Below are 70,583 nucleotides of genomic sequence, written 5' to 3' on the forward strand. Positions count from 1 at the left end.
GGCTACGGCTCCCTACAAGAGGCCAAGAGGTGAAAGCAGCAAGAAATCCCCCCGCCACACATTATGCTGTCTACCCAGGACTTTTTCCTAGAGCAATTTATGTGGAAGCTGGGTGTGGGCTGCTGACGGTTCCACAGCCCAATCTTCCACAGGCCACTTGGCTCAATACCACTGAAGAATGTCTACGTGGACAGCCATGTGACCAGGGGCTTGATCACTTTTGGAGAAACTGGCAGCATTTATCACAACCACCACAAAAATCCACAAAATAGCATCAGTGAAAATTAGACTCAGACAATGGCTACATGGAAACCATTTCTGTGGCCAATATCTGCCTCTAATCACCACCTCTTGCTGCCACTGTAGGTTGTGTTTCCTAAAAAAGACACAGCAAGAAATGGCTAGTGGGCTGAAGAAGGCACAGGCCAGGGGCTGGTAGCTGAAGGAGTCTGGGTATTGGCCCCATGCCATCCCTGCCCAGCCACCCTGGGGACAGCAGGGTGCTTACTCTTGGATCTCTGAGATGAGCTAAGCACGGTTTGCACTGATATGGTCTCTACCAAGTTCCAGACACTACAAGGAGGTTTAAGGTCCCCTTCAAACTGCCAGTCACCCCAGTCATAGAAAGGAAAAGTCTCACAGGGGATGCATCCCTGCAAGGCTGGCAACAAGAGCTCTTGACAGGATGATCTCCTACAGGGAGCAGGTCAAGGGGAAGGAAGAAGGGACTCAATGAATGAAACCTGCTTTCATGATTGTCCCCACTGCTCAGTATTAGAACACAGCTTCACCCAGCTGCACCTGCCAGCCTGTGACATACGAGTCCTCTAGAGCTGGCAGAGTCCCTTCACCTTCCCTCCCTGCTCAAAGCCAGTCAGTCACTGTAGCTGATTCCAAAGGGAAATGGAATAAAGTTCCCTAGATCCTCTTTTTCCTGCTCCCCCGAAAAAAGCCTCTGAAGGAAAAAACTGTGCCAACATGTCTGTCTGCCACTGTCCCTGGGTTCTAATTTTAAGGAATGACTGGATTCAGCTTTTCATTAGAGACCAAATATCCTCGCACATTTGGAACATGAAAGATATTTAAAATATTTATATATATATAATATATATATACTTTTATTATTCACCCGTTAACTCCATAATATGCCAATCGCAAGCTAGTTTTCAGCAGTTACATTCCCTTGATCACGGCTGCATGAGGATGTGATCAAGTGGAAAACAGGGAGACCAGAGACACGGCCAGAAGTGACTTCACGCAGCCTACGCCATTGCAATACAATTGTCAAGTTCACTGGCGGTTTGGTAAAGCCGGTTCAGTTCTGTTCCCTTTGCCAGGGATTCTCACGTTTGTGAAAATTAGACCAACAAGTGGTAGGGTTCCATTTCCTGGTTTGAATTCTCAGTGGCTTTATCCAAAATCTCACTGGCAACTGGTTACTGTAACACCAGCCCGACCTAGGAGTCAACAGGGAGAGGCAGAATTGAGTTGACAGTGCCCAGGACTCTCCTGCCTCCCCACTGTCCCGAAGTTCTGGCCCATTGAAGCCCCAGAGCATGGCCTGTGCCATTTGAGTGCTCACACGAAGCCAAGGACTCTCACCCAGCCTCAGCACCAGGCTTCCATTTCTATCAGATCCTTCCAGTGATGTGGTTTCCTGAGGAACACTGGGCCAAAGGCTCCCTCCAGCTCACAGGACAGTGTTTTGTAAATGCTGACCATACCCATGCCCCTGAGCTTCCCAGAGGAACTAGAGGACAAAGGGCTAAGGAGGGGCAAGGTGGCAGCCCAGGACAGGACAGCCGATCAACAGACCCTAATCTCCATGGGAAACTCCACTTTCATGGTTTTCTTGGATGGTGCAGAACACCCTGCCCTGGCCAGCCAGATGGTCCAGCTGGCTGGGAGAGACACCACAGATGACCCTCCTGATCCAATGAGGCTCTAGGGCCTGGCCCCCTGCCATTCTCACCAATCACTGAGAGGGGAACACTGATCTGCTGGTATGGCTATCAGAAGGAACAGATGTTTCAAGGGCCCAAAAACTAGCTGACAAGGACCCTGACCGATGCCACATCTCAGACTTATGGGCCTACTCCTGCTGGACGCACTAGCTACCTAATTGGCAGTCCATATGTGGCTACACCACACATACCTTCTCAGCCCCCATGCTGGGGCACTTCCAATTGTAGAGATAATACTGCAGGTTGCCATCCCCTATGCCAAACTTGAGCTTCTCCAGGAACGTTTTATTCTCCATGAGATCCAGTGCATTGAACACGTCGAACCCTTTCTTCAGGGTGACAGGAGAAATGAGAACAGGTGAGGACACAGCAAGGCTGCCTACTTTCCTACCCACTCTGCTGTCACCTCAAAACTGTTCTAGAGGGCTGGGGTTGTGGCTGAGTGGTAGAGCACTTGCCTAGTGTGCATGAGGCACTGGGTTCAACCCCCAGCACCACATTAAAAAACAAAACAAAACAAAACAAAAAAAACCACAACTATATAAACAAAATAAAGGTATTGTATCCATCTACAACTAAAAATATTAAAAAACAAAAACCAAACTGTTCTAGAGCTAGGCGAATTACAGCCTGCCTGTAATGCCAGCCACTCAGGAGGCTGAGGCAGGAGGATCCCAAGTTCAAGGCCGGCCTCAGCAACTTAGTGAGGCCCTGTCTCAAAACAAAAATAAAAAGGGCTGGGGATATGGCTGAGTGGTTTAGCACCCTGGGTTCAACCCCCAGTACCTCCCCACCCCTCACCTCCAAAAAAGTTCTAGAAATAGCCACAGAATAGGATTCTGTCAGAATCTCTGGCTGTTTTTTGGGTTAGATCCAAACTACAGCTAGCGCCTGGCTCTCCAGGTGTGCTTTCCAAGACAGTCTTAATGGCACCCTCAATATGGCCTCTACTCAGTTGTCCCTCTGAGTATTCACAGCATACTCACAGTGTCCAGGCCACTTCTCCTGCTATGCCTCCCCGAAAACACTCCAGTAATTTCCACAGTCCTCTCTGGAAACCAAGCTCAGAGCCCCTTACTCTGGGAAGCTGGCTTCTATCAGCTTCCTTACTCTCTGGCTATCGGACTCTCAGGCTCAGGTACACACAGTGATGGTATGATACCTCAGTGCTCCTTTAAGCTGGTGAGGAATCACTTCCCCAATTTCACTGATTGGAAGCTCTCTTGGTGTAGGGGCTGGGCTCAGTGCAGGAGGGCACTGGTACCACAAGACTGAGAGCCAATGACTACCTATTACCCAAGCTCGCCAATCAGCTGTTCCAATCACCTGCTCAGGAGGAGCCCATTCTGCCCTTCCCACACTGGGAAAGCTGGAAGAATCCCACTATCCCAAAGCAGGCTGGCTATGAGGGTCTTTGTTGGCACCAGTTACAAAAATGAAACTCATAGGAGTTCAGTGCCCCCATTTCAGACACATCTGATTCCCTCCTAATTTTGAATTTTGAGCTTGAAAACTGCTTGTACCCCACTTAAGAGGAAGGTGAAGGGGCTCAAAGCCTCCCAACCCAGATGCAGCAAGCTCCAGGGAGCTATGCTCACCACTGTTTCACTGCCCTCCCCCCAGGATCTCCCAAGACCCTCTGGTCTATTCCTCACCATTTTGGCTAGAACAAGGGCATCACTCATGAGGTCTAGAAGAGGGGTCTGGGTGTGGACGTTGTAGAAGGAATATGCAGCTTTTAGACTCTTGTGGGTTGGATGGTTCATGATGGTGGAGGGAAGCGTATAAAAACTCAGGAAATCTGTTACCTCACCATTTGCATTCTGAAGGGAAGACAATAAAAAAAGGCAGTGTCATACATGCACAGTGACACCGTGGCCCAGAAACAATACATTCTCCATTACACGCACACTACCTTCAGGCAGCCCTGCCCCTCTAGCTGAATGAGTGAAAAATGGAACAGGATATGCACGAGAGGAAGCATTTGGCTGAGGGATCGTGAGGACAGAACCAGGCTGGACTGTGGGCTGAACTACTGGCTCTCCTTGCCTGTTGGGCATCATCAGGGATCTCTTCTTGTGGCCTACATCCCTGAGACTGCACTACTTTAAGCAGGACAAGCAAGGAATCAGAGGCTCTTCTAACTGACCGAGAGGGGCTTGGTGCGCTATTCTGTCATCAGGGTGGATGTGGTTGTAGGCACAACAACCTACAATTCCCTGTATTTCAAGGGAACCAAACATGGAAGGTTCAAGAAGCCTCAGGTGCCAAAACTTGGGCCCTGGGAACCTACCTGGCTGCTTCAAGGGACTGCCTCTCTAGGAACCGCTTCCAACTCACCTCCACCACGAAAGTGTCAATGATATTCTCCTGGGGGTAGAACCAGTGCTCCACCTCCTCCTGACTCATGACTGGCGTGAGGTGAAACTGCTTCAAGTACCTTGTGAGGAGCTGGTGCACTACTGGAATGTCCTTTTTTTCCATTGGTCGCAGCCCAGCTGTCTTGGGAGTCTGGAAGGAAGATGAAGAGATGGTATCAGATGTGTCTGTCTCCCTGACTCTGTCTACCCAGCCCCTCAAAAGAGACTCCTTGGTCATTCTCAGCAACTCCCCTTACACCCTGGGCCTTTCTACTCAGGTCCAAGTCCTGCCCTTTTAGGATCTTCTGGCCCTTTCCCATCTTATCCTGGCTGCCATCCAGGCTGAGGCTGTTGCATCAGTATGTCATCCACATGGCCCCAGGCTGTCCTCCTACTATGACAAACTTCCCATAAAGTCTTCCACCTTCCAGGCCAGCTGGCCCCTCTGGCTAGACCTTCCGTCCATCTAGCCCAGCAGTTCTTTTTTTTTTTTTTTTTTTAAATATTTATTTATTTTTTTAGTTCTCGGTGGACACAACATCTTTGTTTGTATGTGGTGTTGAGGATCGAACCCGGGCCGCACGCATGACAGGCGAGCGCGCTACCGCTTGAGCCACATCCCCAGCCCTAGCCCAGCAGTTCTTAAAGCAGGCAATGTTGCCCCCAATATCTGGTGACATTTCTGGTTGTCATGACTGAGATGTTACTGACATCTAGGGGCTAGAAGTCAGAGATGCCATTAAATATCCTACACTGCACAAAGCAATCCTCATGACAAGGAACTACGCAGCCCAAAATGTCCATAATTGACATGATTGAGAGAAACTCTGTTGGCTCCCTGGATGTGCTGGGGGCTGGCTCTTCCATTATCTCCCCTAGAACAAGACAGTACTGCTCCAGGGCCTCGACGAAGCCTTCCTCTGAGCATCCATGCCTCCTCACACTGAACCACAGCTGCCATCTTCCTACTACCCTCACTGTCCCTCTTCTATAGACACAAAGCACATCACCTACAGACCCTAGGGCCCAGCCTGGTCTGGTCACTCAGAGGCCATAGCATCAGCAGTATATAAGCAGGACACTGCTGCAAGATGAACTCAGAAGAAAAAATACCCAACTCCAGGGTTTTCAACTCAAACTATTATTCCACCCTATAGATGCTTTTTCTTTAATTTTTTTTTTTATACTTTAAAAAATTTTTTAAATTTTTTGATACTGGAGATTAAACCCAGAGGTGCTTTACCACTGAGCTACATCCCCAGCCCTTTATATTTTTATTTTTAAAGAGGGTCTCATTAAGTTGTTTAAGGCCTTGCTAAGCTGCTGGCCTCAAACTTGCAATACTCCTGCCTTAGCCTCCTGAGTCACTGGGATTACAGGCGTGTACCACCACACCCAACTGTACAGATGCTTTTTTTTGAAAAATGCTTCAGTGGAAGGAAACCACATGATCCTATGGAGCAAATATTGGTGCTGACAGACCATCCCCAGAGGCTCAATACACAAAGGTGTGGTCTAGCCAAAGTGAAAACTGGTGGAATTATGGTTGATACGCCTATTGCTGTGTGGTACAATTGCTTCCCAGGACAGGAGTTGCTTTTAAAAGTTCAGTTCTGGGCCTCTGCTCTCCAAAACTGCTTGTAGCCCTGATCTCTCTAGGGAACACTTAGCGACCTTATTCTACATGGCAGCTCCCACACTGAGCCGAAATCACAGCCACACTAGGTTCTTGCAATGAAGTGGGGAGATCCAGACATTCTCCTGGCTACTCTCTGCCTGCCAGGAACACGGGGCACACCGGCCATAATGGGGGGAGAAGACACCTACTATGGCCCTCAAATCTGTTTTTGGCAGTGTCTAACTACACCACAGTGGTCTCTCAAGAGGGGACACTAATGACCCCAATCCAGTGGTGGACTAATCCCATGAAAGGATGATCAATACTATTTGGTGGCTGATGAATTCAGGTGGGCAGCACTCTGAGAAACAGGCACTCAATAATTTTTGAAGACTAACAGCAGATTGGAAGCATTCTGAGGAAAGAGAAGGGGTTTCAAGAATTCAGGATCCTGAAGCCAGGCACAACTGGAGGGCAGAAACATTTGTTTCTTTGGGAAACCAGGTCTATTCAGACCCAGGATAGAAAACTCACTTGCAATAGGCTGCCCAGTCCTTCAGTGGCAAATATGGGCGGGGGTGTTGGAATTAAAAATCCTGGGTTTCCCTCAAGCTTAGATCACCCCTCCTTTACTTGATTTGGCAGAGAGAAGGACACTCAAGAGCTGGGATCTGGAATGTGTGCAATGAATATGAAGGATCGGTAAGTAGACTGATCAATTTATGCTTCATTTAGGCTAAAATTATACAGGACAGATGTTCTCTAAGCCTATCAGCACATGGCACAGAAGCCAATCCAGGCACAGACTGAGGAGGACTGAGAAAATCAAACTAAAATAAAACTTTGCTAAGGCTGGGCATAGAGGCACATGCCTGTAAGTCCGGCTACTCAGAAGGGAGAAGCAGGAAAATCACAAGTTCAAGGCCAGCCTGGGCAACTTAGTGGGCCCTAAGCAACTTAGTGAGACCGTATCTCAAAATAAAAAATAAAAAGACCTGTGGATGTGGCTTAGTGGTAAAGCACCCCTGGGTTCAATCCCCAGCAGCAAAAACAAAAACCAAAAAAATAAACCCCAGCAATAATGGAAATCTGAAGACTATAAGCTGGCTCACTTTTATGATAAGAAGAGCCATCCCGCTGCCCCCCAGCTCAGCTCCTTTCCTGCCAAGGCCAGGCTCTCCTGCCCCTGCCCACCCCAGGGTACCACTGGCCTCTGGCAGTCGGTAGAGCTTCATGGTGCGCTGCATGGTCATATTTCTGCTCAGGTGGGAAAACTTCACTTCAATCAGCTTCCGTGGGTTTAGGGACCGATGCCAGTACCTGTGGGGACACAAATGTCCTGTCCTCAGGGGATTCTGGCCAGTGCAATTAGAACTGTAGCAGGGTGACCTCCAGATGGCCAGCAGGTGGCGCGAGAGACAAGTCAGACAGCTAGTGGGCTGGGCTAGCACAGGTTCCAGCCTCTCCAAGAGGATGCAGAATGGCCATAGCTCCTCCTAGCTTTTCTTTCTCCCTATTTTTCTTTCTCAATTTCAAAAGTCATTCCTTTGTAACAGCAGTTGTCTGGGGAGAGCAATCCTCATTCCTGGAATCAAGTCAATGGAAAAGATTCATAGTCATGCCCAGAAAACTGGCACATGCTTGCCTTTTTCCTTTTTCCTCATCTACCTTTATCTGGTATTTTCACTTCTCTAGCTCTTTAGGCAGACATTGTTAACTTCAAAGAAGTTTCTATGGCGGAGTTCTCCTTGGATCGCAAGGTATCAGACAAGCTCTCTTTGGCTAACACAATACTCAAAACAAAACTGAGCCAACTAATAAAGAATTTTTAGGACATTTTCCTTAAAAATCCAGGTTTGGCCACTTCCTTAAAAACAAAAAGAAAGCTGGGCATGGGGGCACACACCTGTAATCCCAGCGACTCAAGAGGCTGAGGCAAAGGGATCACAAGTTCAAAGTTAGCCTCAGAAATTTAGCAAGGCCCTATCTTAAAATAAAGAAAGAAAAAGGGCTGGTGATGTAGCTCAGCGGTTAAGTGTCCCTAGGTTCAACTCTTGGTACAAAACAAAACAAAAACAAAAATATGGCCAGGTATAGGGGGACACACCTATAATTCCAGAGACCTGGAAGGCCGAGGCAGGAAGATTCCAAGCTCAAGGCCAGCCTCAAGAACTTAGCAAGACCTCTCTCAAAATAAAAGGTAAAAAGCGCTGAGGTACATAGCTCAATGGTAGAGCACACCTGGGCTCAATCCTAGTACTGCAAAACAAAAACTCCCAGCAGACTGACTCCCCTCATCTCTAAATGCAGTAACCAGCAGGAGCTGAATAGCTAACTCTTCATTCCAGTCTGCTATCGCTATACCTCCCCTCTCACTCCTCTGTATTCCCCAACCCCCATCACATCAGACACTAGGGCCCTACGACACTCCTGGAACACACAAGGAGCAGAAATGAATCTGACAAAGCTCAACTAGAGCTGGGGCACCCACATTTCTAGGATCTTGCAAGAAGAGAATTTTACCTGCAGGTGCCAACAGGCTTTGGCAACACTACCCCGGCAGTATAAACAGCTTGGAAAATGCCTTCCAGGTGAACCCGCCGGGTTATCTCTCGGATCAGTACTGGAGCCACCCTCTTGGAGCGCAGCTTCTTGTGAACACACAGGAAGTTGATCTCCACCATCTTCTTCTCTCTGAAGGAGGAGGGGAAGTGTAGGTAGCAAAGCTTTTAATGGGGAAAGTCATGGCAACTCTTTCAAGCATGTGGAACCACACCTGAAGGGGGCTTCAGCACAGGTGTGTATTCTGCGGCCTCCCTCACTTGGTTAGTACTGGGGTCCCTCCCGCAACTCCATCAGTTTCTATATAAACTCCACTTCCAAAGGAAAGTGGGAGCCAAGCAAACACCCTATCAGAAGACATCACCAGCATCTCCCTTGGAATCCCCAAAAGCAGCCTGGAAAATTCCACCTGTACCACACAGGTAAGCAGCACAGGGAACCCCTCAGAGAAGTCAAGACTATTCTAGGACCTCAAAGGTTCTGATTCCCACAAGAATCCTCCAAGTCGGTGAGCCAGAAGACTGGTTGTGATAGTGCCAAAAAAAGTAAAGTTGGAAGGCTCCAAAGACCACCTCAATGTGGGTCATGCTGGCTTTGGTTTACTTCTGAAGCAGTTCAGGTAAATCCCCATGTTGACTGCTGGAGTGCAGGAGCAGGTGGGCCCTTTCCAGCCCAAATCATAGATAAGGGAACCAGCCACAACTCAGGGCAAAACACATGGTTCCTATAATGAATTTCCATGCCTGGTATCTAGGTTCTCCCCTTCATGGGAGAACTGTAGCTTTCTCTTCCTCCTACTCAGACCAAGATGGTAGGGGTGGGGTCAGGTAGGGATGGGTTCTGGTGCTTACGTGTCATAGATGTGGATGTTTGCTGGGATGGCGCTAATGAACCCAACCAGTTTCCGACTTGAGACTACTCGAACCCCGCAGTGCCACTGGGGGAGCCAGCCAGGTGGCCGCAGAGCCCTGGAAAAGAGAGAAGAACTAGGGCTGTGGTGCTACCTGTGGCAAGCAGGATAGCTATTTGGACTCCACAGCATGTTTGGTTCTACCCTGGTGCTACTTTCTCCCTAGAGTTGAGTAGCTGAATTCTTTTTAGGGTCAAGCTTTCCAGGACACAAACGGAATCAAGCCATATCTACTTCTCACTCTCAAACCACTTGGCCTTACTCATCCAATCCAAGGCTGTCGTACTGAGGATTTCATGCCTGATTTGTGTTCATTATAACAGCCTGAATCAGAGGACTGGCCTCTTCAGTTTAGAGGGCAGTGAGTGTCATGGTTGGGAGCTGACTGTGGTACCCCTAGAGCTCTCTCTTTCCCTCTGGGCTCTGCTCCTCTTTTGTCTTGTTCATTTTTCCTTTGTCTCCTCTTGTAGGCAATCTCTCTCTAGTTCAGCCTCGTGCATTTATCTTCCTGGATATTGAACATGGTCAGCCAGGTAGACAGCTCAGCCAGGCAAAGCCATTTTTATACAATTGAGCATGCTCAGAAACTGGATAGAAAATGACCATCCTTTAAAAAAAAAAAAAAACCTTAGTAGGTCTCATCCACCCTTCTCTTCTTGCCTAAAGTAATCATTCAGCAGATTATCTTTTATTCTACAAAAATCTACCTCACCCAGTCAATCTTTTTTTTTTTTTTAGTTGTAGATGGACACAATATCTTTATTTTTATTTTTATGTGGTGCTGAGGATTGAACCCAATGCCTCACACCTGTGAGGTAAGCCTTGACCACTGAGCTACAACCCCAGCCTTCAATCTTAAATTAGGTTTCAATTCTAAGCTCCATTGAAAGCAAGTCTCCTTTGAAATCAGGAACTTAAGAAAAACACAGTAATTTGCCACTCAAAAGTTAGTTCTTGGCAGGGTGCACTGTGATTGTTCTGTTCTCTGCTTTGCCTTTGAGAACTGTAAGAGATTCTGGAACAGAGACCAGACCTTCACTAGACACCAAACATGTTGATGCCTTGATCTTGGACTTCTCGGCCTCTAGAGCCACAAGAAATAAATTACTATTGCTTACAAATTAAAAAAGAAAAAAAAATCATAAGAAAGCCCTTACAACTCACCACAAAAGAAACTCTGGGGAATAATCAAATCGGAACATGTTGTCATCATCTTCCACATAGTTCTCATTCAGCAGAGTATATAGTTCTTTCAGCTGTAGAGAAATAAGGAGCTCACTGCAAGGTATGATGCCAGGTGGACAACTCCAATAGTGTGTGGCTCAAAGCTACACAGAAGGATGCATAAAACTACCGGAAACCTCTCATCTCACAAATCCTTTTCACCCCAGGCATGGCAGGGACTCTTTTGGAACAAGTTGTAAGGGGAAACTGAATCACTGAAGTGTGGAGTCATACAGTTAAGTACACAGAGTGGCAGACAAGAATGTTATCTAATCAAATGACTGTTCCATCATTCTGATCTATCAACAATGGGGAGCCATTGGTCTTTACCTTTGTGAAAATGTTATAGAGAGATGATTCTCAGGGTTGGTTAAGGAATTACTCCCAGGAAAGTTACTGCCAATTTTTTTTACCATGTATGGTGCCCAATCAAATACCTCTGACCTTTTTTTTTTTCTGCCTTGAGCAGCTGCTGTCTCTATCTGTTGCCCCAAGTTTGCTATAAAAAAATTCTGTTCATGAATTGGTCACAATGGAGCTGCCTATAGTTCCAGCTGCTTGGGAGGCTAATGCAGGAGGATAGCCTGGGCTCAGGAGCTGGAGGCTATAGTGTGCTATGCTGACTGGGTGTCCACATTAGGTGTCAGCAGTGGGACTATGCCTGCGAATAGCCACTGTACCTTCAGCCTGAGCAATAGAGCAAGACCCTGTCTTTGTTTCTCTCTCTCTTTGTGTGGCACTGAGGATTAAACTTATGGGTGCCCTACCACTGAGTTATATCCCTATCCCTTTTTGAGACAGGGTTTGGTTATGTTGCCCAGGATGACCTTGCACTTGGGATCTTCCTGCCTCAGCCTCCTGAGTTGCTAAGATTATAGGTGTACACCACCACACACAGATAAAAATGTAAGACCCTGTCTTTAAAAAAAAAAAAAAGAAGAAAAATCTGTTTATATATTTTCATCATTCTCTTTACAGAGGAAACAGAATTCCTCATGTCAAAAAAGGAAGAATAAAGAAACTTTGGATTGTGCAGAGGGCAGTGAGGGGTGGGGTGGAGCTGTGGGATGGGAAGGACAGTAAAATGAGACAGACATTATTACCCTATATACATGTATGATTACACTACTGGTGTGACTGCACCATTTTCAGCTAAAGCAATAAGAAGCTATGCTCCATCTGTGTACAATGTGTCAAAATGCATTCTACTGTCACATATAATTAGAACAAATTAAAAAAATAAATAAAGTAAAATAAAGAATATAATCATACACATAATAAAAAGTAAATTAAAAAAAAAAAAAAGAGAGAGAAGCTCTGGTGAAAAGGGAAGGAGAGTTCTTCAGGCAGCAGCCCCAGGTCATCAGTAAAGAGACAGACAAGAATAAGACAATGAAATGAATGAACAAAAAACAAAGAGAGAGAAAGAAAAAGGACATTGGGGAACCATAGAGGGTAACTTTCAACTTGTGAGAAATGCTAAGTGTTATTTATGTGGAGTCTTAGGTAGGCCCTAGGAAACAAGAGATAAGGTTCTATTCAGCCCTCCTTGGCTCAGTTCCCAAGAGTCTCCAGGAAAGCCTGAATAATCACTGTCCTACCCACAGGTCCCGGGTCTACTCACCACACCACGGTCCCCCAGGTCCAAGGCATCCCAGGTGAAGCCCTGGGGCAAGGTATAGGGCTCCTGGCGGATGTTGTCTTTGTCAGGTTCCACAGGACCATGGGTGTTCACCACTTCACCTGGAAGAACAGTCATGAGCCTTGCCCTCTGCTCCTATGGGGGTGGGCTTTAGCGGAAGGTGAGGGAGGGGCTCAGCTCAAAAAGTGACCACAGCAAATTCCTCTTCTCCCTAGGAGCCCTACATCTGAAGAACATTCTGTGCTTGGCAACTGAACACACCCCTCCAGCTACCCTTGGCCTTTAATTGAAGGCCAATGAAGGGCAAAATAATTACTGGGATCTAAGGGGGCTCATTTTTGGAAATCCTTTTAAATCTCCCTTGGGTTCCTGGATGACAAACATTTATCTTTTACTAATCTGGCTTCCTGCCTCCTGGTTGGTGAAAAGAGTACTGAGTTGATTTGTAAGGCGTTGCAACAAGGCTGCCTTTGTGTCAACAGCAAAGGACTGGGCCCGTTCCTAAAGCCAGATGATAGCTTTTAGGCGCCAGGCTCAATTCTGGCCCTGCCACCCATGGCTTGCAGCACTGTGGGCCAGTTATCTGCTGTTGCCAACTCAGGCCCTCGGTGGTCAGATCCTACAAGTGCCTTTGGGCTGAATCACTGAACATGCACAGTGCTGCCAGGAAGTCAGCCTCTGACACATCTCCACCCTGGCCAGTTGTCCCTCCTCTATGGGGAGTTGGGGTGGGGGGCCTGGAGATCAAGGAGAGGGACTAGAATTAGATGAGGCTGGAGAAGAAAGCAGGGCCAGTCATGGAAGACCCATACTCCAGGGGCTGGACTTTATCCTTAGGGCCCTGAGATTTTCTTAATGGGCTTTTAAAGGGGTACCAGAGGAGGGGTGAGGTTAGGGTGACATCTTCAGATCTGCATTTTATAAAGAACACTCATTAAATGCTTGTCAACTGACAATACCAACAAAAACTACACAGTGTTTGAATGGTAAGCCTCCATCTATCTATTGATAAACCAGCTGTGTAAGCTGTGATGTTAGGTTAAGTGTATTCAGTATATTTTTGACTCATGATACCTTTAGCTTATAATAGATTTATTTGGATATAATCCATCGTTAAGTTGAGAAGCACCTGTATGTATGTTCCCTACCTCAGCAGCTGAATCTCCTAGGGTCCAGCCACATTTCTTCCCTCTTAATCTTTGGCTGGCCCTGCTCACCCCCTCTTCAAAGAATGTACTGTCAAGTCTCACAGTGTTTCTGGAGGGCAGTGGTAACATATACAAACTGATGGTCACTTTCATTTAGTGTTAGAATGTGACTTACTTTTTCTTTTTTTTTTTTTATGATACTGGGCATTGAACCCAGGGGTACTCTATCACCAAGCTTTATCCCCAGCCCTTTCAAAAACTTTTTGAGACTGAGTCTTGCTGAGCTGCCCAGGCTGGCCTCAAACTTGTGATCCTCCTGCGTTAGCCTTCCCGAATCACTGGTATGACAGGTATGTGACACTGTGCTTGCCTTCATAACAGCTTTTTAAATGACTGCTGAGGTGCTGATAAAACTTAAATATAGTATTACAGAAGCTAACCCACCACTGCTAAGTAAAATGTCACATTAAGTAAGTGTGCATCAACAAGAAAAAGAGGAGGAGGGGGGAGACTCTCCATTCTGGGACTACACATTTGCCCAGACGAATAAGACAATAGCTCACAAAACTACCCATGGGCAGACATCCCCAACTCATCATGTGCCAATACACTGCTTTTCTTTGTAGATTTATACTGGATGATGATGGACTAAAAGAATTATTATATTTCTCAGCGTGTGCTGCTGTGAAACGATAAGTTCTTTGAACAATAATTTCTATACTCCTTTTAAAAAAATGACTCAAAAAATAACCACCAAGGAATTCCAGGACTATATTGCCCTCCCTCACAAATTCAGCATGGAACACAGCTAGGACACATTCCTCACCCTCACCTTGGAAAGAAAGCACACACATACCTAATTTAGGGACAGGCTGTGTATCCCAAAACTGGTAGCTTCGCTTGCTGGCCTCCTCCATGGTTTTGGCAGGTCCTTGACCCACTGAGAATAGTTCAATGGCCTTCTGTATTTCCTGGATCCTCTCTGCTGGCAAAGAGTTCATCTGGGAAAGACACAGTTTGAGAGAGAAAAGACCTATTGTGTTAATAAGACTTCTGATTTATTATGATTCAAGAGTTAAGTGGTACAACTCAAAGAAAGGGGTGGTTCCTCTGTCCTAAATCCAGAGGTCAAAATATTGTTCAACTGGAGAAAGAGTGGCTGATGATGAACTAAGAGGTGCTGCCTACGGTGTCTCCCCTTCTAAGTCTTGAGTTGTTTGATGGCAAATGTACTACATGTTCAGTGAAAAATTTTAAACAATACAAAGGTGTGTAAGACATATAAAAGGTAAAAATCCAACGATCCCATCCTTCAAATATAATTTTGAACAACAATCATCCTGAGGTAAGAAGATACTAATATAATTCCAGACTTTTTGCATGCAAGTTCCAAACACACACATCCTTTTCAAAAACCAAATTTGAATTATATATTATTCTACAAAATATTCTCTTAAAACTATGTCTTACAGCAGGGTAAAGCTTAATGTTAGGATGTGTGCTTAGCAGGGATAAGACCCTTGATTCAATCTCGAACATCTCTCCCCCAAAAAAGATCTTTAGATGAAGACAATAGATTAACCAAATGTTCATTCTTTCTTTCCCCCTCCTCCGTACTGGGGATTGAACTCTGGGATACTTAACCACTGAGCAACATGCCCAGCCCTTTTTATATTTTATTTAGAGATAAGATCTCACTAAGTTGCTTAGGGCCTTGTTAAATTGCTGAGGCTGGCTTTTGACGCGTGATCCTCCAGCCTCAGCCTCCTGGGTCGCTGGGATTACAGGTGTGTACCACCATGCTTGGCACTTCCATTGGGGATTAAACCCAGGGTCGATCAACTGTACAGCCAACATCCTCAGTCCTTTATATTTTGAGACACTAAATTGCAGAGGCTGGTCCCCAATTTGTGATCCTCCACCTCAGCCTCCTGAGCAGATGGGATTACAGGCATTTAACCACTGGACCCAGCTAGGTGAACTACTTTAATATAGACTTGAACTTAAATATTCATGCAGTCACCCAAATACCCACTCCCAGAGAGATAAACATCCCTAAACTAAAGCATAGGCTTGGACTAGAGAATTCCTGAGTGAAAGACTGGGATGAGTCACTTCTCTCATGTCTGAAATGGGAAGATTCCTACTTCCCTTGTAAGGATGATGAAGGTTTGGGGTTAATTTAAATGAGGTTCATGGCAAAATCCTAGTGAACATGGTGGTCAACAATGATGTCCCGCCCCCCATGGTGGATTTTTTTTTTAATATACTTTTTTTAGTTGTCATGGACTTTAATTTATTTATTTATATGTGATACTGAGAATCAAACCCAGTGCCTCACACATTCTAGGCAAGTGCTCCACCACTAAGCTACAATCCATCCCTCCACAGTGGGTTTGACATTAGAAATAGTCAAAAATTACTAGAAGCCATGTCTTCTTAAGATGAAAGATTCAAGTTGAAGCATAATATTTGAAGCATAAAGCAAAGTACAGATATACTGGAAATGAGACTGGATTTCTTCTGAGCTTGTATACTGTTTCTAAGGCAGTTCTAAAAGGGCACTTGTGGATATTTCTTTCTTTCTTTCTTTTTTTTTAATATTTTTTAGTGTTGAAGGACCTTTATTTTACTCATTTATTTATACGCAGTGCTGAGAACTGAACCCAGTGCTTCACACATGTGAGGCAAGCGCTCTACCACTGAGCTACAACCCCAGCCCATTGTGGATATTTCTTGTTGTCCCCCCAGACCTACTTTTGAAGAATACATTTACCTGAAATAAAAGGGTTTCTTTGTTAATACTGTTTTAATTTAAGAAATAAAACTATCCTTTCCCATCTCTCTGAGTTTCATGCCAGTGTGTCAGTCTTAGGTTTTATACTCTAGGCCACTGTTTTCAACAGTGAAGCTCAGAAAAAACTCTGCAGGACTCCTGGTTTATAAGACAATGACTACCTGTGAGAAGGCTTGCAAATAAATAAAAGTCTGCCTTAAGAAAAGGGCTTTTATTCTTACAGTGGTGGAGACCTAAGACAGAAAGGGCTAAACACCACTGCTCTAGGCAACAGGCCCATCACAGAGTCATTATTCCATAGTACCTGGGTCAGCACACTTGGAGTATGCACCTGTTAAGTTCTGATGGGCACCACATTTAGAAGTCAGTGTCTAACCTGCTCTGTGTTTTAAGAAACTGAGAACCGTTTCATCACCTAGGTGTAGGGCAGCAGAGGACAGCACTGGGATCCAATTCTTGCTTCTTAAAGTAATACAGGTAGAGACTGTCAGTAAGTTGTTCCTCTACATTTACCTCAAAACACTCTCATCTGAAAAATGGCCTGTCACAAGAAAACAGAGTCTCCTTGTTACCTTCACAGGCTGATCCTGGGTTGAATCTGTCTCACTGCCTTTTTCTTTCTTCTTCTTTTGTTTCTTTTTCTTCTTTTTGGCTCCAGTGTCATTGGCTGGACTCAAACCACTACGAGACAAAGTAAACACTGATGCAGGGTTTTAAAAAAAATTATCATCTGTTTTGAGCTACACTGACAAAGGGCTTTCTGTGGAACAGACCTTCCTTAATCAAGCCTGTTGGCTTCAAAAGCAGCCTGGAGAATCCAGCTCCCAGAAGGGGCATTTGGAGGACACTGGCAAGCACAGCTCTCCTTCCCACTCCCAATCCTCAGCCTCCCAGGGAGGAGGCACTGTGTGAGGCATGCCCTATTTGTTTCAAAGGCCATTTTCCATTTTGCTTTTATTTTATGTGTTTACTTTCCTTAGATTGCCAGGCTGATGGTACCAAAGGCAAATAATAATTGTCAATGGAGTATTCACACTACTACAGCTTCCTTGGGGTCCTGAATTTAAAAGGAAGACTGAAAAAAGGCAGTCGAAGTCTTTTTGGAATTCTTTGCTTTTCTTCCCCAAATGCATTAAGCTTCTCCAACTGGACCTAAAGCACAAGGCAGCATGGAAAAGAGAGAAAGGGATGAGGAAAAAAGGCAGTTTAACATTGTAGCAATCTGTGTCCAAAATAGTCAGGAGAAATGCCTAAATCAGGCCTGCAGGCTTGAGGACAGAATCTAATGGCTTACAGAGTGACAACTGACAAACCCTGGCATTAGGAATCTTAAGAAAATTAAGCAATAGCAGCAATACCCAGCTTCTCCTTCCATGGAAAGATCACATCCAACGTGTATGTTTATGAATGTGGTAAAGGGGATGCCCTTATGCTACTTTCCCTCAGCAAGATGCAGCAAGAACATTTTTTAGCCACATTCAAAAGTGAAAATTAGGGCAGGGAATATCTATACATTCATGATAATCAACTGTCAAAGAATTTAAACATTATAAAATACATTTTCCATTAACATTAAGGTAAATACCATTTATAATTCAGGATGACTTCAGAGTCTCAAAAAAATGCCTTAGTGTTATTTGAAAATTAATGTCAACTAATAGTAAGTGCTACTGCATGTGTGTGTGTAAGGATCACGGGCTGCACTCTTGTTCTGTTTTATAGAGAAGGAAATCTGTAACCATGCCCTGCCACTTCCTTTTTGTTTGCTGTGCTGGGGATTGAACCCAGGGCTTGGCACATGAGAGGCAAGGGCTCTACCAGCCCTTGCCATCTGCTTTTGTAGAATGTCTTTAAAATTATCTCTTCCTTTTCTTGGCATATAGAATTTAGAGTGATGAGAAAAGATTGTGAAGTCAGGAACAGTAAGACCGGAGGTTCACTTGGTCCAAGAGTAAGGTCATAAAGTCCAGGCATAAGTGCACCTGATAAGTAGTAAGTGCACCTGATGAGTATTCTATTAATGAGACACAGAAGAAAGACCCAGAACATTCAGAGAAGGAATAAGGTGAATCCTTAAAACCAGATGCTCAGCAAAACCCCTAAGCCCAGGGCAAAGAACGGGAACCATCGTCATTCACAGCCTGAAATTACTTTTTCCTCTTAATTACTCAAATTTTTTTTTTAGTCACACACAGGACCAATTGTGGCCTATCACAACTATGTGGTCTTCTTATACCAGAGATATTCTCACTTCAGTCCCAGGACTAAGTGGACTATATTATATGGTTTAAAAGCCAGTTGATGGCCAGGCATGATGGCTCATACCAATAATCCCCCCGCTACTTGGGAGGATGAGGCAGGAGGTTTACAAGTTTTAGGCCAGCCACAGCATCTTATGGTACACCCTGTCTCAAAAATAAAAAGGGCTAGTGACTGGTATGGTGGCAAAAACCTGTAATTACAGCACTTTGGGAAGCTGGGGCAAAAGGATTGCCAAGTTCAAAGCCAGCCTAGGTTAACTTATGGGGATTGAACCTAGGACCTTGTACCCTTTCCCATAAGACCCTACCCTCACCCCAAATTGCTGGGAATGTAGCTCAGTTGTAGAGTGCCCCTAGGTTCAATCCTTAGTACTTCAAAAAAAAAAAAGTGTGTGGCGGGGGTGTCAGGTAGAAAAGAAAAGAAGGCAGGAATACAGCTCAGTGGCAGACTGCTGGCCTACCATGCACAAAGTCCTACCTTCCATCCAAGAACACACACACATACACACACACACACACCATTGATGTTAGGAGACAGTGAAATATCCCACCACTGTTAGATACAACTTACTAGTCTTTATATCAGTTTATGGAATGAATTATTTGCACATGAATTTGCACATAAATCACCCTAACAACCATTTTTTAAATTCTATGGTAAAGAAGTGCTGCATATTAACCAATCAGATATTTATTAAACAAGATTTTACATGAGGGAAATAGAAGATATGAGTTCTTCCCAATTTCAGAAGTCTTTACAAATGCAGAAAATCACTTTTAAAATCACTTTTTCATGCCTTTGTTCTTGGTTATTCATTGGAGATACTTCTGTGCAGTGGTCATGTCATGGACCTCATTTTTTAAAAAATATTTTTTAGTTGTAGATGGACACAATATCTTTATTTATTTTTATGTGGTGCTGAGGATGCAACCCAGTGTTCACACTTGCGAGGCAAGCACTCTACCACTGAGCTACAGCCCCAACCCCATGGATCCCATCTTTATGCAAGGATCCTGGGGTGCACTTTTGTTTTGTTTCATGCATCACCAGTACTACTGCCTGGCAAACTCTTAAGACCCAAACTAAAACCCAAGCTAATTCCATTTTCCTTGCACTGGCTTAAATGTGCACATACAGTTACTGAGCAACAATCACATTTCAACTTGTTTATTAAGCATGCAGACAGTTCAACAAAGGGAAGTCTGCCTTTTTAAATGAGTCATCTTCATTGAGAGACCAGGTATTGAGCCACAATTATGAGGTCACATAAAAAACTCACCAGTCAAGGTCCCCAACCACTATGGTTAGCTTTCAAATTATAGTCATTTTAATTATTCATAAGAAACCAAGCTCAAAGGCTTTGAAACTAGGACTTTAAGAAGCATACTAAGGCTAGGAGAGGTTGTGCATGCCTGTAATCCCAGTGGATCAGGAGGATGAGGCAGGAGGATTGCAAGTTCAAAGCCAGCCTCAGCAATAGCGAGGCACTAAGCAACTCAGTGAGACGCTCTCTCTAAATAAAATACAAAATAAGGCTGGGGATGTAACTCAGTGGCCAAATGCCCCTGGGCTCAATCCCCAGTACCATAAAAAATTTTAAAAGGAAGCATCTTTTGGAAGCCAAGTTCACAGAAGAATGACCTCAATTTGGATTTGGAGAAATTCAAACCACAGGATCCCAGAGAAGCCAGCTACTCCTTCTCCAAGAATTTGGCTTTTTTTTTTTTTTTTTAACATGGAGTGTCACTACATTGTCCAGGCTGGTCTCCAATTCCTGGGCTCAACTGATCCTCCCACCTCAGCTTCCAAAGTGCTGGAACTACAGGGTCATCAGTGTACCCAGCTTTTCATCATTTTTAAAGGGACTGGAAACCAGGTTCAGTGATACAGCCCAGTAGTCTCAGGAACTCAGGAGAGTAAGACAAGAGGACTGCAGAAAAAAGAAGAGAAATGTCTTTTTTTTTTGGTACCAGGGACACTTGACCACAGAGACACATTCCTGGCCCTATTTTGTATTTTATTTAGAAACAGAGTCTCACTGAATTGCTAAGCGCCTTGCCATTGCTGAGGCTGGCTTTGAATTCACAATCCTCCGGTCTCATCCTCCCAAGCCACTGGGATTATAGGCTTGTGCCACTGCACAGGCAGAAATGTCACCAAGGCCTGAAGTTTTAAGTTTAAGCTTTCTGAGGACATTGCAGTTGTGGGTGGAAGAGAGCTTTGTTCCGCCTCTCCTGCTCCTGACTCATTGCTGTGCTCTCTAGTCTGAGGAACAAGACAGGAAGTCACACCACAGCTGCAGCTTTTATTTTTTAAAAATTTTTAAACTTTTGGTACCTGGGATTGAATTCAGGGGCTCTTAACCACTGAGCCACATCCCAGCCCATTTTATTTTTTATTTCGAGTCTCCCTAAATTGCTTAGGGCCTTACTAAGTTGTTGAGACTGACTTTGAACTTGCAATCCTCCTGCCTCAGTCTCCTGAGCCACTACGCCACCACATACAGCTAGTCACAGCTTTTAAAGGTAACTCAAAAATCTACACTGGTAGATATACCAAAGAGGTGGTGTTTTACCAAATTAGAATTACCCTTACAAGCTGCAAGGTGCAGTCTCTAGAGAAGACCTATCAGAGGTGCAAAAGAAGTCTCAAGGTGAAAAGATCCATGGGCATGTGTACCAAGACTTTTGAGAATCACTAAAAGAGAAACACCTTGTGGTGAAGAGTCTAAGACACAGGATTGATTTCAGATGAGAATTCACTAGTGACTCACTAGCTTGCACAGTCCTTCTTAGATTATTAAATAGATTACAACTATAGGTACTGAGCCAAGCTGAAGTCACCACTGCAGATGCCTAAATCAACTATTTTAATAAACTGATCACCAACTGTTAAAAAAATTAAGTTCAGGGCTGCGGTTGTAGCTCAATGGTAGAGCGTTCACCTAGCATGTGAAAGCAGTAGGTTTGATCCTCAGCACTACATAAAAATAAATAAAAGTATTTTAAAACTTAAGTTCAAACACATAAGAATAAGAAATACTGTGGACACTCTTGTATAAAATCAGGGCTGGAGGAGGAGGTGGAAAATGAACCCCGGTACTTACTTCTAGAAATAGAATAAAGTGCCGGGTGTGTAGGTGGGTGGGAGGGAGGAGCAAGCGGACAGATGAACAGAAGGAGCAGAGAACTTCCAGACAACACCAAGGGTGCATAACATGGGCCTCCTCTCAATCTTAAGAGATGACAAAATCCACTCAAATGTGCATTCCTTGAAAGTGAAAGCTTTTTTCATGGGGACGCGTGAGCTAAGCCTCCAGGGCCCAAAGGAATCTCAGAGCCATTTGATTTAACCTGTTGTTTAAAGACAAGGAAACCAAGGTGAGGTAAACGGGTCATAACTAACCAATCAGTAAGCACCCTAGGATAAGCCATCAATTTCTAAAAGTTTGGAGCCATCACTCTTCAAATGCAAGGGTCTTGTTCACTATAAGGATTTATCCTAGAAGCTACCAAAGACAAAAGAATATTGTTTTATCACTCAAGGCCCTAGAACAAAGCTTTGACATATGAGAGGAGCAGGTATTAGAGGTGACTAGAATAGCAGGACATGTTTTATGCAGAAAGTTGTTTCTCACTCCTCCATTTCTCACTGATTTGTCTATTTTAAAATTATGATATCCTAAATAATTTAATACTTTAATAATCACACAGCTAAGGGTTCAACAATTATATGCCTGATGGATGCTTTCTGGGAATAATATAAAACTCTGGGCTAAAATAAAACTCTGAAAAGCTTTAGTCCAAAAGAGGTCAGCAAAACATCTTTAGTATTGGTTCTATAGGACAGCTGTGTTAACACTGTCAAAAAGCAGTGGAAATGTGTGCTCTTGCGAGCTGCTTGAGATTTTAAATTATCAGATTTCTTAGGATCTTATTCCTACAAAAGAAGCACCACTCTATTTCAAAAGGTGTTGATATCTTACACAGAGATGACACAGGTTTATGAGATCAAAAGAAGTCCAATAAATAAAATTCAGAACTTTTGGTTACTTATATTTTTCTTTTCTTTTTTTGTGCGGTACAGGGGATTGAACCCAGGGGTCCTCTACTGTTGAGTCACATCCCCAGCCTTTTCTATTTTTTAAGACAGGGTCTAGCTAAATTGCCCAGGTGGGCCTTGAACTTTCAATTCTCTTGCCTCAATCTCCAGAATAGCTGGGATTACAGGCATACACCACCATAACCAGATGCTTACTTATTTTCTATCTCTAATGGATACAAGTTAATCAGGCGCCATGATTTGGGAGACTCAGAAAGGGGATTGCAAGTTCAAGGCCAGCTTCAGTAACTTAATGAGACTCTGTCTTAAAAAAAATAAATAAATAAAACAGACTGGGACACTCTATGTGGTACAATACCCCTGGATTTAATCCCTAGCATCAAAATAAATAATTAAATAACATAATTTAAAAGTCTAAATTTCCAGGGCTGAGGCTGTAGCTCAGTGGAAAAGCACTTGCCTCACATGCGTGAGGCACTGAGTTCAATCCTCAGCACCACATAAAAATAAATAAAGATACTGTGTGTTCATCTACAACTAAAAAATATACATAAAAATATTTTTAAAAAGATCTAAATTTCCAGAGAAACTTGCTAAAATAAATTTTAACCTCTACTTCTTTTAGACATCAAAAGATCCAATTGCAAATCAGTATAATATATTAACCAGCAATCCTATTAGTATTCAGAAAACCCAAAGAGAGGCAGATGAAGGGAGGAAACCAAATGGTATGAATCAATATCAGCTGCCTACACTCTATTGCTGTGGCTGCAGGATCACAATGTAATACCCCAAACTCTATACATTACTACCAATTAGTTATTTAGATTTAAAAAAAAAAAAATGCACTTGTTGGGGCTGGGGATGTGGCTCAAGCGGTAGCGTGCTCGCCTGGCATGCGTGCGTCCCGGCTTCGATCCTCAGCACCACATACAAAGATGTTGTGTCCGCCAATAACTAAAAAATAAATATTAAAAAATTCTCTCTCTTTAAAAAAAAATGCACTTCTGAGCCTTAAATTATGGAAAAAATAAACACACTTTAGTATTGCCACAGAGGTACCCTAGACCACCTGTAAACAGCAGCTTATGATCAGGAATTTAAAAAGACTGCTGCCAGGGACGGGGTATAGCTCAGTCAGTAGAGTGCTTGCCTCACATGTACAACCCTGGGTTCAATCCCCAGCACCACCACCCCCCCAAAAAAAAGATTGCTTCCACCCTCTATTATCCCTGAAAGTTCTGAGGGTGAACTAGCCAATTCCCGTCAAGGCAATTTCACATACTAGCATGACCTCTGAAGAACATACTGGTCTATCAAGCAGAATTTAAAAGGGCCAACTATCTCTCTGATCACTTGGCTCCCTAATTTGGAAAAGTCCACAGGCTGCTGAACAGATCCAAAAGTCAACTTAGCAGAGAAAAGGAATCCAGGGAATTTAGAATGGATCCTCTAAGATGTCAGAGGGAGAGATAGACGCCTGAAGGTATAGCTCAGTGGTAGAACCCTTGCCTAGCATATGCAAAGATTCAATCCTCAGTGCCACCAAAAAAAGAAACAAAGAAAAAGAAAGGTGAGATATAAATTCCAAGCCTCACAATAAAAACTAATCATTGATCCATGCATGTAAAAGGCTCAGCAATGTCCAACACAAAGCAGTAATGGCAATAGGTAACATTTAATGGACATTTAACCATAGTGAGCTGGATGCAATGGTGCATACCTATAGTCCAGGGACTCAGAAGCTGAGGCAGGAGGATCAAGTTAGAGGCCAGCCTCAGAAACATGGCAAAACTCTGTCTCAAAGTAAAAAAATAAATAAAAAGGGCTGGGGGTATAGCTCAGTGGTAGAGCATCCCTGGGTTCCATCCCCAGTATCATACACACAAACACCAGCATAGCGAACCCTCAGCTACTCCCAGTCAGCAGCAGCACTAGAGAAATATTTGAAGCAAGTACCGACCTTGTCAAAGAAGTTTAATTTGGTTTTATTTTAGGTTCTCTTAACACAGGATGCCATACTTCGGATGTATTAAATGCAACAATCCCAAGGACACCTTTGAGGAATCAAAAAAAGAGGCTGAAAGAATAGATTTCAGATAAAAATTAAAGAGAAAGAGCTAAAGAAGCATCCTCGTAAAATTACAAAATCTCTGGACTCCATAGGGAAAGAGTTAACTGCCAACTTAGTAAAGCCAGAAAACTTTGGAGTGAGCACATTAGTTAAGCAATGTGAAAAATCAGCAAAACTAGTTTGCCACGAGCAGCAGTCTCCCTAAAATAGGCTCTCATTTACTTTTCATTTCTTCTGCTTTCCAGTCTCTTCTCTTTGAAGCAGTTCTTGATTAGTTTCTTTTTTAATTGCCACTTAATTGGGGAACAAAATTAGAACACTTATTTGATATCAGTGATGAGGTTTCTCTTTTCACTTCTGCTTTGATCTAGTTTTGAAAAAACAAAAGCTGAAGGGAGAAATGAAGAAAAAGGGACTAAAAAGATTTCTTCTTTCCAAGAGCTTGATGCAGTTATTAGTCATCAAGTAAACATGGACAGAACTACTTTTGGAGAATCTGAAGAAAAAAAGAAAAGCAAGTAAACATAGCTTTATAGAATTTATTTTCAAAAGCCCATTCTTTCTTCTTAAGTTTCTTCATGGGCAACAATATCTTATGATAAGGAAATGAAAAAAAAAAAAAACTTATGAGAATCCATGTCACCCTGCCCCAGGGAGAAGAGTAGGATGGAGAAGAGACATCCCTTATCAAAGAGCTCTTGACCCTTTCCTTACCAGCATCTTAATTATTACTGATGATATTATAAAATAAATTCCAAAAGGATTCTAAAAACAAAATAGTCTAATTCTTTCTTGTTCTAAAACTTTATATTTGTTAAAATCCACTGCTCAAGGCGTGCATGGTGGTACAAGGTTGTAATCCCAGTGATTTGGGAGGCTGAGGCAGGGGAATTGCAAGTTCAAGGCCAGCCTCAGCAATTAAGTGAAGTACCCAGCAACTCAAGGAGACCCTGTCTCAAAAAAAGGGCGGGGGGGGGGGGGGGGGGGGGGAGGATGGGCAGGGGCTGGGGAAGTTGCTCAAAGGTTAAGAAAAAAAAAAACAACAAGTGCTGGCGAGGATGTGGGGAAAAGGGTACACTTGTACATTGCTGGTGGGACTGCAGATTGGTGCAGCCAATTTGGAAAGCAGTATGGAGATTTCTTGGAAAGCTGGGAATGGAGCCACCATTTGACCCTTCTTGGTCTATTCCCTAAAGACCTAAAAAGAGCATGCTACAGGGACACTGCTACATCGATGTTCATAGCAGCACAGTTCACAATAGCAAGACTGTGGAACCAACCTAGATGCCCTTCAATAGACGAATGGATAAAAAAAATGTGGCATTTATACACAATGGAGTATTACTCTGCATTAAAAAATGACAAAATCATAGAATTTACAGGGAAATGGATGGCATTAGAGCAGATTATGCTAAGTGAAGCTAGCCAATCCCTAAAAAACAAATGCCAAATGTCTTCTTTGATATAAGGAAAGTAACTAAGAACAGAGTAGGGACGAAGAACAGGAGAAGAAGATTAACATTTAACAGGGATGAGAGGTGGGAGGGAAAGGGAGAGAGAAGGGAAATTGCACGGTAATGGAAGGAGACCCTCAGGGTTATACAGTGGAGGGGGTAGAGAGAGAGGAGGGGAGGGGAGGGGAGAGGTGGGGAGGGGGGAGGGTGGATGATGGGAAAGGCAGCGGAGCACAACAGACACTAGTATGGCAATTTGTAAATCAATGGATGTGTAACTGATGTGAATCTGCAATCTGTGTATGGGGTGAAGGTGGGAGTTCATAACCCACTTGAATCAAAGTGTGGAATATGATATGTCAAGAAATTTGTAATGTTTTGAACAACCCACAATAAAAAATTAAAAAAATAAAAATAAAAATAAAACACACACACACACACACACACCACTAAAAGTATCCAGAAAAAAAAAAGAAAAAAAAAAAAAAAGTTTGAGACCGACTTAGGAGACCCTGTCTCAAAATAAAGAATTAAAGGGCTAGGGATGTTAACTCAGTGGTAGAGCATCCCTGGGTTTAATTCCTAGCACAGAAAAAGGAAAAAAAAAAAAAAAATCCACTGTCAGCTGATGAGGTTTCTTTAGGAATACTTCTTAGAAAGACTTTAATTTAAAAAGGGGGAGGAGTGGCTGGGGAAGTAGCTCAGTGGTAGAGCACTTGCCTAGCATAAGAGAGACCTTGGGTTCCACCCCAAGAACTACCCCCCCCCAAAAAAGGCAAATTAAACTATGTGGATGAATCAGGAATTGCCAGAGGGATTCAGAGAGGCATAAAGATTATCTTAGTCTGACTCTAAATTTTTCAGAGTCGGGCTGGGGATGTGGCTCAAGCGGTAGCGCGCTCGCCTGACATGCGTTCGGCCCGGGGTTCAATCCTCAGCACCACATACAAACAAAAATGTTGTGTCGGCCAAAAACTAAAAATAAGTAAATAAATAAATATTTAAAAAAAAAAAAAATTTTTCAGAGTCATTTACATCAGGCAAGTTAATTGTGGGGAAAATGCTACCCTCTTTCCTCTGTTGAGTATGGGTTGGTTGGTTGGTTTGTGGTGCTGGGGATTGAACAAAGGGAATTTCTCCACTGAGTTATTTCACCAGCCGGTTTTCTTATATTTTGGGGGAACGCTGGGGATTGAACTCAGGGGCAATCGACCACTAAGCCACCTCTCCAGCCATATTTTGTATTTTATTTAGAGACAGGGTCTCACTGAGTTGCTAAGCACCTCACTATTGCTGAGACTAGTTTTGACCTGGAGATCCTCCTGCCTCATCCTCCCAAGCCGCTGGCATTACAGACATGTACCACCATGCCCGGCTTTGTTATTTTTGAGACAGATTCTTGCTAAATTGCTGAAACTGACCTCAAATTTGCAATCCTCCTGCCTCATCTTCCCAAACTGCCAGGATTACAGGTCTACAGGTGTGTGCCACCGCACCCAGCTGAGTGTTTTTTTTTTTTTTTAACAGCCATAGAAAAACTGTATACAGATCTGGGTGTGGTGGCACATGCTTACAGTCCCAGATAATCGGGAGATTGAGATGGGGGATCACTTGAGCTCGGGAAAGACTAGCCTGAAAATAGTGAGACCCTCTCTCAAAAACAAAAAAGAGAAAAGAAAAAAACTCTAGAAAGACACATAACTTTACCTATGTATATGCATACATATGTATGTATTTATACGTATGTATGAAGTTTATACTGACCAAATATTTATATTTATTTAATTTTAAAAGAAAACACTAATGACAAACGTCAAGAACTAAACTCCTACATAAAGAAACAACAAACTAGCACAGCTGCATTTCCTATTAATCCAGTGCAGGATTTCATTGGTAGAAAGCACTATGAACCCATCCTGGAAGAGATGCCTGAGAGAACAAAAGTTAGCTTTAACTGTTATTAACCTTTATTGTGTGTGGTACAATTTCAAAAGGAGAAATTTCTACCAGGTACGGTGAGAACCTGTTTTAAAATCAAAAATAAAAAAGGGCTGGATGTAGCTCAGTGGTATAGTGGCCCTGGGTTCAATCCTCAGTTACTGCGAAAACAAAACAAAAAACACTGGAGTACTTCCACAACAAATTGGAGGTTGTTTGATTTCTGTAGGCAATTGACAAAAATTTTAGTGAGGCTTAAAATGAGACTTCTTGTGAAAAAAAAAAAAAGTGTGTATATAAGGAAAAAAAAATTGAACATTTTTCCACTCAATGAGGGGAAGTGAAACTCCACTAACAATGAATCAGGCATTTGCCATTCATTTATCCAATACTCATTAATACCCACTAAGTGCCAGGCATCTGGAAGAAACAATCCCTGTTCTTGTGTACCTTATAGTCAGGGAAGAAGGACTGGACACATAAAACAAAATTTAAAAATGTTACTTACTACTGTTATGCTAAAGGTTACAAAAATACAGACTGAGATAAGAGCAGAGGACAAGATAGGGAAGATCGAGGAACAAAAGGAGAGGGAGGGGAGCTGCAATCTATGTTTATCACTTAATCTCTACAACTCTATATTAATTTCCCAAGGTCAGAGGACCAGTTCCAGAATCAGGCTTTTGAAACCAGGTTTGAATGACTCCAAAGTTTATGCTTTCCCCATTGTGGCATGTTGCTTCTTCACAAAACACTTTCCTCTGGAAAAAAATTTTTTTAAAAAAAAAATTTATTTATTTTAAATCTTTGATGGACACAACATCTTTGTTTGTATGTGGTGCTGAGGATCGAACTCGGGCCGCACGCATGCCAGGTGAGCGCGCTACCGCTTGAGCCACATCCCAAGCCCTCCTCTGGAAAATTTTTGACTCTATACCAGATTCTAAGTGCGAGAATTAGACTCTCTCCTTCAGACTGGGTTCTGTTTTTCAATTGTCACCTCATTCAAATTCATTTTTATAGATCTCTAGATTTGGGATACTAATAAAAGTAATCTGTTTGCTCAAACCATAACCACATACAGAAACAACCACCAAAAAATAAACAAAAATACACACAAAAGTTTTACTTGGTTTGGTTATAATCCACTACAAAAAAGAAAAAGAGCTGGTCATGGTGGCACACACATGTAATCCCAGTGACCCGGGAGGCTGAGACAGGAGGATCACAAGTTCAAGACCAGCCTTAGCAACTTAGCAAGAACCTGTCTCAAAATAAAACATCATATACAGGGGCTGGAGTTGTGGCTCAGCGGTACAGTGCTCGTCTAGCAAGTGCAAGCACATAAAAATAAAATAAAGGTATTGTTTCCAACTACAACTAAAAATTTTAAAAAAATACTGTACAATCAGAGAAATGAAAAGTTGTGCTGCAATTGTGTACAATGAATCAAAATGCATTCTGCTGTCATATATACCTAATTAAAATAAATAAATAAACTTTAAAAAAATTTAAAAGGCTGGGAACATAGCTCAATGGTAAAGTACCTCTGGGTTCAATTCCCAGTACCAAAAAACAGAAAAAGAATTTTCTATTATACAGATTTTTCTTTTTCTTTTTCGTTTTGTTGATGGGGATTGAACCTTTGGCCTCCAACAAGCTGAGCTCATGCTCTATCACTGAGCAATACTACCAGCCACAGCAAACAGTTTGCAGAGTGAGCCAGTTTACAGGGAACAAAATTTATTGGGGAACAAAATCTATTAAAGAACTATAGGTATCAGTCGGGGCAAGAATTCAGTTGAGAAAAATAAAAGTAATTACATAAAGAAAAAAGAAAAAGCCATACTTTCACTTCTAAAATGACTCTCACATTCTGATCTCTACTCAAGAGGGCTGCCTTTTCCCTTCTTCTGGTTCCTGCTTCCTCTTTCTCAGCTCTTCCATTCTTAGGAATACGGAACATCAAAAAAAAAAAAAAAAGGCTTTTGTTATGTTAGATCTGTGATGAGTTACAGCTACAGAATGCAGTCACAAAAATCAAACTCCGCAAGCTTCCTTTTCCTCTACATTCTTCTTGTGATTTTTTTTTGTTTGTTTTCTCTTGATACTGGGGATTGAACCCAGGAACCACTAACGACATCTCCAGTCCTTTTTTATTTTAAGACAGGATCTTGCTGATGGTCTCACTCACTAAGGTGCAGAAGCTAGCCTTGATTTTATGATCTTCCTGTCTCAGCCTCCTGTAGTGTTGGGATTAAAGGCCTGCTCCACTGCAAGTGGCTTTCTTGTGATATTTCATGCTGGTGGAAGAACAAGGAAGCTAGATCTTTCAATCTAAATTTCACTACAAGTAGATAATCAAGCATTTAAATAATCCTTTGCTATTCCACATCTACAATGTAGCAGAATAAAAATATAAAGGTTTACCCAAAGACTCAATCTACCATTACTTTCATATTCCCTGAGGGAAGGGCAAAGCAAAGAATAGGCAGTTACCGCAGATGACAAGCTGGCTATAAAAATCAGACCACCACAGATTCAGCAAAAGCTATATACGCAGAACATTCTCTCATGGCTTTCAGTTGGAAAAAAAAAAAGGTACACGTAAATAGAGAGGAAGGGTGAGTGCCAACAAAGTGAAGAAAGATTAATTAAGCTGTGGCTTACAAAGTGAAAACTGACTTGGAGAAAAAGAACTTAACACTCAAATATCTAGTGCATTTTTTTGTTCCCGAGGGAAAAATACAGTTACTAATGACAAGACTCTAAAGTACAGGATACTCAGTATTAAACCCACAGATATCAAATACTGACCAATGTTTTGAAACTTTAGGCTACTTCGCAAAGTTAACATAGCAAAGACTCTGGAAAACCTAATTATATATCGTTCAGGAAACTTACGGATTATTTGGAGCAAGATACCGTAAAAATCAAAACACCATACGGTTAATTATGCAGTGTTTATAGGGTGAGTTTATATTTGGGAATTCTCTGGCAGTGATATTTTACAACATAATTATATATATGGTTTGTATACCCTGATGAATTTCCTCATTGAATGTGAATTGCAACGAAATGTGTTATTATTCCTTCATTGATAGTCACGTTGTTCAAAAACACCTCAAGAAGTAACGTTCCCTCTCACTGTAGTTACTAGATTGACCCGTGTTGCGCCATCGAAAACCATCGTTCATCATGCTCTTTTCCACGGACGCGCCTGAAGCACACGAGTGGAACATTACACAGAACTTTTATATAATAAAAGTACTGAAGGTCTCTGGCTTTAATATACTGAGTGCCCACCCCTGGTAAATGACAAAGGCAGCAACCAATCACCAATCGAGATCCTAATGTCTTAGCCAATAAGAACATGGGGGTGGGGTTAGATTAAGCTCCCTGTGACTTCCCCGCACCCCAAAGACCCAGGTTGAGGGAGACTGGATGAAAATTGAACTCCGAGGATCTCGTTACCCCCGGTTGTAGCTGTTGTCCTCCTCGTTCTCGCAATCGCTGCAGTGTTGGTGGCCGTTTCCGTTCCCTTCCATCATCTGCGGCAACTGAGGTGCCGGCGGCTTCACTGCTGTCTCACTCTCGTCCGCCATCTTGGGTTGCGAGAGCCGGGCTCTGAGTCCCGCTACATGGGCTGCTCCTATTGGACGAAGAGCGCTTGCGCTGTAATCTGGGTTTTGTAGTTTTTATGAGGAAGGGAGCTGCCAATGGGAGCAATTCTTTTCCGAGAAACCGGAACAAGGTGAACTACAGTACCCAGAAATCACGAAGGGAGGCTGTCCTGGTGAGAGGGTTGTGGAAAGCAATCCCGGAAACCCCGACGTTCGGCTGCGCTTGGAGGGAAGCAGGGCCGCAAGGTTGGTGGGGCCGACCCTCTCGTACCCGGGCGGCCGCGGGGCATGCTGGGAGTTGTAGTTCGATGTTGGTTTAGGGTTTGGGGCGTGGAGGCTCCAAAGTCTAGGTTTGACTTCAGCCTGCCCCTGATAGATAGTTCCCGGGCCGCAGGTGACCCGTTATTGACTGCCGTTAAGGACCGTTACTATTCTCGGGTAAGTGAGAGAGACAGGCCCGCGGGTGCGACTTGCCGGGACCCGAAGGTCCGGCCCCTTCTCAGAGGGGACTTTCCTGCTAGAAGCCAGATGGGCTTCTGGCAGCTTTACTCACGGGATTCTAGACAGCCCCAGGTCGTTGGCAATTTAAGGCCTCATGAGAGGAGACAGGATTGTAGTGTGCAAAAAAACTGCCTCCGAGCCTGGAGACCCGACTGTTCGGCATGCAGGGCTTGCTGCATCTTGACCTCCAGATACCGAGGTATTGGTCTCTACAGAGCCCTTCTGCACATATTGTCCCTTTTATTTCCTGATGTATACCCACAAGAGCCTTCCACTATTTAATGGGCATATGATCTTATCAACAAGCTTAGAATGTAGTTGCCATCATTCCCCTTTTTCGCAGACGTTAAAAACAAAGTGGCCCAGAGAGGTTGGTAAATCATTCAGTCGTATAGCTAGTAAGTGGCAACTAAGTATACAAATTTGGATCTGTCTGCCTCTAAGCCCTCTAAATTCGTTACCATCACAAAATTCCCATTGTCTGTTCCAGGCATCCACCTAAGGAAATCAGTTATTAGAAGATAATCTGCAGCATCTTAATTTTTAGACTCGAATGTTTCAGTCCCTTGGATCTCACTTCTTTGAGTAATCTCACCGAGTCTTGTAAATAGAGCACAAAGACGTGGTTCCCCTTCTCAGAGATTTCCTGTTCTGATTGGGTGTTGAGGGAAGGACTAGTTCTTACCATGAGAGAGTTGTGTGGCCAAAAAGGGAAATGATCTTTGCCTTTGTGAAACTCAACATGAGAAGAAGGACAGGGTAGGAAGAAACAGTTTCCATCTGACTCAGGGAAAGAAAACCAAATAAAATATAAAGCTAAATATAGTCAGCTCTTCTTATATTAGTCGGAGAAGCAGAAAAGTAAATATGATCCAAAGCTGCATATAAATCCCAATCATTTATACTTGACTTTGGAAGGAAGTCAAAGCTGCCTACTTGAGCTGAGATCTGTCACCACACTCATCTCTCCAGGGTCAAGACTGCTGTCAACATGATGTCATATATGCAACTGCAGGGGAAGGGAAGTTCTGAGATTATAATAGTAAAGCCTCACATGTGTTAGATGGGTTTAATTTGTCTAAATGTTTTATCTACTTTAGCACATATGACCTTGTGAAGTAAACAGGGAAGGGGCCTTGAAGAAACCAGTACATGCCAAAAAAAAAAAAAAAATGACTGATACCCAATGGCAGAGCTTGGGCCAGAACTCACACTGGTATTCTAATTCTGAGCCCTGTGTTTTCTTTCCCCACAGACATACAAAGATTGAATGAACACTAATGAAGCATGACCAAGGAAGAGGGATTATAGGGAAGAAGGTACTGGTTTCTATGAACACTGCCATTCTTGTAGTTCAAAGCCTAAGCAAGATACTTAGCCTTACATTTTAATGTAAACAGCAGTTTTTTGCTCAGTGAAGAGTTTTTCTGGGAGGTAGGCAAGCAGTGTTGCTGTCATGACCAAGCTGAGTAAAAGCCTAAGCCCAAAGTTAGGAATAGAGCACCACTGAGAACTCTGAGTTAGAAGGTACCTGGAGGCGCTTACTTGCTTTCTCTTGGATTGTTCAAGTTATAACCCTCACTTAGATTTAAAAAAAAATTTTTAGTTGTAAACACAACACCTTTATTTTTATTTATTTATTTTTATGTGGGGCTGAGGATCGTACCCAGTGCCTTGCACATGCCAGGCAAGTGCTCTACCAATAAGCCACAACCCTAGCTCCTTCACTTAGATTTTGTAGGATCCATGATTTATCAATCATAGAATTGAATTTGTAGGTAGTAAGTATAGCCAGCCACAGTGGTGCACACCTATAATCCCAGTGACTTGGGAGGTTGAGGCAGGAGGATCACAAATTCAAAACCAGCTTCAGCAAATTAGCAAGCCCCTCAGCAACTTAGTGACTTGACCCTGACTCAAAATAAAAAAGGGCTGGGCGTGTAACTCAGTAGTAAATACCCTTGGATTCAATCCCCCATACAAGAAAAAAAAATAGTATATGTGATCTCTTCTTAATTAAATATTTTTTAAAAGTTTTTTTTTGGCTATAATCCCAGCAGCTCTAGAGGCTGAGGCAGGAGGATTGCAACTTTAAAGCCAGCTTCTGTAACTTAGTGAGATCCTGTCTCAAAATAAAAAGGGTAGGGATGTAGCTTAGTGTTAAAGTATACCTAGGTTCCATCCCCAGTACTGCAAAAAAAAAAAAAATTAAAGAAAATCCTTTTTTGTTTTGTTTTGTTTTTGTGGTGCTGGGATGGAACTCCGTGTCTCTAATATGCTAGGCAAGCAATATACTACTAAGCTACATCCCCAACCCTGCCACTTATCATCTGATGCCTAAGTTTACATTTTGTTTTATAGTCAAATTAGCAAAGAATGATCACCCAAAGCCAGAGTTTCTAAATTGGGTTTAAGGATGATTTCCATGGGATTCCAAGAGTTTTTGTATGTGTTCTTTCTCACTTGCCTATAAAAGAGCTTTCCACTTTCAGATAGCTGTAATTGCTGAAAAGTTGGCCATTTCTGCCTTATGCAGTTATGCAGAAATATGTAATCTTGTGTCCTTGTAGATAGTTGCTACACTTTCTGCAAATATTATCTAGCTCTCTAAAATTCTTTCTATTTTTCAAGGTAAAACAATCCCAACTCTCTGAGCTTATCACATGAGAATGGTGGAACTCTTCCTTCTGGTTCTGCTGGTTCGTTCTCCCACCCATTCTGGCAGGAACATCATAAGAAGATAGTAGGTAGTGAGGTACAGCAGGGCTCAGAGGCATGGCTGGGGAACATGCCCATGAAACTTGAGCTTACAGATTCTGAAATTTTCTCCTAGTTGTAAATACCTCCATTATCTCTTCATGATTGTTTTTGGAGGCAGCAGAGTATAGTGGTTAGGAGTATAGGCTCCAGAAAGTGACTCCCTGGGTTCTAAGTCCTGGCTGTATCTCTGATTAATTAATGGTTTCAATGTCATATATATTCAATATCAGGGTACAGTGGCACACGCCTGTAATCCCGGTGACTCAGGAGGCTGAGCAAAGGGGACGGCAAATTTGAGGCCAGCCTGGGCAACTTAGCAAGAGCCTGTCTCAAAATAAGAAGGACCATATATAATTCAATAAAAGAGTTGGGGGTGAAGCTCAGTGTTAGAGCACCTCGGAGTTTAATCCCTAGTACTGCGAAAATAATTTTTTTAATTTAAAAAAATAAAAGGGACTGAACATGATGGTGCTCACTTGTAATCTCAGAGACTCAGAAGACTGAGGCAGGAGGATCACAAATTCAAGGCCAGCCTCAGCAACTTAGCAAGGCCCTAAGCAATTTAGCAAGACCCTGTCTCAAAATAAAAATGGCTGGGTGTGTAGCTCAGTGGTATAACACCCCTGGGTTAAATTCCTAGTGCCATTTAAAAGGGGGGGAGGCTGAGAATGCAGCTCAGTGGTAGAATACCCCTGGGTTTGATCCCTAGAACAACAAATAAAGAAAAGGAAGGAAGGAAGGAAGGAAGGAATAGTTGCTCATAGTGTCCATTATTTTTTTTTTTTTAAAGAGAGAGAGAGAGAGACATTTTTAATGTTTATTTTATTTTTTTTAGTTTTTGGTGGACACAACATCTTTGTTTGTATGTGGTGCTGAGGATTGAACCCGGGCCGCACGCATGCCAGGCAAGTGCGCTATCGCTTGAGCCACATCCCCAGCCCCTAGTGTCTATTATTGATTGCAGTCCTTGATATACTCCCAGCATATCAGAGATAATCCTTTCTTGTAGGCATAGGAAGGATGAGCCTGGTTGTGATTCATATATTCTATATCTTAGAGCACTCATAACATGTTAGGTTCCATGGCCAGAACTGGAGAATCAGGCATAGGATAACAGTTCCTGCCCTGGGTTCACTCCACGAATTGGTAGGTATCCAGACTAATAGTTACAGTGCAGTACATAAGGGAACGTGGATTCCAGCAGGAGCCCAGAAGAGGGTTCCCTAACCTGAGGAAATGACAGCTGAGCTGAGTTTTCCAGGGAAAGCATACAGGTAGATGTTCTAGGCAGAAGGTGTGAAAGTGCAGATGCCTGAGAGAAAGGTATTTTTGAGGTACCACAATGAGAATGATGAGACTGGAGGTTGGAGTGTAAGGATCATTTTGGAAGTTGAGATTCAAGAAGCAAGCAGGAGTTGGGACATGGGACAGGAGTTTGGCCTTCATCCTAAAGACATGGAGGCCACTGATGGATTTTTAGCTGGGGAGAAATAGGATAAAATTTTTGTTGGCTAAAGGTCATACTGGTCAGCAGCCTGCCCGTTCAAGGCAAGAGCATTTTTTTGCTGTGAAGAATGAGGGCCAGTGGATTCAGTGTGCAATAAAGGATAGGAAAATGGCCTTTTGCATTTTCTTCTCTCCCCTGGATCTTGATTCATCAAGAAGGCACTCCTTGCTTCCTGAGATACAGCCCGGACACCTAGGCCTGTAACACAGTGGGCCCAGCCTTCTTGATGCTGTGGTTTTAAGAGTGTGACAGGCATTTCCTGCCCAAAAGGCACTTAAGGTAAAATCAGAAAGACCAGATGCACTTAAAAATAAAATAACAGGGGCTGGGGATATAGCTCAGTGCCACAGCTCTTACTACCATGTGATAGGCCTTGGCTTGATCCCTGGTACCATCAAAATAAAAAAATTGAGCTAAAAGGTAAGTGAAGTTGAGGGTAGGAGTACATATCTTTGGGGCAGGGTTGTATCAAGGGGAAGATTCCTGAAGACAGCAGACTTTGAGATTGGCTTTGAAGCTGTTTAAGCTCTGGATTCTCCATTATAGTTTCTGCAGGCCCTATGAACTCCCTCCTGAGTTTAAGTCACAATTGCAGCCTTACTTTTGTTTGTGTGGTTATTAGAATTGTGACCATTTTCCCCCACAAACCCTTAGGTTTTATGAGGTTGGATTTTCCTCACCTCTGTATCCATTGAGCCAGCACACAGTAAACCTTCAATTAATATTTGCTGGATAAGGCTGGGGGTATAACTCAGTGGTAGAGCCCTCCCTAGCATGTTTGAGGCCCTGGGTTGGATCCCCAGCACTGTGTGAAAAAGAAAAAAATTGTTGGATTAATTAACGTGTGAGTGAGCAAATGAGAAAATGGTGAGAAAGAGGGAATGAAATCTTCAGGATAGAAAAATATAATAAACAAAGGGCAGGGGCAGAAACAGTATATTGATCTCTTATGTTTGTACAGTGCTTTATTGCTCAAAAATGTCACCATCTTATTTGATCTCTATTGTCAACTATCTTGAAATGATTAAGACAGGTGTTATTCCTGGTTTACAATGAGAAAAGAAAGAAGTTCAGTGATTTGTCCAAAGTTTCACTGCTATTAAGTAAGGAGATCAGACTTGAACCTGAATATTTTAACACAAAGCTGGTGTAGTAACTTGATTTCCTTTCTTCTTTCTCCTTTCCCAAGGGGAACATACAGTGAGATATGGGTCTAGAGTGGTGATCTGGCCAGGTCATGGAAAATCTTAAGTTTCAGTCTAAGGAATTTGGACTTTATCCTCCAGCCTATGGGAGGTTTTTTGTTTCATTTTGAGTTTTTGAAAGATTTTGTGTATTTATTTATTTGCATTATTGAAGATTGAACCCAGGCCCTTAAGCATGCTAGACAAGTGCTGTACCACTATGCCACATCCCTAGCCCTTTTTGTTTTTTTCAGGGTCTCACTAAGTTGCCCAGGCTGGCTTACAATGTGATCTTCCTGCCTCAGCTCCCAAGTAACTGGGATTACAAGCGTCCACCACTGCACCTGGCTTAGAAGATATCAAATAAAGGATAAATATTAATGGTATTTGTGAAGTGTGGTATAAATTTAATTGCATATTAATATTTATTTTTTTTTTAAATATTTATTTTTTAGTTCTTGGCGGACACAACATCTTTGTTTGTATGTGGTGCTGAGGATCGAACCCGGGCCGCACGCCTGCCAGGCGAGCGCGCTACCTCTTGAGCCACATCCCCAGCCCCATTAATATTTATTTAAAATAAACATATGGAAAATAAATTTAGTTTTAAGAACCAGGAGTCACTCTAATGTTATTCATCAAACAAAAGTTGAAGCAGTGCTATATACCAGGCATTGTGCTAGATGCTAAGGACATAGGAAGGGGGGGATGACTAAGATGCTCATTATTTTCAGGGTGAAATGAGATGCTGTGTAAGCATCTGGAGCCAGCTCAAAGTTTATTATTCCTGTCCTGAATAATGGAGGATATGTATTTTAGCTGAAAAAGCTCTTGATGGCATCACCTCAGAATGCAAGGGCCAAGTTTCAGTATTGAGGTGCCTGGGTTGAAGCCCCACAGCAGCCCTTCAATCTGTCTTCTGGATCATCTCCAGACAGAGGTGCAGTTGACGATGGCAGATTGGACCACAGGATTCTTACTTAGAAGACAAAGTCCTTATTTGTACACCAATAGTTTTCAACACTGAGGCAGTATCTGGAAAAGTAGGATCATCTGGAAGAGTTTTTAAACAATATGCCCCAAGAAGTTCAGATAATTTGAAAAGGCAGGGAAGGTATATTGTCCATATTACTTTCATGACTTGCCATTGTTATTGATGGGAAGCTTAGGTATCCCTCTGATATGTCAGGAGTAGGGAAAAAGTTGAGAAACACTAAGCTATGTTATCTGTAAGTTGTTTGGTCAAGGAAGGAAATGAGACATTAGATCTGGCCATATAGCATAGGAATTTGTTCTGCACAGCCCCATGGCTCAGAATTAGGAGAGTTGTTATCTAGGCAAGATCTTTCTAACTTCCAGGATGGGAATTCAAAGACAGCATGAAGCCCTGTTGAGAGGCTGTGAGCTCTCTGACATAGGACACATCTGAGTATAAATGACAGTGGCCATGTAGAGGAGATTCAAATACTAGCAGGGTGTTTGGACCACATGGACCTTTTGATCATAAGAGAGGAACCTATTTATTTGGTGATGGAAGTAAATGATTTATCTTGACTTGAAATATAGAAGAAAGTTTCAGGAACTAGAGTGATCAGAGAAGAATGTTTTATTACTTCATTCCTCAATATATTTAGTCCCTACTGTGCCAGGCACTGAGTAGTCCTACTTTTAAAAAGGAAGTAGAGGGCAGAGATACACTTTAGGGAAGGGGAATGGGAAGTAGGGTAGGAGTTAAGGACCACCTGCTATATATGTGATGCTTTCTAAGACACTTTTATGTATTTCCAATTCTTTCAGCAACACTGCACAGTAGAGATTATCCACGCTTTAAGAGGCAACAGGATGAGAGGCTGACTTGCTAGGCTTGTATGGACAAAATGTGGGTTCTGCAATCAAATGAGTGAATACCAGTTTCCTCTTGTGCAAAACCGTGAGGATTGAGTTAAAGCCTACAGATTGCTTTTAAGGCCTAGCAGGCAGAAAGTGCTTCATTAACTGCCATAGCTACCATGGTTACTATTGCTAAGTTAGGACTTCACAGCCCCCTCACTTACTGGGGCTTGGAGAAGCTCCAGCCGGGCCACGCCCACCCCTCCCCGTCCTGCCTTCCAGTCTCCGGCCCCGCCCCTTCCGATGGCCGGACGTCCGGTTCGCGAGTACGTTCCCGAGCCCCTCCTGCCGGCTGGGAGCCAGCCAGTAAGCGCCGTGGAGATTGGTGAGCCGCGGCGGCTGCAGCCAGGCCGGGTCTGAGCGCCGGTACGTAGCGCCGCGCGGGCGGGTGGGAGCGTGCCTGGCGACCGCTGCACGAAGCTCCTTTGTTCCTCTCCAGCGATCCCTCACCCGGCTGGGCCCGAGTTCCGGCCAGGGGCGCGCGAGACCACCGCCAGAGGCGCCGGATGGCGCGGAGCGGGGGGCGTAGTGTGCGCGCTTTCTTTTAAAGGTTGGGCGACAATTTATTGAGCATTTACCGTGTAGCTGTGACACTGGGACAAACAAGCACCCTTATAACCAGAATTCATCGTCTTGACAGCAAACCCGAGAAGCAAGGTGTTATTTATTCTATTTTACAGCCGTGGAAATGGTTCACAGTTAGAAAGGGGTGGAAATTGTGGTTTCAAACCTAGGCTTAGGTCAAAGCTGGTACGCCTTCGAACTGTGTGGTCACACCTCCGTTTTATTTTTTAAATTCAGCTTCTGCCACTTAAAGTTGTGTGACCCGCCCTCATTTTGCACATCTGAAAAGTGGGGGTAATAGCTGTCTCATAAAGTGGATGTAAAATGCTTTGCTGGGTAGCTGCTATTTTGTTAAGTAATCATCGATTTTTAGACGGTTCAGAACTTAACTCTCCTGATTCCTTCTCCTCAGGGAGACTAGAGTGGTTGGTTGCTCATAGTTGTCCCCCAGGTCTTCATTCACTGGTGATGAGGGCCTCAGACCACTTGCTCCTTCTCTTGCTTCCCAGAGGCAGCATTAGCATCTCAGGTATTGAATTTGCTTATGAGTTTTGAAAGCTATTTCACTCTTTAGTTTCTGGGAGATTATCACCCGAATGGATTTTCACATTATGTCCCAATTCTAAAGGTGAGGAAATGGAAGCTTCGAATGTTTTATTTGGAGTTTTATTTTGTTGCGGGAGGGACTGTGCTGATTTCACCCGAATAAATCTGATTGACTTAGTATGGCAAAATACCAGCATAGGCCTGGGGAAAACAAATGAAAGGTTAGATCTGGATGATGAATAGAAAATGGACAGAGCCCCTTGGGGTAGTTTTGTCTAGCAAGTCGAGATTCCCACCTGATCCTCTTCTGTCTGTATTGAGCAAGGTTTCAATCTCCTCCTGGGTGAGACATTTAAACGCCTTGGAGCCTCTCTTGGTGCCTAACCTTAAGGAGAAAAGATTAGGGCTGATAGCTGAAGACAGGCAAGCAATAAGCTTAGCTTTGTTTTGTTACCAACTAGCTGGCACATTTTTTATATTGACAGCTAAAATTTTTCTCTGAAATTTGCAATAGGCTCAGAGAATATGGTTTCTGGTTAATTGTAAATATTGACATTTTAAAATAAAGCTATTAACACTCGTTTAAATTCACAATGGGATTTAAGTATGGTAATAATTTGATCATGTTGTCCTAATTCTTTGAATAAAAGAACTACTTTTTTTTAACAGCTAAAATTTTATATCCTCCTTTTTTTTTTCCTTCTTGAACATATATTTCCATTTTGTTTCCTTACAAAAGGTTTTTCTAGTATGAATAGATTTTATGCTTAAAGTCTTCGGTTTATTATTCTTATCTGCAACAACAATGTCTACTTAAAAAAATATATCTCTACTTAAAATTAAAGCACTTTTGCCCACAGTGGCGCACATCTGTTATCCCAGCAACTCAGGATGCTGAGGCAGGTGGATTTGTGAGTTCAAAGACTGCCTCAGCAGATTAGTGGTGAGGCACTTGGCAACTCAGTGAGACCCTGTTTCTAAATAAAATTTTAAAAGGGCTGGGGATGTGGCTCAGTGGTTAAGTACCCTGGCTGGGTTCAATCCCTGGTAATCTCCCCCACTCCCCCCACCTCCTGCTGCCACCAAAAAAAAAAAACCAAACAAACAAAACTAAAGCACTTTTAAAAATTGTGTTGTAGTCATGTATTAAACATTTTCTTTTGGATTGAGGTTTCTCCCCCACCCCAGTTCTGGGAACTGAACCCAGGGTGCCTTGCAGTGAGCAGCATCCCCAGCCATTTATCTTTTCAGTTTTTTATACAGGATCTTGCTAATTTGCCTTGGCTGGCCTTGAATTTGCTGTCTTTCTTCAGCTTCCCAAGTAGCTAGAATTATACCACCAGGCCCAGTTTGGTTGAGTTTTTACAATTATAAAATACACAATTGATCAAAATAACAAAATTAGATTTTGTTTTGTTTTGTCAGTTCTGGGGATCAAACCCAGGGCCTTGTGACTACTAGGTAAGCACTCTTCTGCTAAGCCACATCTCTTAACCCAAAATGTTAGTTTTGATAAAACATTTTATTTCATCTAGGCATGGTGGCACATACCTGTAATGGAGGCTGAGGCAGGAGATTTACAGGTTCAACACTAGTCTAGGCAATTTAGCAAGGTCCTGTCTCAAAATTAAAAAGGGCTGAGGATATAGTTTGGTGGTAGAGCATCCCTAGGTTCAGTCCCTAGTACCAGAAAGAAAGAAATCATCATCTCCTAGGGTTTCTCATTCTTTAGTGGAACTACACTGGGCAAGTAACTTCTTTTAACTTCCATTTCCTCATCTTTAGAATGAGAATTAAAGAAAGAGCTGGTTTCATTGGGTGGTTGTGCTGATCAGATAGGATCAGGGTGTTCCTGTCACAAAGTACTCAAACAGTGGATGGGGTGACTGCTCTTCACATGCTAGTTCCTGCCTTCTGGAGAACTCACCTTTCTACAGTCTTTGCCTCGGTTTTCTCATCTGTGAACCCAAAATGTTGTAAGCCTAGAAATGTGGAGGTGGGAAGTAATTTTGAAAGGTTTTGTGTGGTTTTTTTTCATAGGTTTTCTGGAACAGATATTTTCTTATTTTAAAATAGTTAATGTTAGCTGGGCATGGTGGTTCATGCCTGTAATCCAAGAAACTTGGGAGGCTGAGACAGGAGAATCATAAGTTTGAGGACAGCCTGAGCAATTTAGTGAGACACCGTCTCAAAAAAAAAATATATTTTTTTTAAATGGGCTGGGGATGTGGGTCAGAGGTAGAGCACCCTTGGGTTCAATAAAATAGTTAATGTTGACTACTTCCTTATACATGAGTTGGACATTTTGCTGCAAGCTTTATGTATTCATCCAACACATTTTTTTTTTTTTTAAATCTACATCCCCAGCCTTTTTATTTATTTATAATTTGAGACAGGGTCTTGCTGAGTTGCTTAAGGCCTCGCCAAGTTGCTGAGGCTGGCTTTGAACTTGCCATCCTCCTGCCTCGGCCTCCTGAGTCACAAGGGTTACAGGTGGGTGCCACCACACCCAGCTCTAACAAATATTTTTGAGGCCCTGTTTTAGGCACCTTAGATATGCAGTCCCCAACTTTTAGAGGGAGAGGCAAACAACAGTGAATAAACACATAGCTGTATAATGTGTTGGGTGGCGATATGTCGATAATAGCTGAGAAGAAAAATGAAACAGTAGGAAGACCCAAGGGCAAAGCACAGGTGCTATTTTATATATTTGGGGACAGTGTCTTTGATGGAAGACAGTTGGGCAGAGAAAGATGTTGAGCTGCTCAGTCCTCCTGGGGAAGTATTTCCATTCTGGGGGAACAGCATCCCTGCATACGTGGGTGTGTGCTCAGCGTGGTCAAGGAGCAGGGAAGGGAATGATCTAGGAGGGGAAATGGTGGAAAATGCTTCGAGGGGCTGGAGGACTCTACAGGACTTGGCTTGTACTTAGGTGAGGGGTGGGAGCTCTTGGTGGGTTTTGAGCAGAGGCTGACCTGAGCTGACTGGCATTCTAAAGGGTCACATTAGCTGCTTTGTTAGGAATATGCTGTTGGGAAGCAACAGTGGCAGTAAGGAAATCACCTGAAACCTGCTGTACTGATCCAGGAGCAAGAAGACGGTCATATCTGCAACAGGGGGTGTCTGGTTAGGTTGTGAATGCGGAGGTAGAGCTGGCAGGAGCAGTAGTGAATTGGATGAAGGATGTGAGAGAAAAACAGGAGAATGCCAAGGTTTTTGGTATAGGAAAGAGACTTTTTATTTATTTTTAAAATTTTATTATGAGACAGGGTCTTGTTATGTTGCCCAGACTGGCCTCAAACTCTTGGGCTCAATCAGTCTTCCTGCCTCAGCCTTCAGAATAGCTTCAACTATAGGTACATTCTACCACATAGGGTTTGAGGCCTCAGCAAGTGGAAGGAGGGAGGTGCCATTTAGGAAAATGAAAGAGACTGCAGTGACTGTGACATGTTACACTCTGAATTGGGAAGATAAGGTGATGTGACCTCTGTCACTTCATTTAATCCTGATAAGACCCCTATGAATAGTGGGGTTTTTCTGCGGAGCGTGCGGTACTAGGGATTGAACTCAGGGGCACTCTACCACTGAGCCACATCCCCAGCCCTATTTTGTGTTTTATTTAGAGACAGGGCCTCACTGAGTTGCTTAGCACCTTGGTTTTGCTGAGGCTGGCTTTAAACTTGCGATCCTCCTGCCTCAGCCTACCAAGCTGCTGGAATTACAGGTGTGTGCCGCTGTGCTGGGCTTAAGAGTAGTCAGTTTTAATCCCATTTTTTTAGTTATGGAAAGAGAAGCTCAGAAAGCGAAGGAAATTGCCCAAGGCCACATAACTAGTTAAGAGACTGTAGAAATCCCAAAGCCCTTGTGCCTGCAAAGCCTCTGAAGAGGCCTTCCCTGTGACCCTTTTTCTATATAAATGGCAACGTAGTAATCTAGCCCAACACCTCTGTACCTACGGAAGACACTCCCTGGAGTGGTGGTTTATGCTTGGTTTTGCTTCAGTAGAGCCAAGATTTGTCCTCCTCTTTTTCCCTTCCCTTGGTGTTGGACAGGGGAGGGAGAAGAGGGTACTGACCTCAGCACCCTCTCTTGCAGTTCCCTCCAGATAATTGGCAGCCTGGAAGAGGTGGTGACTTAATAGGCCTAGCAGACAAGAGAACTTTTCACCAATAATGGAAGATTAAGAGTGGGGAAATGATATAAAAATAGCACTTAATAGTTAACTGGAAAACAATATATTTTTGCAACCACTGGTTCCACAAGAAAATAATTGGGTCCCAAGGCAGGAATGACTCATTTTCATGAATGATTATATTGATCATTGGAGGAAAATAGATATGTCCCCTTTGGAAAGCAATTCAGAGGAGAAGTGGCTGGCTAGCCAGGCATGCCCAGTGTGAAATCCTGAGAGGCTGTGGAGGAGGAGGAAGCCAGCTGCAGGCTAATGAGCAGCCAGGTCCTGGCCCTGTGCAAGCAGGTTTGGGGCTGTTGATTGGGAGTATGTGAAGCAATAGAACTTTCTTCCCACTTAGGTATTGAGCTCTCCCAAGGGAAGAGAGAAAGTGGCCATTCAAATATCAGTTCCTTGTTCTGTTTAACCCATTGGATGTTTTGTTTTTTTCCAGGAGAGATTTACTAGCAGCAGACAGCATGTTTTAATGGCAAAAAGGGAAGGCTGGGAGGCTGATTCCAGCCTCTGCTTTACTACTAACAGAAGTGTTTCCCCTCTCCTTTCTGGACTGATCCAGGCTGGGTTATGGAGTCATTTGTCATTTACTCTATGATTATCAAATATTTCCTCTAGTAGCTGGTAGGGAGCATGGATTCAATGCTTAATGTTTGCCAAGTATAATTCTAAGCACTTTACGTGTATCAATTCATTTACTCTTCACAGTGACTCAAAAGTAGGTGCCATTAGCTCCATTTTATAGATGAAGAAACTGAGTTGAACTGACTTGATCCATGTCACTCATCTAGTAAGTGACATACATTGGACACCATACAAGATTCTGGAGACAGTACAAATTAGATATTCTGGTCTCATGAAACATGTTTTATTGAACCCAAAAAATAGTTACTAAGGGGCTGGGAGTATGGTTCAATGGTAGAGCATTTACCTAGCATGGAAAAAAAAAAGTCGTATAAGCAAAAGTACAAATTATGATGGCTATGAAAGAGGGAAAGTAGAGTAATGAGCATTATCAGAGGCCTGATTTGGGGTGGGGGAGTCAGACAAGGCTGCTACTGTGACTTTCTCCCTTGTTGCTTTTAAGTTCTGGCTGAGTGACCTCTCTGGTTCCTCATCCAAAATGACAATCACCATTGAGTTTTTTTGTTTTGTTTTTGTTTTTAACCCCGTAACTATATCTTAAGCCTCTCTTTATTTTTTGTTTTGAGACAGGATCTTGCTAAGCTGCTAAGGGCTTCACGAATTTGCTGAGGCTGGCCTTGAACTTGGGATCTTCTTGCCTTAACCTCTCGGTCACTGGGATTGCATGACCACACTGGACCCTCCATTGCTGCTGATACCCTTCCCAGTTACCACCACCACATGTTGTAAACTTCATGAGGGCAGGAAATGTGGTTCTGTCCAGTTCCAGGGGTCTGATTGGTTGACAGAAAGGGTACAAGGTAAAGAAAGAGGAGTAGCTGGGTACTACTGTGGCACACACCTCTGATCCCATCTACTCAGGAGCTGAGGCAGGAGGATCACAAGTTTTAGATCAACCTCAGTAAACTTAGGCCCTGACTCATTTAAAAAGGGCTGAGCATATAGCTCAGTAGCAGAATGTTGGCCTAGCTTGTACAAGGCCCTGGGTTCCATCCCTAGTATCACAAAAAAAGATGGTGGTAGGAAGGAAGGAGTCAGCCAGAAAGTGAGTGAGTAGCAGAGGAAATAGAATGCTTGGAAGTCCTTGAGCTAGGAAAGAGCCTCCATGTACAGGGATAGAAGGAAGGCCAGTGCAACAAGCACAGGGCATGGATAGTGACTGAGGGGTTCACAGGGCTGGAGAGCTCTGTGGGAGGCCAGAAGAGAAGGAATAATGTAGTGATGGTTTCAAGCAAGGGAGTGACATGATTAGTTGACTCTTTAAACCATTACCCTGGCTTCCATTGGGAATATGCATGAGGGACTATAGGATCATCAGGCCACAAGGCTACTGCAATGGTCTGGGGACAAGATGCTGGGGCTTAGTTGAGCAGGGGGCGTCTATGGTGTTAAAATAGTAGTGGGACTTTTGTCTAGGAGAGCCCACATGCTTTTTTCTCTATAAGAAACACTGCCAGAAGAGGCTCCAAGGGAGATGATTCATCCCAAGTGGGAAAAACTGAAAGGCAATTTGGAGAACTTCAATGAGAAGAGCCCACCATTTATGAAGCACTATAGAATCTGACCTTCCTTTCACAGGCTTCTGGACTCACACCAGATTCCACCTCTCCGAAGTTCTTGCCTTTTTTTTTTTTTTTTTTTTTCTTTTGTACCCTGTTCCTTTCCACTGATGTGGAGAATGAAGGGAAAGAAAGCTTTGGATGTGGCTGTCCTGGCATCAAAGTCCTGTTTTTTTTTTTTCTCAGTCCCACCTTAGCTGATGAATCCCTGGCTTAGGTCCAGTTACTAGCTTTCTTGTCTTCAGAACTGGCATTGGCTTTCTAGCCAAGCCAGATCTGCAAATGGCTTTCAGCATTGAGGAAGAAGATTCCAGGTTACCATTGGTGATGTCATTCCTTAATTCAGTGAGTGAATGTTTATTGACTGCTCCCAGAAGGACAGGAAGAAAGCACTCCTGAACAGCCTCCCTGGGAATCTGACACTGTCACTGACACTGGAAGGCCAGCCCTCTTGTTTACAGGTGTGGAGACTGAGTTCAGAGAAGCGAAGGCATCTGGAGTTTGGCCATTTCTCATTTATGGAACACTTGCCACCAAGGGCCAGATTGATGAGACAGACTCCCCATAAACCCCCCTGTGTAACCCCCAGTTACACAGGGTGGGTTATGGCAGTCTTGGAGACTGGGATCTTGCCTGTCAGCTCCAGCCCACCACCTTCCCTTTTAGCCAGCGCTTCCAAGCCTAGTTGATTCAGACCCAGGGAACTGGGGTAGAGCCTGGTTTCTGTACCTTTTTAAAGTTTTGTAGATGATTCAGGTCATAGCCAGGCTTAAGAGTGACTGTGGGGTCCCATTGCCTCTGTGAAAGTGGCAGTGGACTGAGGAAAATGGAATAGAGTCTGAAAAATGAGGGCTTAAATCATGGTCTGTAGGAAAAAATCATGAACACAGATTGTCAAAGGTGACCCCTTATCCATCTGTATCTGGGAGAGTTACCAACAGGTTTGAGTGGGATTTGGAAGCAACTTGGAATCTAAGCCTCTGGTTCCCCCTTGCCAAGCTTTGAGGGGATAATGGGTTCTCACTTGCTGTAACTTCCTACCCAAAAGATCCACCTGGCAGATCTGGGAGCAGCCACCAGTAGGAAGGCATTCACACATCAGGTCCAGGCCGAAGACCTTCTTATTACTGTCTTTGCTTCTCTGTCAGCTCTCTGCTCCTCCCAGCCGTTTTTTTTTTTTTTCTTAAAACTTTTATTTTTTAGTTATAGGTGGACACAATATCTTTATTTTATTTTTATGTGGTGCTGAGGCTAGAGCCCAGTGCCTCATGCATGCTAGGCAAGTGCTCTACCACTGAGCCACAATCCCAGCCTCCAGCCTTTTTTATTTGTTACTGTCTCTCTCTCCAATTTTCCCCTGGGGTTGGGGGAGGACCTATGTTTTCCTTGGGTTGTGTGAAAGGTCCCCATCACCATTGCTGCGAAGCAGCCAGCAGTTAGTGAAGGAATGAGTCACAGAAGGGCTTTCTAGACAGGAACAGTTGTTATTTGTCCAGCCTCTTCAGGCTAGCAGCCCAGAGCCTCCCTGGGCCTGTGCTCCTCTACCCTCCTAGGTCTTTCTTACAGGGCCCAAGCAGCTGCTGATCTGTTTCTGCAGATGGCCATCTAAGGCACCAAGAAGGGAAGCTATTCATTAGAGTCCCCTGAGAACCTATAGTGTACATCTGTGCCCTGGTCACTGTCCATAGACCACTTTCCCCCCATTCTGCAGAAGAAAGCAATATGGTAATAAGAAAGCATTTCTCTTTGATTCTGAATTCATTTGTCTACAGATAGATTTACCTTTCTTGTTAGTTTAAAGGTAAATTATTTTTTTTTAGGGCTAAGATTTAGGAACTCTGAATTCTATCTAGCTGCTGCTGATCGCTGTGGCCTAATAAAATCCCTTGCCTGCTCTCGTCCTCAATCTGCACTGCTGTAAAGAAGAGCTGGGATCTATCCCAAGCCCTGCTACATATCAGAACTGCTTGGGCAGCTCCATTCCCACAGATTGGGATTCCCTAGGTTTCAGGGGGGGTTTAGCCATCTGTGTACTGGTAGGTTGAGGTTGGCTTGGGCAGAAGGTCTTCCAGGCCCCTTCAGCTAAGCCTGGCAAAATTGAGTGACTGGGTGACAGTGGCTTTCCTTTCATGATGAGCTATGAGAAATACCCTCGCCCCCTCACTAGACCTGACTTGTCCTCAATCCCACTCCCACCCCTCTAGTCTGATCTTATGTAGAAAAGAAATAGACCCTCATTACTTTAGGAGCAGGAGCTGATGGCATTGGATTCTGTATTATAGAGCTCCAGCCAAGTGGCCCAACTTTATTTTTTTTTTTTTTTTACTGAACCTAGGCTTTACTCCTCTTTTTGCAACCTGGAGGGAGATCACTGGGGGGTCTAGCCTCAGAGACATAGAGGAAACATGATTTTCAAATGGTTGAATACTTCGGTCTCCAGATGAGGAGGCTGGTGGATATTCTCTCTGCCGTGGCTCTCCTGGCTGAGAACAAGGCTAGGCAGATTTAAACATCCAAGTTGGTTCTCTGCCACCTCAAGTCATTCACCCACACAGCTCACATCTGAGTGGCTGCCTCCCCTGTTGTTTGGCATCCTCAGCAGAGGCAAACTCATTTCAATATAAGCCAAAGCAAAGTCTAATTAGGACAGTAAATCTGCTGTTTAACTAAAAGAGGTCCTACAACAGATTTCAAAGTCCTGGAGAAGTAATTTGATGCTGAGCCTTTGATGTAATTGCTTCTAGCCTGGAAACAAAAGTCAATTCGAGGTAACCTGTTTGCTGCAGAAAATGCAACATGCCTGTTATGAGACAGTTTGAGGTGGCAGGAATGGGGACATCATGAAAACCTTTTTTTCTTTCTGTGCTTGGCTATATAACTTTAACCTTATACCTACTAACCTGCATCAGCATCCTCACTTCCGTTTATTGGACATTTACCACTTATCAGGCCATGAAATACAGATTTTATATGCATTTTCTCTTCAGTGCATAATAGCCCTATGAGGCAGATTTTGGTAATCCCATTTTATGGGTGATAAAACTGAAGTTCACAGAGGCTAGTGACTTCCAGAGTTGCACACCATGTAAGCAGAGGAGCTAGGTCTGAAGCCATCCGTGCTCCTAAACTTTGTGCTGCCTTGCTGCTGCTTAAACTAAGGAGGCCACAAACCATGATGCTGAGCTCCAGGTTAGGTTCCCTCCACCCACCCCAGCCTCTCCTCCTTTCCTTCATATTCCTCAGCAAGATCTATACTTCTCCACACATCAGGCTTATGGCCTCTAAGCCATACTTGCCTCTGAGCTCCCATCTGGGCCACTTCTCAGCTGGGGAGGAAAGGACTGTTCATCTCACTCTGGTGGTCCTAGTGCTGGTGCTCAAGGTAGGGTGGACAGTGGGAGCTTCTGTGGAGAAGGGCATTTGGGCAAAAGAAGGGCCTAGGCACCTGGACTTCATTTGCTCCTCCATTTGGGTGGCTGCAGGCAGGACTTCTGTTCCCCATGAGCCACAGTGTTCCAGACCAGAAAGGATTCAGTGGGATTGAGGGCATCTGAAAATGACTTTGGGGTCATCCTGATTGCTGAGCTCCCACTGTGTTCCTTAGTCTGCCTGCTTTATCAGTGCTTTTTGAAGAACACTATAGAGACTTTTCTGCAGGGTTTCCTCCTGAAAGTGGCCCCTGCTCCCCAAGCCCAGGGCTGGACTTTGCTGGCCCAGCTGTCTCCCTTCCCTTCTTCTGCCTCCCCTCCCCTCCCCTAGCTCTTGTGGCCCAACACTGACCAGGCTGCCCACCTCTGACAGCAGGTCCTTTTGGCGTTGGTTTGGTGAATCGCTGATCGGCCCAGCTTGCCCTACGCTCCAGTGATTCCCTGGCTCCTGGCTTCTAGTCCGTCTGAGCTCCCTCTTTCCTGGGAAGATGTTCCTGGTGGGCCTGACAGGGGGCATTGCCTCAGGCAAGAGTTCTGTGATCCAGGTGTTCCAGCAGCTGGGCTGTGCAGTGATTGATGTGGATGTCATTGCTCGGCATGGTGAGTTGGAGTGGATGGGTTGAGGGATCATGCATAGCAGCTCCTCTGTGCTTCCTTTTCTGTCAGCCTCCCCTTTTGTCAGTCCCTTAGAGGCCTCAGAGGTGAGGGAGGCTTTCCCGTTGCTGTGGCCTGGTTTCCTGTCTCTGCCCCTGCTGGTGCTCGTGCTTCTTCTGTTTACTCTTCTTTCCCTTAGGAGTCTCCCCATCCTCCACCTGGTTCCTTCACCAGCATGAAGGATTCTGTGCACTGTGCTGTTAGCTTCAATTGCTTTTCCCTTCCTTATTTTGTTTTTGCTTCAACTAAAAGAAATACCCTTGGGTTCCCTCATTATTTTTCCTCTGGTAACTTGGGGTCCTCTGGCTTGCTGGAGGTTCCGTAGAGTTGATCCAGTCTCCTCTTTATGCCATAGTCGTCCAGCCAGGATATCCTGCACACCGGCGCATTGTGGAGGCCTTTGGCACTGAGGTCTTACTAGAGAATGGCGATATCAATCGCAAGGTCCTGGGGGACCTGATCTTCAACCAACCTGACCGGCGACATTTACTCAATACCATCACCCATCCTGAGATCCGTAAGGAAATGATGAAGGAGACCTTCAAGTACTTCCTTCGTGGTGAGACCCTGGGCCTGAGGTGGGAAGGGGGAGCTGGTTAGCTAGGTCAGTGAGTTCATATTGCTTATTGGCAATCCCCCTCCATGCAGAGACCTGTGCCAGCCCCAGAGGAAAGAAGCACATTTCCCTCAACTCTTAAGGAAGTTGACAGTTTAATGAGAAGAGACACACGAGGCTTTTGAGCCATGATTCCCAGGAAGTAAGTTGATTTTTCTAGTAGGGACAGAAATAATGATAGTTGACGAGTATTGGAGTCACAGACCTGAAGTCAAGTTCTGACCCTGACTGTTTGTAGCTGTGTGACTTTGTCAAGTGGTCCAGTTCCTCAGCCTGTTTCCTCATCTGCACAGTGCAGATCATGCCAGCGTTGAAAACACTGGAAGATTGAATGTCCCTGTTAGTGACGTCATTACACAGTATAAACTGTAGTCAGAGTCAGTTTTGGTGCTGGTGCTGGCTACTTGGGAAAATGTATAGACTGGAAATAGGAAGACCCAAGATGACCTGGGTGAGGGCCGGAGGGGTTCCAAATAAAGGATCATCCTCTGGGAATAGGGCCTCTCAGAGTTAGGCTAGCAGGTGCAGGGACAGCCAGGAATGTGCCATAACTGAAAGGAAGAGAGAATTTGAAAAGGAGGGGTCTGTGGTCAGTTGATAAGAACCTGCCAAGGCCTATACCCTGGTTCAAGCCCTGTTTTTCCGGATAGTGTTGGGCGTCCTGACTCTTACTGTCCAGGATGGAGTCCAGGACAGGTACGAGGATAGAAAGACTGGCCTGGGGCCCTGGAGCATTTTGTACCAGCCTTTGGAATATATGACCCCTAGCCTGGACCTGAATTGAAGGCCTGGCTGCCTGCCTCCTGTCAGTGATGATGAGAAGACTACTTCCAAGGGAGTACAGGGAAGGCTTTTAGACTGTCACCTCAAGTTCTTAGGTATGAGTGGGAGACTTCCCCCTCCCCCAGCCCCGTTGACTAGTACCTCCCTCCAGAGAAAGAGGGGAGACAGATATGCATGCTACCACCCTGCCACTCCCTGCAGTCCAGGGATTGACCTGTCTCTGGGCATCCGCCCTGTGAGATCACCTCACGCTATCCATCCCAGTAGCCCCTTGCCACAGGCCTCCTCCTCTCCTCCTCACTCAAGAAAAGTCTCTGGATTCTGTCTTCTGTGTCTGTGTTGTCCCCTCCTAGCCCCACCCAGGAGCAAGCCTTCTGCCTTTCATTCCTGCCCTTTGTATTTGCTCCCAGGCCAGTTACAAGTACATCTGCAGGGCTGTGAGGCGCGAGTGGCTCTCCCCTTCCAAAATTAAGCATCAGATAATGTCACCCGCTCCAGAGCTCTCCCACTGTGTCATCCACCCAGCCTCCCCGCCTCCCCAACCACCACCACTTTAATAAAAGCCAGAAAGCTCTTTTCAGCTCGATAAGGTGAAAAATGGGGACGACAGCTGTGGCTTCCACAGTCCCAGTTTTTCCCTGATGAGTAGAACAAATACAACTGTCAGAGTTGGTATAATCAAACGTCAGATAAGATCACCAGCTGTTGGGGAGGTCTCTGTGTAGGCAGACGGATGTCTTAATAGAGTCAGGATAGTTTGCAGGGCTTATCAAGCAGGAGGGATGTGACAGCTGAATAGCCCTTTGCTGGTGAACCAAAGAGCTGGCCACCAGCTCCCGAGAGGGACTCAGGAGAAAGGATAGTGTGGGGAGAAGAAGCAGTGGGAGCAGAGCAGGAAAAGGAGATAAGCGGCCCAGAGAGGATCTGGTCTTTTCTCCTGCTCTGAGCTGGGAAGAGTGAGTTGGCGGGCAGGGTGGGGAATCTGCACTGCTTTCCTCCCTCCTCTGAGGAACAATAGCAATAATACCCATCATGTATGGGGTACTTAGTGAGGGGCGAGGTGGTTTACATGCATTCAAAATTCTTTTTTAATCTTTACCATCATCCTGAAAAACAGGTATTTCTTTTAGTCATTACACAGATAAGGTTTGTCTTAACACCAGAGTCACATGAAGGGATGTAGGGGACTACAAACCAGGGTGTGTCAGCAGAGCCCTTGCTCCAACCTCTGTCTTAACTTCAGGCTTCTCTTATGCTTCCTGGGCAGCAGGTCTTGGGAACCCAACAGCACTCCCTGCATCATATTGAGGGCTCATTTCCCACGACAGTCCTAAAATTGGTTTGATGGTGTCCGGTTCTGTGAAACACCATCTTGGCTAGGAGTCTCTGTCCCTTATCCTGACTGCTCCCCACCCCTCCCACTTCTTTACACCCACACAAGGATGACTGGTATAAAGAAATAAGCATGTCATCAACTTTTCTGGGCAAATATCACTCATAGTAGGTGAGGGAGCACCCTGACTGGCTTTGGCTTGTGATGGGAAAGCCAACAGCGCCTTTTCTCCATTGAATGATTGGGTGCCATTAGTCATCACCATGCCCACTGCCTCTGACCTCTTTCCTTTTGGGCTGTTGCTGCCACCCCTCTGTGGGTCTTTCATAGAGCTAGCCACAAGACCCTTAGCAACAGAGGGCCAGGCCTAGACCTGGATCCTGGAGGAGAACCTAACCTTTGGGGTTTTTTGGTTTGTTTTTGTTTGTGGGTTGTTGGTTTTTTTGTTTTGTTTTGAGCAAAGGTAAGATGAAGTAAGGCAGAAAGAGCCCAGATGCTCCTGGAAACTCTCCCCAGCCTCCTGCAACTCTGGCTGTGTCCTGTCCCTACTCAAAAATAGCACCTCTTGGGGTTCAAGATCAAGGTGAACTAAACCCTCTGTGCTTATGCTGACCACCTGCAGCCCCCCTCTGTTCTGCTTAAAGCTTCCATTTTGGCCACACAGGAGCTCTGTATGCGACTTCCCACCTCTTCCTTCTCATTTCAAGAATCAGCAATCATCCCTACTTTCCAAGGCCAGAACAAATGCCAGCCCTTCTTCAAGGTCTTCCCTTATCAAGCAGCTAGAAATGATTTTTTGTAGCAGTCTGCTCTGCATGGCATTGAACTGGCTGGTGTTCAGAGTATGTCTGCCTTGGAAGGCCTCCTCTCTGCTGGGGTGCTATAGATGGTGGGGCCAGTCATGTAAGCAGTCCTCTGAGTGCTTGCAGAATTGAACTTGTAGGCTTTCCCACCTCTCCCCAGGATACCGCTATGTGATTCTGGATATCCCCCTGCTGTTTGAGACCAAGAAGCTGCTCAAGTACATGAAGCACACGGTGGTAGTGTACTGGTGAGTATGTGATATGATGTTACCTGGCCCAGCCTGACTGAGGTGGGAAAGGAAGGCCCCTGGGTTAAGGTGTGTATTTGGGAAATAGCCCACATCACTTTTTCTTCTCCCTGTGGGGATAGCCAGGACACACGGAGGGTTTGGGCAGCAGTGCTCTGAGCCTATAGAAACCAATTTCTGTGAATGACCCAGATATATCTGGGGCAGGTATGGAAAGTGATAGGCCCCCAAACCCTAGTGCTTGGGAAGGACTCCCCCTGCTGGCCATTGGAGGCACTTCAGCCCAGATGGCAGGCCTTGCCCTTGGCTACCACTGACTCCCTTTTTCCTCCTGGAGCACCTCTCAACTTTCCAAACAACTCCCACATTTGCCCCTTCATTCACTTTACCTTTCAGCATGAGATGTTCAGGACAAGGGTGGATATTTTTTAATTATTAGAAGAGAAATTAAAGGGAACAGTTACAAAACTTTTCGAGGGGCTGCTCATTGGTGACACTATGAACAGAAAACTGGAGAGAGCTGTCAGAGCCCAGCTGAATAAGGAGCTTTGTTTTCAGAATCTTCCAGGACAAGAAGCAAACCAGAATCCAGGTTTGGCAAACAGAAGAATCAAACTGTCAGGGAGAATGAGTCACACAGTCCCTGAGGGGTAAGAGAGTAGAGAAGCTGTGGGGTGTCTCTGCTTCCCAGAAACTTTTTGAATGCCACCCACAAATATAGCAGCACATAGGTGGGCACTTGGCTCTGCAAGTATTTTGGGCACAGGTGGCTCTCAAGAGATAAATGTGTGGGAGGTTGCTTGCACACTGGAGGTGGGGCCTGAATGCTCAGTGCCCTGGGAACCACCCTGCCCTCTCTGGCACCTCTCCTGTGGCTGTCACTTAAAGCTCAGTCTGAATTCCTTGAGCCAGGTGGGGGACTCAGGCATCCTCTGAGCTCTCCCAGTGGGTTAGGCCTCTGCACGTAAATCTGGAATCTGTCTTTGTTCTTTGTTTCCTATTTGTGAAAGACTCAACTGAGGCAAGGTGGGCCCCATGAAGTCCTGGGATTTTCTTTGCCTTAATAATGCAATTGGAACTTTATACCTAGGGGTAAAATACACACACACACACACACACACACACACACACTTAGATCTTAGTGTAGGTGAGAAAATGAAAAACAGGAGTCAGTTGTTTCTGCAGCCTCCAGATGACTCCATATCTGCCCTTGCCACCTTCTCTCAAAGACAAGCATCTTTGAGGTTGGCCTGTTTGCTAAGAGCAATGATAAATAGTTGCAACTTCTGGTGGATGAGTAGGATTATGTTGATTCTGCCTGCTCTCTAGGGGAACTTTCAGCCCCACCCACTTGCAGGTAGATTCCTGGTAGTCTCATGTCCCACCTATAGCCCATGAGGGTGTACAGCTCTCAAGAGAAGCCAAAGAGACAAGTGATTATTTGCTTTTCAACAAATTGATTTATGCTTTACTTGGTGAACTATGTCTGGAAAAATTTGAAATAATGTGGGAGATTTCCAGAGTGCTTACACACTAATATGATTATTCATGTATTTGAGGAATTTGACAATTGTGGAATTAGTGTTTGGGTAAGAATACCAAAGTCATAAATACCTAAGCCTTAAATTAACTATAATGGTCCTATTTATCAGCCCCAGGAAGGGCTGTGAGAGGGTGCCGCCTTCACATCTGGGAGGGGGTCCTTTGGGCTGGGCCATACCTTCTGAAGGATTTCCACTCAGCCTCAAGCCACCTTCATTCTCACTTGGATCCCCAGTCACAGACATGTGCATTCCTGAGTAAGGGTGAATATAGTCCTGTTCTCAGCCAGACAGGAAGCAGCTCCAAGACCTCAGCAGTACACTGTACTCCCATGAGGAAGGAAGTTCATTTTCATGGAGGGTGACCTTGTTCTTAGGGTCTCAGAGAAGGGACTAAACTGGAGTGATGAGATCCCATTTCATTTCATAGCTGGGAAAATTCATGCCTGTTACAATCTGAGAAAAGATGGACACAAACAGGTACTGCAGCCTCTTCCCCTCTTGTTCTCATTGAGGGGCTGAGGTAGCTCATAGAGCTAAGGTGTTCCAGGGGACACTGACCACAACCAGACAAGCGGCATGGATCCTGTGTAGCAGAAGACAGGAGAGGGAGTTTACTGAGAAAGGACCTGATGGCCATATCAGGGTGGGTAAGAGGAATTCTTTGGCTAGGCCCACTGGCACATGTCTGTGATCTCAGTGACTTGGGAGGCTGAGTCAGGAGGATCACAAGTTCAGGGCCAGTATGGGCAACTTAGCAAAAGCCCATCTCAAAATAAAAACCAAAAGGCTGAGGGTGTAGCTCACAGTTAGAGCACTCCTGGGTTCAGTCCCTTTAAAATTTTTCTTGGAATTGAGAACAGTATTGGTTAGCTTGATCCACAGTGATTGGTCCTATTCTAAGTCTGAGGGGGTCCAAGTTTTGAGCCCTCTTTACTCTTTGAAGGGACTCACCTGTCCTTCATCAGTGGCATCAAGCATAGCAGCCACCATCTCAGCACAGTCTTTGCTTTAAATGCACAGGCATAGGGGTGTGGAGGCAAGGAGAGGAGTCTTTTTCAGTGTCCCAGGAAGCTAGTTTTGATAATGCAGACTTGGGTCCCCAGGGGACCTGCCAGAAGTGTTCAGCTTGTGAGCACAGGCATTTCAGCAAAGGTCATCCATCCAGAGATCCAGGATATAGCTGATCCCAGGTGATTAAATTCTCCTATCTTACATCTGGGGACTCTAAGGCCTAGTGGCAAAGCAGAGAGACCCCAGATGGCAGAAAACAGCTGCTCCTCCTTTTTGATATTAAGGGGCTTAGGTGGCCCACAGAGCTATATGGCCCTTACCAAGAGTGGGGTGAGGGGGAAGAAGCTAATGAGCTTCCGGGCCTCTCTCCCTGGTTATGGGACCCTTAGTATCCCAGAGCAGCATAGAATTCAAGGAAAGATCCCATCCCCAGACCCCTGCCCACCCTTATACCTTGCTGGCAAGAGGGAGGCTGGGGCCTATAGTGCCCTTTTGCCCTGTCCTTAGTGATCGAGACACACAACTGGCGCGGCTGATGAAGAGGAACAACCTGAACCAGGAGGATGCAGAGGCCCGCATCAAGGCCCAGCTGCCCCTAAAGGACAAGGCCCGCATGGCTGACCACGTTCTAGACAACTCGGGCGAGTGGAGCATCACCAAACGCCAGGTCATCCTCTTGCATGCTCAACTGGAGCGCTCCCTGGAGTACCTGCCACTAAGGCTCGGGGTCCTCACAGGTCTGGCTGGAATTGCCAGCCTCCTCTACCTGTTTACCCGCTACCTTCTGCCTTCCCCCTAGGTGGGCAAACCAAAGCAGGAAGCCCCAGGCCTTTGTCTCCTTGGAGGCCAAAGCTAGATACCACCTTTTGTCTTCCCCCAGCTTCTTCAACATACATACATGCACCACACACACTCAACACACACACATACACACACACACACAGACACACTATGAATCTTGGCTGGACCACTGCTCTAGGCCAACCTTTCTTTATAGTGTGTTCTTTCTGAGGCTGAGAAGTAATCTATTGTCAATAGGTATGCCTTCCCAGCCTCCCCAGTGCCCCTCCCTCCCCTGGCAGCACCTATAGAACACTACAGAACAATGTCTGTGATGGCAAAAAGCATCAGTTACATTGGTATGGACTCCTGTGGGCAGGAGTGGGAGCAGTGTTTTGTGGCCCTCACCAGTGTTTACAGCTGGGAGGCCAAGGAATCCCTGAGCTTGAACCTTCTCTGAACACCTGCCCCATCAAAGCCAATACTTGGTTAGTAGACCATGGGGATGCCTTCAGCCTTCCATCTTCAAACAGGGTTCTCTCCTAGGTTAAAGTGAGGATTTACTCATGGGTAATGCTGTAACCAGGCAGAAGCAGAAGTTCTGGGAGACTCCCCTTCTTAGTGGGTTCTTCCAGTGTTCACCATCCCTTGCCCACTGCCTCCTACCACTAAGCCTCCTAGCCCTGAACCCTTGGTACTCTACAGCCACCACGCTGTTTCTCACCTCTGTGCCTTTCTCCAGGTGCTGCCTGGCCTGGAATATTTTTTCCCCCACTACAGCTGGCTAACAGCTCAGACACCAAGCCCCAGGCTGGGTTAGGTGCTCTGGGATACCACCCTCTTGTGTTTTTCCTTAATCATTGGCATAGTAATCAACCAAAAGTTGGTTGGTTTCTTCTAGACTGTACGCCTCTTGTGGGCAGGGTCTGTCTCCTTCAAACCTGTTTTCCTAGTGCAGAGCTGGCTCGCCATTGGTGCTCAATAAAGTATGTTGATTTGAAATACCTTGAACCAACTAAGGTGTCCAAATCTGGTGGATACCATTTGGGGTTCCACTTGGCTTCTTCCCACATGGAAACCTGGGTGCTGGGAGGACTTATGCCAAGCCCACTGTCCCCCCCCTTTTTTTTTTTTTTTTAAGGAGAGAGGTGAGAGAGAGAGAGAGAAAAGAGAATTTTTGATATTTATTTTTCAGTTTTTGGCGGACACAACATCTTTGTTTGTATGTGATGCTGAGGATCGAACCCGGGCCGCATGCATGCTAGGCGAGCGCGCTACCACTTGAGCCACATCCCCAGCCTCCCCACTGTACCTTTGTGAAAGGTGGGTGGGGGTGCTTGGGCAGCATTACACATACCCATAGCCACCACCTCAACCGATCTGTAATCCCAGTGATTTTAGGAGGCTAAGGCAGAGAATTGCAAGTTTGAGACCAGTCTAGGCAACTCAATGAGACCCTGCCTCAAAATAAAATGGTAAAGCACTTGCCTAGCATGTGTGAGGCCCTGGGTTCAATCCCCAGCGTTGCCAAAATTAAAAAAAAATAGACACTAGCCTTCACTACCAGCACCCACAGATCTGCTGATAAGTGCGAATCCAGCACTAGCAGCCTCTTAAGGCCAGAAAAAAGTGACTAATGTGGTACAGTTGTGGCCATAGTTGATGCCTCTTTCCTAGAGCTGCTCAGACCTCAGAGACCAGCTCATTAACTCACTGCAAATTCCCAAGGAGCAAAGAAGGACTGGGCTTGGAAGTGGCAAAACCTGCTGCTTCCCCAGTTTGATAGGGCCTGGCAGGACCTGGGGGTGGGGAGGGGCATATGGACTTTCGTGATGCTGTTAGCCCAGTAATTAAGAAAATTATTTCACGGCTGGGTGTGGTGGTACACGTACTTGTAATCCCAGCAATGGGAGGCTGAAACAGTTCAAAGCCAGCCTCAGCAACTTGGCAAGACTGCCCCAAAAGTGGCAAGGGATGTGGCCCAGTGGTTACATGCCCCTGGGTTCAATCCCTGGTACCAAAAAAGAAAAAGAAAGAAAATGACTTAATTGACTTAATGGATGTCTGTAAACACTACTGCATCTGTCCAGTCTGTAGCTGACATTCATTTGTATTTACTCCAGGCCTTCTGGTTGAGGGGTTCAATTTGGGGTGACCAGCCAGGCTCCATACTCTGCCCCCTTCTCAGGAGGATAAGGAGACCTGGGAATTTTTTTTTAATATTTGTTTTTTTAGTTGTAGTTGGACATGATACCTTTATTTTAATTATTTATAAATTGAATCCAGGGCCTTGCACATACTAGGCAAGCGCTTTACTGCTGAGCCACAACCCCAGGCACCAGAGGTCCAGAGCTTGGGTTGAAGTAACCAACAAGAGTAACACCAAGCTTCTCAAAATCCCCCACCTGGGATTTTGACCCAGCTCTCTACTTGCTGTTTGACCTCCTGCCTTAGATTTATAAAGGCAGGCTTTTATATGACGTAACAAAAGGTTGACAGTGAAAAACCTTTGGTTACCGTAAAATTCCAAATAATTCACTTCCCTGGCCCAGCCTGCTGAGTTTGATGTAGAACTCAGAGGTGGGGCAGGCTGGAAGGTGTGGAGAAGCTGTAAATGCGTCCTGTCCTGGCCCTGGTCCGTACCTCTGCTCTGCTGCTCCTTACTCCTGGTCTCCCTGTCCCAGGCTGGTGGAAGGCAGCCTTAGAAGCCTGCCTCCAAGAGCCAGACTTCAGCTAGGGGCCACTTGTGCAAACAGCCAAAGCCCAGCCCCGCGCCGAAGAGAGCAGCCTCCCCTGCGGCCGGCAGGTGGCAGCACACTCCGGGATTGGAACCCGGCCCAGGCGGCGCGCGCTCAGGGAGCGCTTCCTAACTTTCTCGGCATGGTGACGGGCGAGGCACGGGCGAGCGCCTGCTCCTGAGCGCCGAGGCTACGGTCCCCGATACCCTGCGTGCTCTCCTGATGTGGGACGAAGGGACGTGGCTCTATCCCCTACTCGCAGCTATGTGCCCGGGGCCTTTTTCCCATTCCCCAGCTTCACTCAACACCCGGGCGGAGCAACAAGGACGCCTGCGAGGGCTGCAGGCTCACCCGCCTCTTGGACCGATGAAGGGCAGGGCACGGGCAGGCCCTTAAAACCATTCTTGTCCGCAGGCCGGGCTGGCCCAAGGGTAATTTGCAGTTTTACAGTTTTCAAAGCACCTTCACGCGGTTATCTCAAGTCTGAAGTCTGCGAGGGAGTGAGGGAGGCAGGACCAGGATTTTACAGAGGTCCTAAGCTTGGGCTGAAGTAACCCGCGAGAGTAACGCGAAGCTGCTCGACTCCAGCATGGTGCCCCTCCCGCTACTTTCACTGCCCGGGTCAATTACACCTTGGTAGTGGCATGGGGATTGAACACAGGGCCTCACCCGCGCTGAGCAAGCACTCTAATACTGAGTTACACTCCCAGCCCTTTAAAAAAAATTATTTTTTTTTTGCGTGATACTGGTGAATGAAACCAGGAGAGCTCAACCACTGAACTACTTCCCCCAGCCCTTTATTTATGTATTATTTTGAGACAGGGGCTTGCTAAATTGTGCGGGCTGGCCTCCAACTTACTATCCTCCTGCCCATCCTCCCAAGTTGGTGGGATTAGACCTGTGCCACTGCACTGATTCCTTGGTCTTTAGTAGTTATTGACGATCTTTCTTCAGCTCTGTTCTGTTTCCTTAGGGGGACGGGAGGGGCAAGGAAAGATTTGGGACTCTCCATGATCAGCTTTCATGATTAGAAATGGGATGGGAGAGGAATCATGTCTGCTGAGCACCCCTTGTCCTCACAAAAGCACTTGAGGTCAGTGAAAAACAATCTCAGGGGCAGGAGAGGGAATAGGGTGGCAGTGATGACCCCAGGCCACGGGGGCACATGGGAGCCGGCAGGGGAGACCCTTGGAGATGTCTGGAGAGAAGGTTAGAAGTGGAAGAGGTGATGTGGTGTCATGGGTTGCTTTCCTGCTTGTTCCAGGAAAGAGGAGTCATGGCTGGTTGTGACTCCTCTGTCTTCCCGGTAGAGCTGAGGCTGCACCCAGCTGGGTCCCAAAGCTGCTTCTCTTTGCCCCCACCTTCCCTCCCCTCCCCATCGCTCAGATTCCAATACAATTTCCAGCTAACCAGCATGTCGATAGAACAAGTCGGGCGGCCGGATTGCTGGCCAATTACAGGAAATCATTCTGCTCCACAGCTCAGCGCTCCTGGAGAGGGAGGGAGGGAGGGACTGAAGGAGCAGTCGCCCAGCTGGCAGGCTGGGAAGGGGCTCCAGGCAGAAAGCAGGGAGTGCTGCAGCCCCCGGGGCAGGAGAGGATGGATGGGAAGGCTCCTGGGGACAGACTGGCCTGGGGCTCTTCCTCAGCCTCACTCAAAGCTCTGGATCCAGCTTCTCTGTGATGGGGAGGTTGATGCCCCAAGCCACAAAGAGAGCTGGGGGCTGAGGGTGGATGAAGAGGGTCCTGGAGGGAAGGCATTTGCCTGAAGCTGAAGAGGATAGGATGGGGGGATGGTGAGACCAGCCTCCTATAGAACCCCAAGGAGGGGGGGTGGAAATGGGGATGGCATCCAGGCCTCACCCAGGGGAGCCCTGTAGGGCTGTCTGGGGGCCTGGAAGCTGGAGCCACACAGGCAAGACCTGTACTTCCACAGCAGGCCCTGGCCAAGAGTATCCCAAGGGAAGTGGGAATTGGGGATGAGAGGGGCCCAGCCTGCAGCTGAGAGGACTAGCAGCAGCCTGGCTTGAGGAAAGGGTGAGTTTTCCACCCCAGCTTCCCTTCCACTCCAGAAGGCAGGCTGCAGAAGTTGGGGGCGGGGTCAGACAGTACTCTTCACTTAGCTTCCCAGCTCTTTAATTTCCACCTCCGGATCTCAGGTTAAAGTCCCCTCCGCCCCCTATCTATCCCACCTTCTGTGCCCACCTGGAGGCTTGTTTGCCTACTCCAACCCTACCCCTCATCATGTCTCTCCCCAACTGTTTTAGGCCCTCTTCCAAACTTCCTGCCCAACCAGCAGACCCAGCTCCCCAGCTCAAAGAGGAGCTCCTCTTCCCTGCTCCTGGGTGTTTCCTTCAAAGTACTGGAAGATCCTTGAGGAACAGAAAATTACCTAGGACTAATTCCACCCAATGATTGACTATTGTTGCTATTTACAACCCCAAAAGGAGACTTCTGGGATCCAGTGACTTCCTCTGCTCCAGTCTGTATAGCCATCAACCCAGGTACCTTCCCCAATTCCCCAGGATCTCACTGCTCTTTCCCCAATTCCAAACCCTCTTGGAATCCCTCCGGGCTGGGGCCTGGGTTGAATTCACTTCTAGCTCTTTGGCCAAGTTAGTGGTGGACATATGGATCGACATGAAAGGAGAGATGCTGAAGGATTGTTCGAAGTTCCTTTGCTGCGGTGAACTGGGGTGGGGCGGGGAGCAGCAGGGCCAGTGCTCCTGGACCTCTCTTTCTCCGAAGTCTCTGCCCCAGTTCACAGGTTCAGACAGGCGGGGAGGAAGTGTCCGAACTGCCTCTATTTGTGTCCATCGCATGGCACATGGTGGGCGGTTGTCCGCTCCGGCGAGCTGAGATTAAGCTCTTGCGCCCGGACTCTAATGCCGCCTCCGCTGTCCCTCCCTCGCCATAGCCTCTCGCAGGCCGGGAGCCCGGTGCTCGGCGATCCGGAAGAGGGCGCCCGCCCTGCCCTAGTCCGCGGTGTCCCCCACCCGGCTCGCGGCGCTCTGCAGCCCGCAGGCTCGGTGCCATCGATCGGGCCGCAGGGACCCGGGCACGCCGCCTACCCACCCCTCGCTTTTCGCTTTTAATTGAAGTTTGTTTGAGCAGAGCGTGGAGCAGGCAGAAGCAGAAACCAAATATTTAGTTGCTGCAAATTGGCACCTCCAGATCAATTACCCGGCCCGTGTCAGGGCCTGCGCCGCCCCCCGCGCCCTGCAGAATCTCAATGCCGCGCTGCCCGCGCCCGGGCAGCCCGCGCCGCCCGCCTCCATTCCAGCGCACGTTTCTCATCAGCAACAGCCATACATCACCCGTGGCCGCGAGGGAACAGATTTTCAATGGGAAAAGTTCCCCGGGAGGGTCCTTGTTTCTGATTCCCACCGCGCCCTGCGCGGTCTGCCCGCCCCCCTCCACCGGGCCTGACTGATGGGGACAACCCGAGAGTAGCAGTGAGTTCCAAAGAAAGGACTTTGGGTCATATGGACCTAGCCCCAATCCTAGCAACTCCTCTAACCCACCAGGTGACCTTGGGGAAGTCATTCATGCTCTGTCAGCCTGGGTTTCCTCATCTGTAATTTGGGGCCCAACCTTGTGGGGTCGACGACATGGAGGGACAGCACGGGAACTGGCACATAGAGGCTTTCCACGGCTATTAGTTCTCAGCCATGCAGGGGGAGGGGCAAAATAGCCTCTAGAATGAAGGGAGGGACACTGAGGGAGGCAGTCCAGTCAAGTGGCTGAAATGTAAGAGGAGGCAGGAGGCAGGCAGCCCCCTGGAGTCTCTGGCAGGGGCCAATTGGGCTTCTTCCGGAATAGTTGTGACCCGGCCCGGATGCATGCGGGGCACAGGAGAAGCTAGCTCTCCAGTACTGGAAGAAGCTGGGCTTGAAGGTGAGCCCAAGGCTGCATTCAGGAAAGGAGCCCAAGCTGAGGACGGTGGACAGAGGCTCCTGAGCCACACTGTGCGGAACACCCCAAGGCCATGCCTACCTACTGCCTGGGAGTCAGGACAGCTGGGCTGTAGCGAGGCTTTGCCTTTTTCCAGCTACAGGACCCTGGTCAAGTCCTTTAGCCTCAGTGTCCTGGTGTGTGAAATGGGCCAACGTCCTCAATCTCTCAGATCATATGTGAGGAGGAAAAGAGAGGATGTGCAAGACAAGAAGGAAGGACTCACCAGTAGGCCAGAGGAAGCCGGTGCCAGGTTTGTGCGTTAGCTCCTCTTCCTATACTCAACACCCGGCCATTCCAAGGCTCCCCCTCCTCAACTGGAGTCAAATAATTTGGCATTTTTAAAGGCCATTCAGGCAGACAGAGTGACAGGGGCTCTGGGTGGGAGAAGAGGTGTGGGGGAAGGCTGGGAGAGCCCTTCCTTATGGAAGGAGGCTCTCCATCCTCTCAGGATCCTTGCCTCCCTGCACCGGCTCCTCAGCCAGGAGTCAGCGGGATGAAGAAGTCAGCCACAACTAGAGGACAGTTCTTTTCCCATCACACCTGGAGTTTGGGTGAATAAGCATGGCTGACATGAAACCCAGAGCTGCACTGAGAAGCAAACTCACTCCCCAGCCTCAATTTTCCTAATTGTGAAATGGGACTACAAGGCCATAAGCCACTAAGCATGAAGTGCTATTTGGACAGGCGGGTGACTTCTGGAGGTTACTGAATGCATTGCCCTGCCTTCCACACACACACTTCTAACCCACTATGCCCCGTCTGCAGCAGGATTATCTCTGCTGGCAAAATGTCTTTGGGCATAGCAACTCACCATTTATCAACTCAGGAAGTCCTTCTGACAATCTACCTTAAATCCCCTACTGCTTCCTTCAGGGAAAATTTAAAGAACAAACAGCAAAAAGATAAATGCTTATGGGTTGGTGATGCCATAATATTTTTTAAAAATACCCCCAAAGATGGCCGGGGGGGTGGGAATTACCTCTGGACACAATGCTCTTTACACTAAACATCTTGGCGATAAATATAGCTGTGTAATTCTTTTTTCTCCTTGGCAGAGAGAAAGGCTGAGGCTGGGCAGAAAGGCAGAGGGACCCGAAAATATAAATCAATATGTGACTTTAATATATGTGCTCTCGGTGGCTGTGTGTGCTGGGGGATTATTAGTAACCTTGATTCCAGCTCAGTGTCCATGTGAGGCGGGGAGACGTGTGGCCCCCAGGGAGGAGAAGAGAAATTAGGAAGCCAAATTCTTCTCCTGATTGACACCTGGGTAAACATTATCCCAGCAGAAAGGAAAGAAAAAAAGATCAATGCTGGGTATTTTTATCACGTTCCAGGGACGGACAGGGGGAGAAATTAAAGAAACAATCCTGTGATTTTTTTTTAATATGCTCATCTCCAAGGAGGAGACAGATGAGGTGGAGCCCAGGCAGAGGGCAGGACCAAGGGTAGGAGAGGAAGTGGGTATGTGCCAGGGAGCAGTACCTTGGCGTGTTTTGCCCAGGGGCACTGGTGTGAGTGGCAGCAGGTACAAAGGAGCCAGGCCTTTAATGGCAGGGCAAAGGCACCAGCTTTGATGGGGAAATCACAGGCTGCAGCTTCTAATGGGAGATCAGGCTCTGGCTTCTATGGAGGATCAAGAGGCACTGGTCTCAAAATGGGCTGTTTTAATGGAAGGTTCCCAGAACGTGGGGACAGAAGAGTGGCTTCTGCAGGGGTAAAGGGCAGGGAGGGGACCAGGGTGGGTCAATGCCCATGTGGAGGGGGGGGCATCTCTCTGGGCTGTCTCAGATCTAGAGTCAAGAAAAATCTTGGCTTCCTCTCTTTTGTGGTTGCATGACCTTGACCCAGTCATTTGAACTTCATTTGAACTTCGTGGTTTCACCTTCCTTTTCTGTAGGACAATGATAAACAACCCCCACTCCCCTCATCTCACAGTTTTAAATAAAATTGTACAAAATGGAGCTGGGGATGTAGCTCGGTGGCAGAGCACTTGCCTAACGTGTGAGGCCCTGGGTTCGATCCCCCAAATTGCAAAAAAAAATTAAAGTACAGCCTGCCATACAGCTGCCAAAGGGCTGTTATTACATACCACAGATCTGTTCTACAGAAATGTAATGAGAGGGCTGGGGTGTGACTCTGTAGTAGAGCATTTGCCATGCATGCATGAGGCCCTGGGTTTGATTCCCAGCACTACACACACACAAAAATGATACAGACTGGTGTTATAGCTCAGCCGTAAATTGCTTGCCTAGCATGAGTTGAAGCTCTAGGTTCGATTCTCAGCACCACATAACAACAAATAAATAAAATAAAGATTAATTTTTTTGTACTGGGTATTAAACCCAGGATCCCTTAACCACTGAGCCATATCCCCAGCCCTTTTCTTATATTTCATTTAAAGACAGGGTCTCACTGAGTTGCTTAGGTCATTGCTAAATTGCTGAGGCTGACTTTGAATTCACAATCCTCTTGTTTTAGCCTCCCAAACTTCTGGGATTACAAGTAGGTGCCACCTCGCCCAGCTAAGGTTAAATTCTTGAAAAAAAAAAAAAGATACATACTCTTAAATGATGTTCTAGTAGTCACATTTGTAGAGTGAAGAAAAGCACACCTGCAATCCCAGCAACTCAGGTGGGTGAGGTTCAAGGCCAATCTGGACAATTTAGTGAGACCTTGTCTCAAAATAAAAAAAATAAAAAGGGCTGGGGTTGTAGCTTAGTGCTAGAGTACTTGCCTTAGTACGTGCAAGGCCCTGGGTTCTGCCCCTAGTATCTGTAAAAAATGAACGAAAGAAGAAATTAATTCAAGTAGTACTTTTTAAAAATTTTTAATTTTTTTAGTTGTTGATAGAACTTTATTTATTTAAATATTTATTTTTTAGTTTTAGGTGGACACAATATCTTTATTTTATTTATATGTGGTGCTGAGGATCAAACCCAGTGCCTCGAGCATGCCAGGTGAGCATGCTACCACTTGAGCCACATCCCCAGCCCTAGAACTTTATTTTTATTTATTTATATGTGGTGCTGAGAATTGAACCCAGTGCCTCACACCTGCTAGGCAAGCGTTCTACCACTGAGCCACCACCCCAGCCCCCTGAAGTAGTACTTTTTAACTTAACCGAATATATCTAGTATCCAGCATTCAGCATGCAGCACTAAGTTCTCAAGAGCCTCATGGGCTGAATGGCTACCATAACCAGCACAGATCTAGAAAAAGAAGCCCACAGATGATTTGGGGTTACAGCTTAGTGGGGGGAGTGCTTGCCTTATATGTGTAAGGCAGTGGATTCGATCCTCAGCATCACATAAAAATAAATAAATAAATAAAGTTATCATAGACGGGTGCAGTTGTGCATGCCTGTAATCCCAGCCACTTGCAAGTTCAAAGCCAGCCTCAGCAATTTAGCAAGACCCTGCCTCTAAATAAAATATAAAAAAGAACTGGGAATGTGGCTCAGTGGTTCAGCACCCCTGGGTTCAATCCTCAGTACCAAAATAAAATAAAATAGGTATCGTGCCCATCTACAACTAAAAATAATTTTAAAAAAGAAGCCCATAGAATAGGGACTCCTGCCCCCAGGACAGTGGGGATAGACTTCTGAAAGTCAAAGAGGGCAAACTGTGCCCCCTAAGAAATACAAGGCAGAGCACCCCTTTTGCTGGGGAGGGGACAATTTTATGGCTTTTTAAAAAAATTTTAGATTGTAGTTCTTTTATTTTTTTTAATTTTATTTTTTTTAAAGGGAGAGAGAGAGAGAGAGAGAATTTTTTTTTAATATTTATTTTTTAGTTCTCGGCAGACACAACATCTTTGTTTGTATGTGGTGCAGTGTCACAAGATAATCCCAAAATAGCACCCCCCTTTTTTTAAACCCTTCTAGTCAATGGCAAATAAAGCAGCCTGCAGATACAATGGAGACTATTAGAATCTATTTTCTTCCTCCTTCCATATACCTGCAGAATTGAGAACTTAAACTGCCAAGGGAGAGTGTAAGTTTGCATCCTACCTGATTGGTCTAGCATATGACTAACATCCAACAGGTATTGAAACAAGTTCTCTGTTGTGCAGAGGAGGGCCGCACGCATGCCAGGCGAGCGCGCTACCGCTTGAGCCACATCCCCAGCCCAATTTTATGGCTTTTAAGGGATCACAGTATCTATCCCACAGGGGCTCTCTGGGGGAGGGAGACTGACAGCCGCCATTTTCCTTCTGTAGGTAGACCACCTCTGGCCCCAGCCGGCCTAGACCTTGGGCTGGGTAGACCCCCAGCTTCCCTTTCTGGCATATCCTGGCATTTGGAACAGCCTGGTGTGGAGGGAAGAGCAGCTGGACTTGAAAAGTTTTCCAGAAGCTTCTGGCTGAGAGGGCTAAGGCCAGGCCCCTCTCTGAGCTACACCGTCTCTAAAACAGGAGTGGTCAACATTGACCCCACTTCTACTGTGGAAGAAAGGTTTCTTATCCAACATGTGTGGGTTTGTAAGCCATGAACATATGAAGAAAAAAGAGAGTGGTGGGGAGGGACAGAGGGACAGGGAGGGAGCCTCTTCCAAGGCTGCCCTTTATATATCGTTGGATTTATTCCCAGGGTCTTCAAGGATGACTCCCGAGGGCAGACTCCAGCAGAAGAAAGATGGGGAGGGGGATTCAGGAAGGATGTGACCTGGCAAACCCTGAAGCAGAGGAGCTGGAGCACTCAATCTGGGCCCAGGAAATGGGGGTTCCCTTTCTTAGCTGCTCTCAGCACTAGGATTTGTGGGAAAGAGAGAACAGAGCTACTTCAGGGCCAAGTGAAGGGCGCTCAGTGAGGGCAGAGAGGCAGCCCTCGCGGGGCCAGCCTGACATTTTCTGCTGATGCTGGGAGCCAGAGAAGGGGGCCACAGCCTGGAGTTCCCATGACCCAGACAGCTGATCCTGTGTCCAAGTGGCCCGCCAGGCCTCTCTGTCCTGGCTGCAGAATTGTCCTGCCAGGGAAAGGGAAAGGGGACAGGCACCAGGCTACCCCCAAGACTAAGTGCCCCCAGCACACCTGCTGGGTCCCCCTCGAGCCTTCAGTTGTATCTTTTGTAGAGTCTGCAATTAAGGGGGAGATCTGAGACTTTAGATTTACACCCTCGGGAGTTGAGCAAGTGGGCTTCAGGAGATCTTGTGAATGTCCCACTTAGTCCTCGTCACCAAAGGCAAAATGTGCCTGGTGAGTGTGTGTTTTTTTCCAAGCCCAGACTCTAACCTCTTGTCAAGCCTTGGAGGGATCAGTGACCCCTACAAGGGTAAGAACAACTGCTCTAGGCACACACTCACAAACACACATGCACAAACGCGTATACCAACCCACTCATGTATACACAACATTTACACCCAAGTTCATGTACACATCCACACCCATCCACACATGTGCACAAACACACTTTCTCTTGTCCTGTTTCAGGTCCCTTGCATCTGCGGAACCGTCCTAGACAGAGTTGCTTCCACTGACATTCTCCCTCCACAACTGCTTTCTGCCTAATCTTCTAAGTGGCCAGCCTCTGCAACTTAGACCCTGTCTCAAAATAAAATTTGGGGCTGATGATATAGTTCAGTGGTAGAATGCTTGTGTAGTTTGTGTGAGGCCCTGAGTTCAATTCCCAGTATTGAGAAAAAGAGAGAGAGAAAGAGGGAAGGAAGAAAGAAATGCCTGTCTCTCTGATCCATCTCCTACCGTCCCTC

The 70,583-nt window shown here is 45.4% G+C and overlaps 2 protein-coding genes across 12 annotated transcripts; one reads left to right on the forward strand and one right to left on the reverse strand.

Annotated features, from left to right (window-relative positions):
- Window positions 1–1,090: 1,090 nt before the first annotated feature.
- On the reverse strand, window positions 1,091–31,650 carry Nmt1 (N-myristoyltransferase 1). 2 transcript variants are annotated; one of them, XM_046442742.2, is made up of 13 exons: window positions 31,490–31,624; window positions 21,594–21,840; window positions 16,798–16,906; window positions 14,285–14,429; window positions 12,263–12,381; window positions 10,579–10,670; window positions 9,356–9,472; window positions 8,466–8,636; window positions 7,154–7,262; window positions 4,305–4,475; window positions 3,620–3,787; window positions 2,156–2,293; window positions 1,091–1,457 (listed from the first exon to the last, which is right to left on the reverse strand). In XM_046442742.2, the coding sequence occupies exons 4-13, from the start codon at window positions 14,427–14,429 to the stop codon at window positions 1,437–1,439; spliced, it is 1,251 nt and encodes a 416-aa protein (XP_046298698.1). In that variant the 5' UTR covers window positions 16,798–16,906; window positions 21,594–21,840; window positions 31,490–31,624; the 3' UTR covers window positions 1,091–1,436. The 2 variants fall into 2 exon arrangements, with proteins under 2 accessions (XP_046298698.1, XP_046298697.1); XM_046442741.2 differs by lacking the exon at window positions 21,594–21,840 and having other exon boundaries at window positions 31,490–31,650.
- A 217-nt stretch (window positions 31,651–31,867) lies between these two features.
- Window positions 31,868–59,195, forward strand: Dcakd (dephospho-CoA kinase domain containing). Of its 10 annotated transcripts, none has more exons than XM_046442762.2 (6): window positions 31,868–31,884; window positions 33,395–33,458; window positions 50,782–51,008; window positions 51,418–51,621; window positions 54,758–54,845; window positions 57,908–59,195. In XM_046442762.2, the coding sequence occupies exons 3-6, from the start codon at window positions 50,897–50,899 to the stop codon at window positions 58,197–58,199; spliced, it is 696 nt and encodes a 231-aa protein (XP_046298718.1). In that variant the 5' UTR covers window positions 31,868–31,884; window positions 33,395–33,458; window positions 50,782–50,896; the 3' UTR covers window positions 58,200–59,195. The 10 variants fall into 10 exon arrangements, with proteins under 10 accessions (XP_046298718.1, XP_046298712.1, XP_046298713.1 ...); XM_046442756.2 differs by lacking the exon at window positions 31,868–31,884 and adding an exon at window positions 31,896–32,076; XM_046442757.2 differs by lacking the exon at window positions 31,868–31,884 and adding an exon at window positions 31,896–32,076 and having other exon boundaries at window positions 50,785–51,008.
- The last annotated feature ends 11,388 nt before the right edge of the window (window positions 59,196–70,583 follow it).

The sequence above is a fragment of the Marmota monax genome, unplaced genomic scaffold (assembly GCF_021218885.2).
Source record: "Marmota monax isolate L192 unplaced genomic scaffold, Marmota_monax_Labrador192_F-V1.1 WCK01_AAM20220418_F8-fsc00205, whole genome shotgun sequence".
NCBI lineage: Eukaryota > Metazoa > Chordata > Mammalia > Rodentia > Sciuridae > Marmota > Marmota monax.

Excerpts from the sequence above, each read along its gene's own strand:
- Nmt1 (XM_046442741.2), bottom strand. The coding sequence starts at position 31,620 with ATGGCGGACGAGAGTGAGACAGCAGTGAAGCCGCCGGCACCTCAGTTG. Across the intron at positions 10,671-12,262 it reads ACCTGGGGGACCGTGGTGTG|CTGAAAGAACTATATACTCT; the intron begins GTGAGTAGACCC and ends ATTTCTCTACAG. Across the intron at positions 9,473-10,578 it reads TCCCCAGAGTTTCTTTTGTG|GGCTCTGCGGCCACCTGGCT; the intron begins GTGAGTTGTAAG and ends TCTCTTTTCCAG.
- Dcakd (XM_046442762.2), top strand. The coding sequence starts at position 50,897 with ATGTTCCTGGTGGGCCTGACAGGGGGCATTGCCTCAGGCAAGAGTTCT. Across the intron at positions 51,009-51,417 it reads GGATGTCATTGCTCGGCATG|TCGTCCAGCCAGGATATCCT; the intron begins GTGAGTTGGAGT and ends TTTATGCCATAG. Across the intron at positions 51,622-54,757 it reads CTTCAAGTACTTCCTTCGTG|GATACCGCTATGTGATTCTG; the intron begins GTGAGACCCTGG and ends ACCTCTCCCCAG.